The following is a 72089-nucleotide window of genomic DNA, read 5'->3' as shown; positions in this document are numbered from 1 at the left end:
TGTTTTGGTGGAACACCTGTTATCACTTATTCTAGAGGGGAAAAACATTAAGGAGATACTGGAACCAGGGTCCAAAAAATGAATTGGGCCATAGCCGCTTGTCCAAATGTGGCTTATGTCACAAGGGGCCTTATGCAGTTCTGTTTAAATATACTATTCCTTGACCAGGCAAAGTTAATTGCAATACAGCTTATTTAGTGTATTTGGCCATGTGCATTTTCTGTAACGCATGCTATGTTGTTAAAGCTATTAGATGAATAAGAGACAGGATAAGGGAACATATTTATGATATAAAAGAGGAAAAGCTCTTAAAATTATCCATGTATGCTTTACTTTCCTCTGATTTTAGTAAATTTACATTGTTTACATTTGATCAAGTTCTTGTGACCTCTTCTTGTGGCGACCCTGGAATTTTATAAGAAGTTAAAGAACTATATTGGCAGCTAAGACTTAATGCCTCTTGCTCTCCTGGCATTAATGAGACTGTTTCTATCACAAGCGTTTTAAAAGCTTTTGTGAGTTAGGCAGTGCTCTGTTGGGTATAATCATGGTGTTGTATACATTAATTTTTCTATAAAATTTATAAATATATATAAGCAAAAATCTTTTAATATTTTTATAAATATTGTTAAATATTTTTATACTTTATTCATTTTCAGCACTATTTTTGTTATTATGTAGGCATATTTTGCCATATTAGTTGCACTTCATTTTTCATTGGTATGGCAGGTTGGTTAATAGGTTTTTATCAGATTATTAGTGTTACTTATGACTGATAGTATATGTTAGTTGATTTTATTCTCCAATTGGTCAATTGTCTGTTTAAATTGCAGTCAACATCCTCAGTTTGTTACTCTGAAGAAGTGTTTTTAAAGAAGAAAGTGTTCAGTATTTTTTTTGGAATAAAAGCAACGGTTCCTTGTGGTTAATAGCATTGTACACATCTATGAACCTAAATGCAATTTTACATTTTCCTTTGGGTAGAGATTTAGGTTTTGGTTCCTTTGCTGCGGAGGTGATCAAAAAGTGTGATGAAAGGTGTAAGTTGATACAGGGAATCTCTAAGAATTTTCAGTCCTCCTTTTTCAAATTTTCCAAGGGATTCTCTAATCCTCTGGGCTATTCTTATAAATGCCCTAGGGCAGATTGCCTAGTATGAACCTATGAACCTATGAACCCTCATAACATTTTTGGCAAAAAACAAAATTAACAATCTCAACAAAATAGAGTTAAACCGATACTTAAGAAGTAATGGCAAGGAAGTTCCAAATGGAATTCAGGGCGCCCTCGAAGCAAAGGCAGGCCAACAGATATTAAAAACTATTTAAGGAATCTTGATCTCCTCCCACCCTAGCAATCCCTTTCCCTTCCAGAAAGTCGGATTCTCCAGTTTTCGATTTGGCAACAGATATTTTCTGACAAATGGTTTCTGAAGATCATTTATCAAGGTTGCACATGGCAGTGGGAGGAAATCCCTCCTTTATAAGGAGTTATTCCTCATCGACCAGACCAGACTATTTTATTGGAACCTGACCTTCATCACATGCTTTGTGATAGAGTGAAAGCACTAGTTCTTCTTTTCCAGGTTGGGAAAGGTTTTTATTCAAAAATATTTTAGTGCTAAGGAAAGAAAATGCTTGGATATCTGTTCTGGATCTTTTTTCTTAAAGCTGTTTGTGATAGTGCCCAAGTGTAAAATGCTGCCACTGCACAGTCTGTTACCTGTACCTGTCCCTCGTCTCTCAAATTTCCAGGTAACACAAGATTTAAAGGAAGCTTATCACATCCCTATTCATTTAGACTTCAGGTATTTCTTAAGAGTTTGTGTGAATGAATCACATTACCAGTTCTCTGCCCTGCCTTTTGGACTATCTATTGCACCAAGAGTGTTCATAAAGTGTCTAGCCCCAGTTATAGCTTATTGCAAGCTACAAGGTACCCACATTTTATTCTATTTAGATGACTTGTCTTTGCAAAGTCTTTTTCAAAGTGTCAGAATTGTCTCGCTTGAGTGAGAGATCTCTTAAGCAAGCTGAGACTGCAAGAGAACATTCAAAAGTCTTTTTTGACTCCTTCACACAATATTTTCTTCCTGGGGTGTCAGCTAGTCCAAAGAGTTTTCTTCCCTAGGAAAAAATAGATCTGTATCTAGATCTGTTTCTAAGGTTTTCCTCTCAGACTTTGGTCACTGTGAGACCTAAGGATTTTGTGTCTCTCAGCACCTATAGTTCTCATGATACACCCGATGATACTCCACAAGAGACAGATGCAATGATGTCTGAAGTGTATTTATTCCCAGCACCAAGATCCTTTGTCTTTTCAAATACCAGTGTTGTGGTTTGTCAGAAGAGAGATCTCATGGTTGAGACAGTAAACATCCCTAAATGCAGGTATCCCTTTGTCCATCCCTATACCAAAGCACCAAAGCAGTCAGTAACAAGAGACAGTTCAGAGTTTGCTTAGGCAGCAGGTTCAGGAGGGATAACATTGCAAGGTGTGTACAACACCGAGGGCAGATGCAGGCACATAAATATAAAAGAGATGCCTGCCCTGATCAAGGCACCCAAGCGCCTGAATCATCTTTGGTCCTTATGACCTCTGCAAATTGTTACAGACAATGCTACAGTCATGTGGTACACCAATAACTAAGTGGGAACCAGGTTGCACCCCATTTGCAGACTAGCCATGTTAGCTTGAGATATAGGTTCACAGCATATTCTCACTCTACAGGCATCCTATACTCTGTCAGACCAAAACTGTGTGGCAGGCAGTTATTTATTTGTTTTTGCTGATTGGAAAAAGTCAGACTGGTAAAATCTGTTTTTAGCTGAGCCCCAGAGGGAAAAGCTCCACATTTAAGTTATACATTATACACTTTAATAATTGCAAAGTAAAACATCTGTGTATGAGCTTATTTACATGATTTTTAAATATTTCTTACATGAACATTGAATTTTAGTAAAAAAAAAATAACAGAGTAATTAAGATATATTAGCTAATTATTGAATAGAAAAATAAATGCAATAATAGTTAATGTATCTATAGCAGGGTGGTTGCAGTGAAAAGATCATACTGGGGTGTTTTGAGGTTAGTAATAATTTGCAGGCAGACAAGTAGTAGTGTGGTTTAAACGCTGATGATAAGAAAGATACAAAAGGAGAAATTAAGGAAATAAAAAGGAATATAAACGGACAGAGGAGGGATTGTAGTTAGTGGCGGCTTGTGAGAGGAGGAGGAGGAGTAACAGTTTAGGAAATAAGTGTGGTATGAGGAGGAATGATAAGGCACAAAAGATTGGGGGCTGAGGGCTAAAGGTATATAACATACTGAGGCATAGCTAGAGAGGTAAAGAAGAAACAGCAGTAACTTATGGCAGAAAAGGAGTGAAAAAGAGACACTAACAAAGCTTTTGCTGTATTAGCTAGACAAAATAATGGGGCTGGGTGGGGGGAAGTAGTTGAGGCTGTTAAGTATGACAGGTGGTACTGCTTAAAGATCTATTGACATGACTACACAAAAAGAGCATTAGTATAGTAAGGAATCGTAGATGTTGACAGCTGAGGCTGACTATCTGGGGAAGTACATGAGCAAAACCACTGCTTCCTAGAGTTCAGAAAAAAAAAAAAAAACAAATACATAATGACAAAAAAAAGTATTATATCCAGCAACAAAAAACTAACCACAACAATCCACAAAAATTCTGCAACTCAGTCAACCACATTCTCCAACCAGGCAAACTCAGCTCCCCAAACCCTAACACTGAAGGTGATAAAAATGATATTGCCACCCAGTTCAGTGACCATTTCACCTCCTCCATCCAAAAGTTATTCAACACTTTCCACACTACTACTACAAATACCCCCAGAATACAAAAGTGTTACCATAAGACCAACTCACAATTCCCTCTTAAACCAGTTCCAACTGACCTAATTCGTAAACAGCTTGCCAAATTGAAACTCACATCTCTCGCTGCTGATAAACTCCCCACTGATTACCTCAGGATTGACACCTCTGCCATCCCCTACCCTATTTCCATACTCATCAATAGATCCATAGCTGAATACACTATCTCCTCTGTCTGGAAAATTTTTTATGTCTCCCCCCTCCCAAACAAAGGTGGTTCCTCGACAGAATTTAGTAATTATCGCCCCATAGCTATACTAGCACCCCTATCAAAGATCTTAGAAAAATGTGTATACCCAGCTACTGAATCATCTTCCTCAATATAACCTCCCAGCAAATTTCCAACATGGATTTGGCCAAATCAAAGTACCACCTCTGCCCTTATATCCTTTACTGACCACATCAACCAATAAAGAAATCTCAGTAACTTAGTAACTTAGTATTTGTTGTTTCCTAGACCTGTCAAATGTATTTGACACGGTATCCCACTGCAAATTACTGCTGACTCTCTCTGAGCTCAGTCTGGATAACTCCTCTCTACTGTGGTTTAAAAATTATCTGTCCCTCCGGAAACAAGCTGTTAAATGGCATAACTCTCTCTCCCCTCTCCTCCCAGTGGGACAAGGTGTTCCTCAAGGATCCATTCTTGGTCCCTTACTATTTTCCATCTTTACCCATAACCTCCCCTCGGCTACCCAACAAACTAATATCGTACAGTATGCTGATGACACCACCCTTATTTTCTCAGCCCCCTCTCTACAATTACTCCAAGATAAAACCCAGGAACCCTTCACTACTATAGAAAAATGGCTAAATTCCTCCCAACTCATACTAAACCCATCTAATACTCAACTCATGATCTTCCGACCATCCAGAATGTTCACCCCTTCCTCACCACTCTCAATAACATCCTCCAGGAATGCCCTTATCACACCAGTAACTTAAGCCAAACTACCAGGTGTAACTATTGACCAAACCTTAAAATTCAACAAACATATAGCACTAACAATTGCCAAAGTTCATAAAAAACTAGGTTCACTCTACCGCTGCAAGAGCTTCCTCACACAGGAATCCCAAATCACTGTCTCTTGTACCCATCTACTCTCCATCTTACTATACGCTTCCCCAGTTCTAACTACGCTAAACAAACCTGACCTTCTGAAACTATCTACCTGCTACAATAAAATCTCAAAATTTGCAACCAGTGCCAAGTTTCATTCTCATCACTGCCTCTCCCTAAGACAACTAGGATGGTTAGAAATCCCTAACCTACTAAAATACAATCAACTTCTCCTGACCCATCAACTGCTATACCAACCAAATAAAATACTTGCCCTATCTGGTCTGCTCACCTTCCATAATACTGTGTGTCAACTAAGATCTTCCAATACCACCCTACTGACTGTTGTTCATAGGTTCATAGGTTCATAGGTTCATACTAGGCTATCTGCCCAAGGGCATTTATAAGCCTAGCCCATAGTTATGTGGCTTTCGCCACCCCTTTAGTTTGCATAAAACTATGCCTATTATTTTGCTGTGCCTCTGTCAAGCAGTGACACTGAAGTAATCCCTGGGGTATATCTGCGATCTCCCATCCATTGGTCAAGATTCCTCTTGAACTAGGCCAGCGAGGTGCTCTGCCTCACATGTACTGGGATTTTGTTCCACAGCATAGGGAGTCTCTGGGTGATGAATCTGTCCCTCCAGCACTTTCTATTAATAACCGTGTCAAGGTTTAAGTCTCCCGTCCTTGTGGTTCTGAGGGATCTAGATTTTTTGAGGTGAAGCAAATTCATCAAATCTGGGTTTGACATGGCCTTATATGTCAGGCACAGGTCACCTCTGAGCAAGCGGTATGAGACTGAATAGAGCTGGAGTTCTTTCAGTCGGGCAGCATAAGACATATTTTTGAGACCCTTTATCCTTTTGGTGAGGAACTTTTGGGGCCTTTCCAGCTGCTGCAGGTGTCGGGTCAGATACATTCTGAATGGGGCATTGTACTCAATCATAGGTCTAATGAGTGATGAGTACAGGGGGACGATGACCTCCTTGATCTAGATGTGAATCCCTTCATGATCAGGTGGGCAATGTAGAAGGTTTTCCTAACTACTTTAGCAACATGAGTGTCAAACTAAAGGCTACTGTCAACCTGGGTCCCCAGATCCCTGATGACTTCTTCTGTGCTCAGTGGATTGCCACCTATATGGTAGCTAGGGGTAACCTTGTTTTTCCCGAAGGGTATGACTATGCATTTCTTGGTGTTTAACTTTAGGCCATGGCTCTGGCACCAGTTATCCATTACTGCGAGGCCCTTCTGAAGGATATCTGTGTCAGATGTGTTTTCGACTATGGCGCCCAGTTTGCAGTCATCTGCAAACTTTGTCAGCCATAACCCTCCTGTGTTTGCTTGTAGATGCCGAACAAGAGTGGACCCAGGACTGAGCCCTGTGGGACACCACTTGTGACAGGCTGTGAGTCTGACATGGCTCCAGCAACTCTGACCCTGTGGGTTCTGTCACTTAGCCAGTTTGCAACCCATCTTGTGATGTATGGGTTTACATTCAAGCTGATGAGTTTTTCGATGATACCTGAGTGGGGTATTGTGTCAATGGCCTTTGCCAGGTCGAGGTAGGCTGTATGGACTGCCTTTCCCTCATCAATGGCCTTGGTGACTGTCTCAAAAAGTCAACCAAGTTTAAAAGGCATGATCTGCCTTTGACAAAGCCAAACTGGGTTGGATCCAAAGTCTGCAAGTTCCCTATGTCTTTATTTATGAGTTCCATTATGATCCTCTCCATGGCTTTGCAGATAAGGCTTGTCAAGCTAATGGGACGATAATTTCCAGGGTCGGTGGAGGCACCGCCCTTGTGAAGTGGGACCACAGTCGCCGTGCGCCACTCCTTGGGTACATATCCCGAGGTGAGGCTAAGATTAAACAGCTGTCCTAACTGCGGGTTTAATTCCTCATTGAGTTCGTGGAGCACACAGCCGGGACACCATCCGTCCCATGGATGCTGTGTTTTTTGCCTTGAGAGAGCAGTTCTCACCTGCGCGATGGAGATCTTTGGGGGACTACAATCCTCTGGTATAGATATCTCTCCTCTTGGGGGGGAGGGGGGGGGAAGTTTGCACTGAAACTGTCAGCCAGTATGTTGGCAATGTGTGTAGGTTCAGTAATCTTCACATCATTTTGAACTAATTCTGAGCATATCTGGGAGTTTCCTCCTAGGTTTCTAACATAGCTAAAGAAGGCCTTATGATTGTCTTTTGAGTCTTTGGCGATTTTTCTCTCAAAATTTGCCTTTGATGATTTTATGAGAGCTCTTAGTTTTTTACTTATAATGATCAAAGGTGTCTTACCTTTCAAGGATTTTGCTCTATCTTGTAGTAGCTTCCTCCTTTTGTTGTAGAGCTTGTTTATGGCTGGGGTCCACCAGACTGGACGCTTGCCTTTGGTACAAGGAGTCTTAGTTTTGTTTGGGATTGCCTAATCCATGCAGTCCTGTAGGTGCTGGTAGAAGGCATTTGTAAGTGATTCAGCAGTTTGAGTAATGTTTACCACTGGCTCAGGGGCCTTAAAGGAGACCACACTAGTTTTTAGAAGTGTGAAGTCGGCTTTTGAGAAGTTTTTCACTGTGGTCTTTTTTATTTCAGGTGGGGGCAGGATGAGGACCTCCAGCGAGATTAGTTTATGATCTGATCTCACCAGTGAGGGGTATACTTCCGGTGTTGAACATTGTGATCCCATGTTCATGATGATGAGATCAAGTATGTTTTCTCCTCTTGTGGGGATGGTGACTAGTTGTTCCATGGCATTTGAGTTTATGAACTCCAGGAACCTTTGGGCTAGAGTGTTTGGGCTTGAGTAGTGTTCCCAGTCTATATTAGGGTAGTTGAAGTCACCTAGTATGATGGTGTTTGGAGATACATTTATCCTCCAATGTTTTCAGGAAGGCCATGTGAGGTTCCTGAGTTTGAGAGGTTGGCCTGTAACATGCTACAAATTGCAGAGCAGTCTTGCCTATGGTTAATTGCACCTGGATGGTCTCCGATGCATCGTGCGTTGCCACCAACCTTGAGGTGTGGGTGTCCTTATGAATATGGACACCCTCCTTTCTTGGTGTTGTCCGGATTTTCGGGCCGGAACGCATGATATGAGGTGAAACCTGATAGTGCTGGGGTGCTCTCAGGAGCCTTGAACCAGGTTTCTGTCACAGCACAGACATCGATGTTCTCCATACTGAGAAGGGCCTCGAAAAGGTGCATCTTGAGATTGAGACTTCTGGCATTGAGCAGCATTACCCTTAGTTTTTTTCCTTTGTGTTCTAGGGTGGTAGGTTTAGAATTTGAGCCTTGCCTAAAAAAGGCACTATGGGGGTGGCAAGAGCCTTTGCCAATATCCGGAAGCCTAGGGTGACAGGTGCAAGCCGCCCTTGCGAAGCAGCGTGGCTTGTCCAGCATGTCATCCCAGGCAGACAGACATTGATCCCCTTTGAATGACACCAGAATTTAAGCCAATTATTAAAGCTGATCATCTTATCACTGTATTGTGGCATCATTCTTGGTGAAGGTAGGATACTGCTCAAGGTCAGGGTCATACCTGCCTGGGCTACATAATCAGAGAGCTCCTCAATGTCTCTTTTCATGTAGTCCAGGAGGTGCGCCTCAGGTCGTTGACACCAGCGTGGACAATGACTGAGTCGCACTTGTACCTGCTGTTGAGAGACCTGAGTGCTTGCGTTATGTGGCGGATTCTAGCACCCGACAGGCAGCTTACTGTGACCTTCTCCTTACTCAGTCTGGTGAGCTGGACGCCAGTGTGTCTGACTATGGAGTCACCTATGACAAGTATGTTTGGTGTTGTATTTGGCCTTAAGGGCAGTGACTGCTTTGCACACTGATTTTGTTGTTTATGTGTTGTTTGTGTGGTGTATTGAGTTTGCAGTTGCTTGGGTGTCTGCTTTGGAGGCCTCTGCTGTTTAGGTAAATTTTTACTCAGAGCCTCTGAGTATGTCTTAGTGTCAATTGCTTACATAGCTCGGGCCAATCTCTTTATTCCTATGCAGTTGCTAAGGCTTGGAACTCTCTACCCCCTGACATTAGATGTCTAAATAGTAAACATACTTTCAAATCCCTATTAAAAGATCTCCTATTCAAAACTTGGATATGTTTCTGTACAGAACCAGACTAATTTCACCTGTTCCTGACTTTCAACATGCCTAAATCACAGGTGTACTTTGTAGCTTCACTTAATGCATAGTACTGTGAACCAGGTGTTTAGGCCACCTTTTTAGTTATGATTTCTAGTTTATGACCTTGTTTGTCTATAGAAACTTCATTTTGAATTTATGTTCAAGCAATTGTATATTTGGTATATAATATCTTGTTTAACTGTTTCTCAATATTCTAACCACTGTGTGCTGCATCATTTGTAAATCTCTGATTTTACTCCTTTCATATGTTTTATGCTCTTTGTACAAAATAGTTATGTTTATATATTTTTTTTATTATATTTATTATTTTTTTATAATTTTTTTACTATGTATATGGAGGTTTTCTCCCCGGGCCTCTGCTGAAAATCGTCACCTTGTGTCAAGTCGGACTAAGTTGGTAAACAAATGGAAAATAAAATACATAAAATAAAAACTTACTTAAGTGTTGTTCTACAAGACTTTTGAATCTGTGTGTGCTGTTTGTTGTCTAATGGTGGTAAGAACAGAGTTTCAGGGCCTGGATATATAGTCGGAGTACAGGGACTTGCCAGTTCAGTTGACGATTTTTGGTTCAGGTAAACAGATGTTTGTCCACAAATCACAGAGGCCTGTTTAGGGAGTCCATTCTTGTCCTCTCTGTGAGTAATACCAAATCTTAAAAAAATACATGTGGCACTCACAGTTTAAATCAGAACTTTCATAACATATGGATTTATAACAAAATTTTACTTTAATTTGTCATTAAAACCTGATTCGTGAGTACATTGTTCAGTAAACGTTATAGCTTGAATTGAGAATATCTGTTACTGATATGTGCAATGTGATTTCAAGAGTTAAAGTCAAGAATGTGATTTTTTATTTGTGGGTGTACAGCACTTATCAACAATAGTGCAAGTAACACTTGTGTTTCACAGTTCACTTTAGTTAATGGTGCTTTAGTTACTAGTACACATTTTGTATTACATGTTAGATTAAAGGGAAACTGCTATGAATCTCTACTAATAAGAACTATGCCTGCTGTCAACTTTCAACTTTGCAGTAGTAGAGAAATAGAAAATCCTTTTGCAGAAAAGGGAGATTTCATGTGTGTATTTTACATGTCTTGATAAAAAAACTAAAAACATCCTTTTTAGTCTTCTTTCATGAGATTTGTTCAAAGGTGAGGTTGATAAAAACACTGTGCCTTCTTTAGTTTTTATAACAAATGCATTAATTTTCTTATGTTTTACAGACGATACTATAACAACAAGAACAACAACATACACAGGTAAAAGCAATTTTACACAAGATTTGTGTATATATTTGTAAGATTTGTATTTTTCTTGATATTTTTGTGTTTTTTAAAACAAAAGTGTGCACTCACAATCATTAAGGAGTAAATTACATATAATTAAATAGAGAAACAACATCCTGATGCATTTAAAAACTAATCATCTACTAGGCTGTGTTGTGTTGGTGTGTTGGTCTGACTGTAGGAACATAATCAATCAGAGGTGGCATAAAAGTGTATGACATGAACACACTCACATGGTCAACAATTTATTTTTATTTTATTTATTTATTTTACATTTGTTAACCGGGCTAGTCCAACTGGATACATGTCCATTTTCAGTGGAGGCCCGAGGAGAAAAGCTCCACTACAATCTATTAAAACAACTTAATAATATCACACAGTGCAGGAATACAAAGTTATACAATACTATAGAAACATACATTAAACCTGCTGCAAGTTATATATGCAATAGAGTTCAGTGTGAGGCTTAGCAGGGGACAAAAAAATTGAAATTCAAATACACAGCTAGGATAGTCTATTGCAGCAATGAAAGAAGTTGACAAAAAATATATAGTTATATTTCTATTTAAAGAAAGAGTTACAGGGACACTTATGAAGAGGAAACTCTAGTGAGCAAACAAACAAACAGTTACACAATAATAGAAGAAATAAAAGTTTCCTCATCCACTCTCGTTTGACTTCTGAAAATAGTACAGTATGTTGACCTTGGTAATGTTTGAGTCAGCTGTCTGTGGGTGTTTATGGTGCCAATGTGTAGGTTTTGTGAAGAAATTGGATGTAAAAAAAAGGGCTGAGTCTTACCTTTCTTAAAAAAAAAACAAGACAGAAGTCACCTTGCAGTGATTTGTAGGATACAGAACATAAAGAGAGTCGTGCTAATCTATCAAGGTAGCTGAATAATAGTTTGTCTTCTGTTCTTTTCTCTGTGCTGCTATAAGTCTGCATGGGTTAGAAGGTCCTGTACAGCATCAAACACCTAGACAGAATGGTTCATAAAACTGTACCCTGTAAAACAACAATATAGGTCAAATACCTTATACACCAACAAGCTTAGAGCAACTAATTGGGAGTTAAGTTACATTACCTAAATTTAATTGAATTCAGTATTGTGTAAACATTAAAGTTAGTAGAAATTATTATTGTTTAGCATAATCTGCTCTGATAAAGCACCCTAAATAGCCTTCTAACTCCAATAAACCAGCCCTTTGTAGCTCATAAATGAAAGGCCTGGACAGTATGGATATTACATTTCCTATCTTCTCTGTAGCCAACTTGGTGGATATGGATATCATGAGACAATGTAGCAATTATCTCATGTTTACTGACAACCACTTAATCCTTAAAGAAGCAGGCACAGTATGTGAGAGGAGTACTTACACAATGACACTAGACGCTAAACTCTCACACACAAGTACACATCAGGTAGTTCAAACCACGCACACTACCCATCTCACATGGTACACAATACACACATAGACTAACATATGCTGAGGCACTTAGAAACAATCTTCCTAAACAACAATGATTCCCTACATCAGCCATTGTCAAAGCTATGCCCCAGCAAGCCCAGAGGTACTCAGCGAAAACAACACCCAACACCAGACATACTGTCACTGTCAGTGAAGCTAAAAACACTATGCCCCTAAAGGCAAGCAAACACACTTCCCAGGACTCTCATCACAGGGTACTCCATTGTAAGATATACTGACTCCCCTCTAACTAGGCTGAACAAAGAGAAGATTATGGTTAGTTGGTTATCTGGATCCAGAATCCACCAAATCACGCATGCACTCAAGTTATTATGGCACAGGTACCAGTATGATTCCATCATAGTCTATGTAGGTGTAAATGACTTGAGATGTTCCTCCCTGGACTATATAAAGAGAGACATTATGGGGATTTCAGAATATGTTTCTCAGGCTGGTATGAACTTAGCACTGAGCAGCATGTTACCATCACTGAGGATGATGCCACAATATGAACAAAAAATGATTGATTTCAACAACTCTGGAATTATATATAAACTCACTAAACTGGGAATAAATCCCTATGTCACAAGATGGGTGACCAACTGGCTCACTGACAGAACCCACACAGTAAAAGTAGCCGACTCCAAGTCTGACTTCAGACCAGTGATGAGAGGAGTACCACTGGGTTCGGTCCTGGATCCTCTCCTGTTCGGCATCTACTTGTCTGAAGTGCATTTCAACATATGAGGCCTTTGGCTAACAAAGTTTGCAGATGACTGCAAAATGGGAGCCATAATAGAATCACCTAATGATGTAGACATTCTACAAAAGGGCCTCAAAGAGACAGATGCTTGGTGTCAAAGTCATGGCCTCAAGCTCAATGCCAAGAAGTGCATTGTCATCCCCTTTTGGAAAAACTCAGTACCCATGAACTACCACATAGGCGGTAGCTCACTAAACACCTCAAGTGTGATAAGAGACCTTGGGACACAGGTGGACAGTAGTCTCTCCTTTGATAACCACATCACCACAGTAGTCAGAAAATCCTTCTATGTGACCACCTCATCACTAAAAAGGTTCTCCTCTAGAAAAAAGGAGGTCATTGTTCCTCTCTACTCATCCCTCACCAGACCCATTATTGAGTACAATGCACTGTTTGGCATGTATCTCACAAGACACCTACAACAATTGGAAAGGCCACAGAAATACCTCACTGAGGATTGCCAGCCTCAAACAGATGCCCTACGCAGACCATCTCAAAAAACTCCAGCTCTACTCCATCGCATATCACCTACTCAGAGGTGATCTCTGCCTAACATACAAAGCTATGTCAAACCCAGAGCTGTTGACATCCTACACTTAAAGAAATCCCAATCCCTCCAAGCTACACGCTCTAGGGACCTAAATCTTGTCACCACAATAAACAAAACATGCTGGTGGGATAGATTCCTTTTCCAGAGACTTCCCAAACTCTGAAACAAACTACTCATTCATGTCAAGCAAAGCTACTCATTGGCCATCTTTAAGAAAAATCTTGACGACTGGATGGGAAATAGAGAATTCACCCCAGGGATCACTTCTGCAGCACTGCTCAACAGGGGCACAGGAAAATAATTTTCTTGGGTGGCAAAAGCCAGGGAACCTTTTTGGCTAGGCTTATATAGGTCCCAGGGCCGATAGCCTAGTACCTATCGATGAAACTATGAACCTATGAACAATTGGCTACCTTTCTGGTACATTCTAAGGGGATCCAATATTTGTCAGCTTGGGAGGACATTGTTACCAGACTACATTGCTTTCCCAAAGATGCTCTGGACCCCTTCCCTCTAGGCTTTTAAGAATAGTGACTAAAACTTTATCTACTTTTTTTATGCAATGCCAAATTGACAACCCTGTGACAAAGGGAAATACTGCCAGCCTAGCTATCTGGAATGTTGTAAATAATTATATGCCATTTGTGAATATCAACATGATTCATATGCTTGTGTTACCAATGTATTAGAACTACTGATAAGATATTTTTTAAAGTACTGAAATTACAGGTGTGACCACAGTGTACCTTGCTGGATTAGAACAGAAATATATGTACACTATTCTAACTGTTTAGATTTATATATTTAAACCATGGAATCTGCAACATAGGAGATTAATTTCAGAAAAATAGCTGAAAACTTAAATTACTTTATGACCACATAATAAAGGAATGTTGTCTTTCAGTTTTAGTGAAGTAACAGAGACCATGTCTAGAACTCTAAGTTTTTGTGTTGTCTTGAAAGTGTTTATTGTTTTATCTGCCTTAGATCTAATTAAACTCCTTGTTTATGCATTTTCACAAGTGGATGCTAAACACTACCAGCTGCATCAGTGGGGGTTTTCACCTGGGATAGAGTCGGATGACAAGACGTGATGTAATTCTGCAAGCTATCTCAGCAGTAATAGTTGGAATATTAATTTAAGAACTCTCTGTGAGAGAGAGAGAGAGAGAAGAGAAAGAGAGAGAGAGAGAGAGAGAGAGAGAGACTGAGCATTTTGTATTTTGTTTTTGACCCGACAAGAACTCCACTCACCACATCTGTCTTGCTTGCTCTGAGTAAGCAAGTCTAGGGAATATTATAATCCTTTTAGATATAGTTAGGAATATAGCTGAGCCTAATTTAGATATTTTTCTTTATTTATCTGCGACTGTTGTGCAATGTTGTTTTAAATATTTCTTGTGATTTTGACCTGTGATGTAACTGTAATTATACACTGATTGTTTTCTTGTTCTTTATTATTTATTATTAAATATATTTAAACCTTTAATTGTGGCTGATCTGTGTAGAGATATTTAAGTTCTGAGAGTACATGCATATTTATTTGGTGACACTGTGGGCCACTCCAAATAGCCTTGCTCTTGGTCAAACTACCATTTGCATTTATAGTAACATTGCATATAAGATTGGACACCCTTTGTTAAGGGCCTTAAAGTAGCTGAGAAGGACATGGCTGGTGGCAGCAATAACTTCCTTATAGTCTGGGCAGAAGGGGGCACAGCTAGTGAACCTGTGCCAGCCTTTCCCAGGTGTGTGTGTGTGTGTGTGTGTGTGTGTGTGTGTGTGTGTGTGTGTGTGTGTGTGTGTGTGTGTGTGTATGTGTGTGTGTGTGTGTGTGTGTGTGTGTGTGTAAATCAAACCTCAAAGAATATGTGTGTGTCAGCTAGTCGGGCAGGGACAGCACTGGTTGGACAGAGAGGATGCTAAGGTCTTGGCTTGGCCACTCATCTGAGATCTCAGCTCTATAGTTGTGCCAGCGGGGAGTCTTATTGGGGTTCCGGAGAAAGAGAGAGAAACCATCCCTGGACTGACTGTGGTCTGTGTGCTCTTAAGGGAAATTACACTTCATGTAAAGAGCTGTATCTGGAAATACTGTGTGTGTACTTGTCATCTTCCAAATGTATGTCCCCCACTGGTGCTAGTGGTGAGGATTGAGGCTCCTTGATTACTGTTGCCAGTGGTGGGGCAGCACAAACCCTACCAACATAGCAAAATCAACTCAACTGAACTTCAAGGTGCTACTGTTCAATGCAGGAGGCTAACAAAAAAACTACACTCAGTCCAAGGCCTCCTCACACTGAGAATATAGACATCTGTGAAGTTACCAAGACATGGTTTAAAGTTGCAGAGAGTACCCATGCATTAGATTCAGTACCTTCCACTCTTTTAGACTAGTAGCTGCACCGAAAAGGGCTAAAGTAGGAGGTTTCTCAAATCCATCAATGACAAAAATACCTCTAGGGTGGTCAAACAAGATGATGTGCTGGAGTTCCTCCACGTGCACATCACCACAGACAAAATCCCGTACCATATCCTAACCAGCTATAGGTCACCCTTCATGTCAGAAGAAGCTCACTTTGCATTCTTGGACCTCCTGGTGACACCTACTATCCAACCATATATCCTACTCATGGATGAATTTAATTACCTTCGACAGACTAGACATCCTATACCACCTCAAACCTACAGGCACAAAGATTCCTGGACTTTATCAGTATAAACATCCTTGACCACATAGTGAATATACCTACTTGGGGCTCCAATATACTGAACCTTCTGCGTACAAATATGGGAAAATGCTGCATCACCCCCAATGTCTCATCATCCCTAGTAAGGTCCAACCATAAAGTTGTCTCCTTAAAAATCATAATCAACACATTAAACCCATTAAAACCAGTAATAGTTAGAAACTATTCCATGGCAAATTACATTTTATTAAGTGATATAGATTGTCAAAATTTGACAACCCCCCAAAGCCATAGAACATGGCAGCCTATGCTGAATAGCTCTCAGAAACCCTGTTCAACTATACCTGTGGCTGCACAGAGACTGCTGTACCCTGGAGGTAACCAAAATTAAATAAGATAGATAAAAAAAGTAAAAACACTATGCAAAAATCAGGAAGGGTAATTCCCTTAAAAACAGAAACTCTCTTATCAAAGTAAATATGCACCTAAAAGGGTTAATTAGGCCAAACAAAGCTAACCTTTAGGTTAAGATAGTCTCCCATGTAAACAAAAAGTATACAATCTTCTACAGTTATGTCAGAAACCTCAAGGGCAGCAGACATCAATGTGCTGAACTGGTTGTTAATGGTGCCACATTCACTGAGTCTGGCAATATAGCAAACCTGTTAGTGGACAAATTCACTTGCAACTTTATCCCCTTCTCATCTCTAAATATCCCCTGCAAAATACCCTCAAACATAACCCCTCCAGCTGTAACTAGGAAGCATGTACTGGCAGACTTTACTAAAGCAAAGAGCATGACCTCATTGGGCCCCAATAACGTCCCATTTGCCTCCTGAATAGTCTAAAATCTGAATTATCAGGAACCCTGTAGTCAATATTTAACTGTAGTCTTAAAACAGGCTTTGTGACACATAAAACAAGGACTGCAATGGTCATTTCCTTCATAAGGGAGGACCTTCAACATATCCTGAAAACTACTGGACCCATTTGTCTAACCAGTCTTATTTGCAAAGCCATGGAAAGAATTATCATAGAAATTATTAAGAAGGACATAGGAGACCTCCAGACACATGATCCATTCCCAGTTTGGCTTTGTCAAAGGAAGGTCATGCTTGCTGAATCTGCTGGACTTCTTTGATAAGGTCACTAAGCCAATGGATGAGGGGGAAAACTGTGCATTCTGCATACCTAGGTCTGGCTAAAGCAGTTGATACAATACTCCTCTCTGGCATTGTCAACAAACATATGGAACTAAGTGTAAACCCTTTTATAACATGCTGGATAGCTAGCTGGCTCACTGAGTGGACCAGGGAGGTAAAAATCAGTGAGGCAACCTCCACAAAGAGGCTGGTCACCAGTGGAGTCCCCCAGGGCTCTGTGCTGGGCCCACTCCTGTTTGGCGTCTATTTCTCAGATGTCAAAGCCATTGTCAGAGGCTTTTGGCTGACCAAGTTTACAGATGATTGCAAATTGGGAGCAGGCATTAAAATCTCCCCCAAGATGAGAACATCCTTCAGGAAGATCTAATACAGACAAACACTTGGTGTCAAAGCCATGGCTTAAAAGTCCATATGAAGAAATTCATCATAGTACCTTTTGGGAAGGCTATCATGCTGGGTAACTACATCATCAATAAAACACCCTTAAAAGTTGATTCCCTAGTCAGAGATCTGGGAACTTATGAAGATAGTAACATAGCCTTTGACCAGCATGTGTCCAAAGTAGTAAGGAAATATTTCTATGATGCTCAGTTTATAAGTAAGGACATAGCATCTAGTTCTAGAGTACCTCTATACTTGGCTTTCATCAGACCCATCGTAGAGTATAATGCCCCTCACCAGACAAATGCAGCAACTGAAATGTCTTCATAGGTTCCTTAGAACAAGAATACAGGGGGGAAAACCAATGTACCTCACTGATCACTTCAAATCCCTGTCTTTTCATTTATTATCATACAGACTTCTGATAGGTGATCTTTGCCTGGTATACAGGGTATCGCTGGACCCTGTTTTTATGAACATTTTGCACATTCACAAAACAAACAGCATCAGAACTACGACATTAAAGACCTAAATTTTTCTTGTGACATAAACAGGACATGTTAGTGAGACAGATAAATTTCTCAGAGAATTCCTATTCTCTGGAACAGGCTCCCCATCCATGTGAATCAGAGTTCCTCCTACCCTTTTTTATGGTCAACTTGAACGAATAGATGGGTAAGCAGAAATTCACTCATGGTCTGACTCCTATGCCTCTGATGGAGAGAGGCAGTCAGTAAATCACCACCTATAAAAATGTAATCTGTGTTTCACATCTGACCTGCACTGCTTATACGGGCCCTGGTGTTTGTTAGCCTGGTGTACACCTATGAACCTATAAATCCTTTAATTGTCTTCATTATAATTCTACGGAGCCTTTCATGTTGAGTGATATGCTTGGATTTGTATGTACCAATGTGGCCACTGTATTCAGTGAGGGGTCTGATAAGAGAAGAGTCCAGTGATCATAGGATCATAGGAAGTTACTAGGCTATTGGTCCTGAGGCCTTATAAGCCTAGCCAAGAGTTTAGCCCATGTTTAGGTAAATCAGCACCTGATGCCCTGTCCAACAGGGACACGGGTGGAATCCCAGGGATGTATTTTCTATTTCCCATCCAGTTATCCAAGTTGTGCTTAAAAATGTATAAAGAGGTACTCTGCTTGATGTGGAGATGGAGTCTATTGCACAGATGGGGGAGTCTCTGGGACACAAATCTGTACCGCCAACAAGTCCTATTGATGTCACAGACCATGCTGAGGCCACTTATATGGGTTACCTGAGTGGTGCTTGACTTGCGGATATGCTGCCATCCCATTAAGGTGGGGCCTCAGATCACCTTGTATGCCAGACAGAAGTCACCTCTGAGGAGTCTGTGTGAAACTGAGTAGAGGAATAGGACTTTTAGCCTATCTGTGTATGGTAGATTTTTGAGGCCCTGGAGTCTCCTGTTGAGAAAATTCTGTGCTCTCTTTAGCTGCTGCATGTGCTTTGCAAGATACATGCCGAATGGGGCATTGTACTCAATAATGGGCCTTATAAGGGAAGAATACAGAGATGTTATGACCTCCTTGTCCCTGGATGAGATACCCTTACTTTTGATGTAGGCCATGTAGAAAGCTTTCCGTAGAATGGAAGCAACATGGTGGTCAAAAGTCAGGTTATTATCAATCATGGTGCCCAAATCCCTCACGACTGATTGTGTGCTTAGGACATTTTTATTAATGTGATAATTTGTGGGGGCATCACTCTCCCCAAAGGGGATGATGATGCATTTTTTGGTATTCAGCTTGAGACCATGTTTCTGGCACCAGTCATTTATTTGGGTGAGACCCTGTTGGAGGATATCCATGTCACTAGTAGAATTGATGACAGTATCCAGCTTGCAGTCATCTGCAAACTTGGTCAGCCATAGACCACTGGTTTTGGCCTCCACCTAAGAAAAGTATATCCCAAACAACAGAAGACTTAAGACCGAACCCTGGGGTATGCTGCTTGATACGGGTCTACTGCTTCATGTGGTGTGTCTGAGTGGAGTTAGTTCACTAGATGGCACACTAGTGCAATGGTAGGATTGTTGCCTCACAGTAAGAGGTTCTCCAGTTCTACTCTTGGCTGGGGTGTCTTCTGTGTAGAGTCTGCATGTCCTTGTTGTGTTCGTGTGGGTTTTCTCCAAGTGCTCTGGTTTCTTCACACATTAAAAAAATCATACATCTGGAGTGTTTCTTCCTGGGCCTCTGCTGAAAATTGGCTTTGTTCCAAGTCGGACTTTCCCAGTTAATAATGGTGGAGCATGTAATTTATGAAAATATATAGACAACAGTGGGTGTTTTCAACATCCTAATAATAAACGCAGGTTTAATTTTAAGGTTGACACAAGCTGTCTTTCTCCACATATGGTCTACCTTGCCATCTGTATGGTCTGCCAAGCATTTTATGTAGGCAAGATGGATAGATCCCTGAAAGACAGAATTAGGGAGCATTTATACAGTATCCATTGTGCTTCTGCCAACAATGCCTTGTCCAAACATATTATGACCACTGATGCGAGACACTCTTTTAAGTGCATGGTGATTGAAAGAATAAACCCCAGTGTCCAAGCTGGTGATATTAGAAACCTTACTGAAACAAGAGAGGTCAACTGCGTGATTAGGTTAGGAGCAGATCAGGGCAGTGGCCTTAATGAAAACGTCCCATTAAAGACCCATTCTAAAGGGATGAAGCCTTAGAAAGTAATAACTGACTGCTGAGTGCTTTTAAAAATATATATATAATGCCATTACATACATTTATTATTTATGTACATTTCGTTTATATATTATATGTATACTGTGGCATTATTTTATATTACTTTTTATAGTATTTGCTTTAAACAGATCAATGTTGGATCATTACTGAAAGTATATTAACACATTTTTCAGGAATGTTTGAGAGGTTTTAGTTCCTATATAGGTTGTTTTATTAGTTTAATTGTCTTTTATTATGTATATGCTATATTTATGCTTGGTTTAATATAATGCTTCAGGTGATTGGATCAACCTGTTTGCCTCACTTTGATTGATGTTTGCATATATAAGCAAGCTAGTTCATTTATTTTCTGTAGAAGATCTGATGAAGTAGATGTGAAAATGCTTACATTTTTTAATTTTATGAACGGATAAACTTTTTTATAACTTCTGGCACTGGTTTATTCTACTGGTGCTTGCTGTTACACGTTTGTTTTTATTTTCAGCGGTTTATTTATCTCAATGAGTGTATTTCTTTTTTATAAACTGAATTACTGCTTTAGGGATAAAAGCTTATGAAGTTAGAGCATTTATTGATATTAACAAAGACAGTTTTTGTGACATTATATGTGAGACAGCATATGCTATGGAGAAATTCTTGGGGGAATATGAAAAAAGGAAAGACTGTTTTCTTTGGAATAATTATGTTATAAAAGCTTTTAATAGAGAGGATAAAAAGAAAATCCAGTTTAGGACTGAAGTAAAAAAGAGACTTTAAGACTATTTGAATACAGTGTGTAAAAACATGCTGGACATTTAAAAAAACGTTTGATAACAGAGGTTTACGGACTAGGGATGGGATTATTCTGTTATTTTGAAAACAGATAATGATGATATTACACATATTCTGAGTGTTACAACTGCTGATGGATATAATGGAATTGTATGATATTGGGTACAACCCAAAACTTGTTTTAACTGTGGAAAAGCAGATCATTTAATTAGTAACTGTATAAAAAGAAAATATTATAACTACAGGGAAACTGGGCATGATGTAAAAATGCGTTTTCAAATGCGATGAATGTAATGAAACAGGGCACATGTGGATGGATTGTATAAAGGATTATGTGTTTTGGAATGCGATGAATGTAATGAAACAGGGCATATGTGGATGGATTGTATAAAGGATTATCTGTTTTGAAATGCGATGAATGTAATGAAACAGGGCACATGTGGATGGATTGTATAAAGGATTATGTGTTTTGAAATGTGATGAATGTAATGGAACAGGGCACATGTGGATGGATTGTATAAAGGATTATGTGTTTTGAAATGCGATGAATGTAATGAAACAGGGCACATGTGGATGGATTCTATTAAGGATGATGTGTTTTGAAATGCGATGAATGTAATGAAACAGGGCACATGTGGACGGACTGTATAAAGGATTATGTGTTTTGAAATGTGATGAATGTAATGAAACAGGGCACATGTGGATGGATTGTATAAAGGATTATGTGTTTTGAAATGTGATGAATGTAATGAAACAGGGCACATGTGGATGTATTGTCTAAAGGATTATGTGTTTTGAAATGCGATGAATATAATAGCAACAGGGCACATGTGGATGGATTGTATAAAGGATTATGTGTTTTGGAATGTGATGAATGTAATGAAACAGGGCACATGTGGATGGATTGTATAAAGGATTACGTGTTTTGAAATGCGATGAATGCAATAAAACAGGGCACATGTGGATGGATTGTATAAAGGATTATGTGTTTTGAAATGCGATGAATGTAATGAAACAGGGCACATGTGGAAGGATTGTATAAAGGATTATGTGTTTTGAAATGAGATGAATGTAATGAAACAGGGCACATGTGGATGGATTGTATAAAGGATTATGTGTTTTGAAATGCGATGAATGTAATGAAACAGGGCACATGTGGAAGGATTGTATAAAGGATTATGTGTTTTGAAATGCTATGAATGTAATGAAACAGGGCACATGTGGATGGATTGTATAAAGGACTATGTGTTTTGAAATGCGATGAATGTAATGGAACAGGGCACATGTGGATGGATTCTATAAAGGATTATGTGTTTTGAAATGCGATGAATGTAATGAAAAAGGGCACATGTGGATGGATTGTATAAAGGATTATGTGTTTTGAAATGTGATGAATGTAATGAAACAGGGCACATGTGCATGTATTGTATAAAGGATTATGTGTTTTGGAATGCGATGAATGTAATGAAACAGGGCACATGTGGATGGATTGTATAAAGGATTATGTGTTTTGGAATATGATGAATGTAATGCAACAGGGCACATGTGGATGTATTGTATAAAGGCTTATGTGTTTTGAAATGTGATGAATGTAATGAAACAGGGTACATGTGGATGGATTGTATAAAGGATTACGTGTTTTGAAATGTGATGAATGTAATAAAACAGGGCACATGTGGATGGATTGTATAAAGGATTATGTGTTTTGAAATGCGATGAATGTAATGAAACAGGGCACATGTGGAAGGATTGTATAAAGGATTATGTGTTTTGAAATGAGATGAATATAATGAAACAGGGCACATGTGGATGGATTATTTAAAGGATTGTGTGTTTTGAAATGCGATGAATGTAATGCAACAGGGCACATGTGGATGGATTGTATAAAGGATTATGTGTTTTGGAATATGATGAATGTAATGCAACAGGGCACATGTGGATGGATTGTATAAAGGATTATGTGTTTTGAAATGCGATGAATGTAAGGAAACAGGGCACATGTGGATGTACTGTATAAAGGATTATGTGTTTTGAAATGCGATGAATGTAATGAAACAGGGCACATGTGGATGGATTGTATAAAGGATTATGTGTTTTGAAATGCGATGAATGTAAAGCAACAGGGCACATGTGGATGGATTGTATAAAGGATTATGTGTTTTGAAGTGCGATGAATGTAATGAAACAGGGCACATGTGGATGGATTGTATAAAGGATTATGTGTTTTGAAATGCGATGAATGTAATGAAAGAGAGCACATGTGGATGGATTGTATAAAGGATTATGTGTTTTGAAATGCGATGAATGTAATGAAACGGCACATGTGGATGGATTGTATAAAGGATTATGTGTTTTGGAATGCGATGAATGTAATGAAACAGGGCACATGTGGATGGATTGTATAAAGGATTATGTGTGTTGAAATGTGATGCATGTAATGAAACAGGGCACATGTGGATGGATTGTATAAAGGATTATGTGTTTTGGAATGCGATGAATGTAATGAAACAGGGCACATGTGGATTGGATTGTATAAAAGATTATGTGTTTTGAAATGCGATGAATGTAATGAAACAGGGCACATGTGGATGGATTGTATAAAGGATTATGTGTTTTGAAATGCGATGAATGTAATGAAACAGGGCACATGTGGATGGATTGTATAAAGGATTATGTGTTTTGAAATGCGATGAATGTAATGAAACAGGGCACATGTGGATGGATTGTATAAAGGATTATGTGTTTTGAAATGCGATGAATGTAATGAAAGAGAGCACATGTGGATGGATTGTATAAAAGATTATTTGTTTTGAAATGCGATGAATGTATTGAAACAGAGCACATGTGGATGGATTGTATAAAGGATTATGTGTTTTGAAATGCGATGAATGTAATGAAACAGGACACATGTGGATGGATTGTATAAAGCGTTATGAAGAGGGTGATAGGAAACTAAGGAAATGCGGAATAGACAGGAAATACTACAAGACGTTTTAACTGCTGAAACAGATAGTACTATCTTTCAAAAACAAACAGAAGTGGTAGGACACATGATTATAAAACATGACATTTCTAATAAGGAAAGTAATATAGAACAGGCATCTGAAACTGGTGATGAAGAAGATGTACACTGGAATGTAATTAAAGGAAAGAAGAACTCTATCAGTTAAAGAATATGTGACAGGAAAAGAAATTGTATTGCAACTAATGTAAAATAGAAATAAAGGGAAAAGATAAACATTTGTATTGAGCTCCTTTTGTGAAATATTTCCAAAAAGCAGAATAATTGTAGGGTAGTAGCTATAACTGTAGACAGTTTCAAGAGCTTAATAAGAATGATTAATATTTTTAGAATGGTGCAAATATCTGAAAGTAGGTATTTTACTAGAAGATATAAGGTGTTTAACAGTGGAAGAAATAATACAGACAGAGATGATGTGTGGAGACACGATTGTCTGGAATTTTGGGAAGGGTTCATGTTCAGGAATGGATACTATGTAATGCAACAGTTAAAATATTGGATGTGACATGGTTATAATGGGCAGGGTCTTGCTTCTTAATATAAGATGGAAGGAATAGGTTTGTAGAGTTACTGCTATATATGCTTACATTGTATGTAAGGAAAGAGAAAATATGTTTCAGCAAATTTTACAATATGTTAGTATACATATGGATATAATAATGATAGGATATTTTAATTATAATATAAGAAAGAAAAAGAAAAAAGGTAATGATGTTAGAAAAAATATTAGAAGTAGTCAAGTGTGGGTAATTAGATATTTGGAAAACAAATAAGTGGACATAAAGCTGAAATAGATTTTTCTTTGACATCCAAACATTGCTATTGTTAAGGAAGGGGTAATAGAGACAGTTTATTCTGATCATTTAACTGTTTGGATAGAAATACAAGGAGAAGAAGGATATATATGGCTAGGATAAGGAATATTATGTTTAAATGTAAATGAAAGGGGTGAAACAGAGAACTATATGATAAATGATATTTGGGACAATCATATCAAAATGATAAATTTTTATACAGATTAGTCAGAATGGTAACTAACATTTAAAGAAAAATATAAAACATGTTGCATAGACAATCAAATAGACAGTACAAGATTAATGGAAAGAAGGTATATAAAGATTTAGAAATGAATGAGGGAGTATTTTATTAAAGAGAAAGAAATGTATGTGTTAAAAAAATAAAGCATATCATATATAAACAGAGGTATTTCTTGCAAGGCAAAAAGAAGAGGTGGATCTCAATTGAAAGCAGATTATGAAAGAAGATAATAGTATAATGAGAGAAATGAACACTAAACAAGAGGTTGGCTGGCCTAATGGTTAAAGTGTTTACCTTGCAGACAAAAGGTAGAGAGTTTGATTCTCACACTGGGTAATTGGCTAGGCCTAAAATGGCCCACAAGGCCAGTTAGCCTAGTACTAATCCATGAACCTATGGAGAGAAGGTTTAATGCAGACGAATGCCTAAAGAAGATGTTTAGTAAAAGTATGAGAACAGAAAGAAGGCAGCAGAAGGTTACAGATCTGATGGAATAAGTTAATAGAGATTTAGAAAAGGAAATACGTTTAGAAGAATTAGATAAGGCACTACCTATGCTAAATGTAAATTCAGCAGCAGGACCAATGGAATAGAATACCTACTGTATACAGATACTGTAGTAAGAAAGATTTTACTTGACTACTTAATGGATAGCTAAAAGAAAGATTCAAATACAAAAAAATTGTATAAAGGAATAATTAAGTTTATATGGAAAAAATGAGACACAAATGATATAAAGAAGTGGAGACCAATAGCCCTGAGTAATACATATTGTACATTTTTTATGAAAATAGTACAAAAAAGAATAGAAGGAAAAATAAATAATATACAGTAGTAAGGGAAGAAGTAGTCAATAACTGTGTGATGCATGTGCACTGGCCCAGCAATCAAGGAGCCTCAGTCCTTACCACTAACACCAGTGAGGGGTGTCCATATAGGGAAAGGATGATAAATACACACACAGTAAAGTACAATTTCCATTAACAGCACACAGAGATCACAGTCAGTCTGGGGCTGGTCTCTCCCTTTCTCTCCAGGTCCCCAATAAGACTCCCCACTGGCACAGCTATAGGGTCCAGATCTCTGCCTATAGGTCAATATAAAATGTCCAGCACCCTCTCTGTCCAACCTGTGCTTCATGTCCCTGCCCAAGTAGCTGACACACACACTTTGTGATATGAGTTATATACAAACACACAGACACTCCTGGGGAAGGCTTCATAGTTCATAGGTTGGTACTAGGCTATTGGCCCTAGGGCCTATCCATGCCTAGCCATAACAATTCACTGACTATTTCTTCCCACAATATTTACTTTCCTGGACCCCTGTCTAGCAGAATGACTGATGTGATCCCCAGGGTAAATTTCCTATCTTCTATACAGTCGTCAAGGTTTCTTTTGAAGAGGGCCAAGGAGGCACTCTGCTTGACATGTATGGACAGTCTATTCCAGAGTATTGGGAGTCTCTGGGTCAGTAACCTATCCCTCCAGCATGTTTTGTTCATTGTGATGACAAGGTTTAGGTCCCTGGAGCATGTGGCTCTGATGGATTCCAGCTGTGCCCCCTTTCTGCCCAGTAAAAAGGTAGTATCAGCTGCCACATCCCATTAATATCAGCTACCAAAAAGGCCCTTAACAAAGGATGTCCATTTATTACTGTGAAATATTATTATCCAAATGGTAAGTGTGACTGAACAGCATAGCTTATTGGAGTGACTTGGACAGTATCACTATATACATGCAATGTACTCTAGAGCTTAAATTAACTCTACATAAAACAGCCGTAGTTGAAAGGTTTAAAAATATTTAATAATAAATAATAAGATCACAAGACAATACTTCTTACCACACAGAGTTCAGACACAGGAAAATGCATAAGATAATATAGTAGAATAGTTCTGACATCAATACAGAAAACACCTGTCTAATCTTCCTATGTCCTAGCTATTTCTAAGAGAACACACAGTTATAAAATAAACTTACATATAGAGCAAGACAGTGCTGGTGATGTTGGATGTTCTGAAGATGAATGCTAAATGCCCTCTGATTCTCTCTCTCCTTAAATTGATAACATAGCGCTGCTTCACATTACATCATTCGTAACAATTTTCTGTTTTTCCCAGGCTAACAGAAACTCAGAGGTTAATAGCCCTTTTGATCTTGCAGATGTGCAGGAAGCCAGAGCAGTAAAAGAAATTACACATGTAAATTCTAGCCATTAACTCTGGCCTTAAAACAATAGGCAGAATACATGAATCTGAACATTGCAGCTCCGAGTTTTGACATCAAACAATTTTTCCATGCTTGACTTATCAGCTTTCCTCTAGCAGAGTACAATGTGGTTACATTTTTGAAGTTTACATTTAACAGCAGTTTCTTCAATTTAAGAGAACAAGCCTGTGTCTTATATAAATATTTACAAATGACTGAATAATTTACAAAATTCAATCTGGCTAGGCTGGCAGTCTTTACCTATTTTCACACCCCCCCATTGGAAAGTCAAGCTAGTTTTTCAAGTGACCCTTGAGAAATGTTGCTTGAGATGGTTAGGTCTATCTAAGTGTACCTTACCCCATTCCCTGTCTTGAGAGCCCATCTGCATTGGCATTGCTACTCCCACTGCGGTGATGCACTGACATATCATATGCTTTCAACCCTAGGCTCCATCTTAGCAAATTGGCAGTTTGCTGACTGGCTCAGTGTAACCATGTTAGGAGGTTGTGATCTGTCACTACAGTGAATTTTCATCCATACAGATAAGGTTGAAGTTTCTGCAGTGCCCACACTATGGCTAGTCATTCCCTTTCTACAGCTGCATAGCATTCCTCGCTGGATTGGAACCTATGACCGAGATAAACCACTGGGTGCTCGTCTCCCTCTGAAGGAATCTGGATAAGTACAGCCCCCACCCCATGGTTTGAAGCATCCACCTACACAACAAATTATTTGCTGTAATCTGCACTGGCTAACATAGGGGGTCCGCCCAAAACATCTTTAACTTTGGGAATGCCTCCTCACATGCTGGGGTCCACTCTACCTTATCTGGCCTGTTTTCCCTTGTCAGGTCTGTGATGGGAGCAGCTATGGTACTATAACTGAGGATGAACTTTCTGTAGTACCCTGCTGCCCCTAAGAATGGCCCTCACTTGCTTTTTGGTAAAAGGTGCAAGCCATGCCTGAATGGCTTATACTTCGGCAGGTTCTGGCCTGATTGTACCACTCCCCACTCTTTGTCCCAGGTAGAAGACATCTGGCATACCCACCTGACATTTTCTAACCTTAATGGTCAACCCTACCCTCTGTAGTCTGCCCAGCACCTACCTGACATATTGAAGGTGCTCTTGCCAGGAATGGCTGTAGATGGCATCTAGATAAGCAAGGGAAAACCCTCCTACTCCTGCTAGGATATGATCTACCAGCCTCTGGAAAGTCACTGGGGCATTTTTCTTCCCAAAGGACATCTTTGTGAACTCATACAGGCCAAAAGGAGTCACAAAGGCTGACTTCTTTTTAGCACTGGGAGTCAAGGGCACCTGCCAGTAACCTTTGGTAAGATCAGTGGTGGTAAACTTAGCCCCACCCAGCTGCTCTAGGGCATCATCGGTCCTAGGATGGGGTAAGCATCGGACTCTGTGTGACTATTTAATTTCCTGTAGTCCACACAAACCTGGTGCTTCAATCTTTCTTTGGCATCAGCACCACTGGGGAGGCCCAGTGACTGTTGGACTCTTGAATTACCCCTAGTTCCAACATTTCCTGTACCTCCTCCCTCTGTTTGACTCTCTCAGGCACCCTATAAAGGGCCTGCCTAATAGGCCTTTGGGGTCCTGTATCAACCTGGTGATGTACCACGTGGGTGCACCCTGGTTTCCAATGAACACGCCCCCAAACTCCTGTAATACTGCTCAGATTTCTCAAACTTGGGAAGGAGATAGCTGCTTGGACATTGTTACCCCTTCCACTGAGGTGTCTGTTTGAGCCTCACCAAGGAGATCAGCCACCAGATCTCCCTCAGACTCCTCCTGCAAGCTACTGTAAACACTCAGCACAAGGGCCTCCCTATCATGGTAAGGTTTCATCATGTTAGCATGGTACAATTTGTGCCCCTGCCTCCTGCCTAGAAGTTCCAACCTGTAATTAACATCGCTTACCACCACCTTGCAGGGTCCCTCCCAAGCTATGTGTCTGGCAGGAATGAAAACCATTACCTGCTGTCTCACAGCATAATGTCTAGCTTGAGCTTTCCTATCATATCATATCTTTTTCTGTTGCTGAGCTTCTGCCAGGTTCTTCTGGGCAAAACCCATGAGTTCCCTGAGCCTTGTCCTGAGGTTTACAACATATGCCACAACAGACTCCTTGTGAGGTTCACGCTCGCCTTCCCACTCATCAAGAATTAAATCTAGAGGTCCCCTCACCCTATGCCCATACAACTGAAAAAGTGAAAAACCTGTGGATTCCTTGGGAACCTCTCTGCAAGCAAACAACAGATGGAGCAAAATATTGTCCCACTCTCTCTTAAAGTGGTCTGCAAATGCCCATAGCATGGACTTGATTGTAAAGTTAACCTCTCAACAATACTAATAGTCTGGAGATAATAGGGGGTGGTCTTCAGGTGCATCACCCCACAGTACGTCCACAGACAAGCCCAAAAGTCTGACATGTAATTGGCACTTCTATCAGTCAGTATTTCATTTGGGAAACCTACCCTGCTGAAAATCAAAACATGTGTCCCCTTTTCTGCCTCAATAGAGGACAAAGCCACTGCCTCACAGTATCTTGTAGCATAATCTACTACCACTAGGATATACTTTTTCCCTGTGAAAGTTGGGGTACTCAGAGGTCCCACAATATCCAAAGCTACCCTCTGAAATGGCTCCTCAATCACAGGCAAAGGCATCAAAGGAGCTCTCACCTTGTCTCCTGCCTTCCCTTCCTTTTGGCACTGCTCACAGGTCCTGCAGTACCCTGTTACATATCTGGAAATTCCAGGCCAATAGAAGTTCTGCATAATATGTCTGTTTGTATGATTTATGCCCATATGACCTGCAAAGGGAATATCATGAGCTATAGAGTTAAGTGCCAGATTCTAGGCTTTAGGCACTACCAACTGTTGAATTCTCTCACTTTCTAGCCCTCCCTCAGGGGTCCTCAGGCTATACAGTAACCTTTTGTCCAAGTATACAGATTCCCACTTCCCTTGGGAATCAGGTCCCTCATTAGCTACCTCTTTCAGGCCTTAGAATGTAGGGTCTGAGAGCTGAGCCTGTCTCAACTCTCTCTTTGTAACCCTTCCCAGCTCCCCTTCCACGGGAAGTATGGCATCCTCTGACAGCGGTGCTCACTGTCAGCCTGGGTGCTATTACTCACCTCTACCTTTGCAGTCACTCTGTCCAGGGGTACATCAGTACCCACAAGCAGCTGTGGCTCACCTTCAGTTTCACTGCTACAGAGTAGCTCCCTCCCTGAAGTAACCACCTCACCAGTCCTGGTTGCAAGTATGGGATGTGTCTGGGTCTCCCCCAGGTTACCAGACCCACATGCTCATCTCGAAGCTTGACTGCATGTAACTACATTAACACATAGTACTGCCTCATCAAAATCCTTCCCTATCAGGACATCTGCAGGATGGTAGTTCAGTACTCCTGTTGTCTCAAGGCAACCTACTAGTGGCATTTTGTCTTCCCCACTTACTGGCTCTCTCACCTTTTGTTCCCCAACTTGCCTCCATGGACATTTGTATGCAACATGGCCCCACTGGTTGCATTCAAGACATTTAACCCTAGGTCTTGGACGTATACCTGGACTAGTGGCTTCCCCTGCTACTAGAAGATTCTGTTGGGGCAGTCTGGGCTACCCATCATGGGTTCCTTTTGACATGTGAGCAGAACTGGGGGCCCCTTTCCTGTGCACGGATGCCCTGCTTGCTAGGTATAGGTCTCCTTTCCTCCCCAACTCACCTAAAGTACATTGTCTATCAGCTAACAAGATCCTCATGTCCACAGCCAAAGTGCTAAAGGCTTGTTACCTCACCAAAAGGTCTTCCAGCCCTTTAAAAGTGGTGACCTGACATCCACTCACCCACCTATGAAAATAAGTGCTCAGTTCAGAAACATATTCACACGCACTTTCATCTGCCTTGCGTCTATGCTCACAAAACTTTTCCCTATAAGTGTCAGGTGTTCGCTTACAAAAATACTAACAAGCAATTCGTAACAGCAGTCTAATCAAAACATTCATGATCAGCGAGTTTAGACAACACAGTCACAGCTTTACCATGCAGTAAGGGGTCAGGAACTGTACCCAGAGCCTTTGGTCAACATCATACTGTTTACATACCGTCTCAAACATATGAATGAAGCTATCAAAATTATCCTCCTCTTCAAACTGCGGAAGAAATTTACTGAACTTTTGTGCTTCTGGGGTCCAGTTACTCCCTTCCCCATTACCTCAATGACTCTAGTGAAAACGTCAGCATCACCCTTTCATGCTGCCTCTGTCACTCCTTTTCCACATCTTCCATTTTCAAATGCCTGGCCTCCAACTCAAGTCTCTTTAGCACCAGATGGATGTTTAAGTCCTCTGCACAAAAGTTGAGCTGTCCATTCCCTGAGTCTTCTACATCTCTATGGTCAGTCTGATCAAGCTCCTGGTTGCTGTTTTCTGATGCAGATGTGACCAAAGCTGCAATCATGTCTGCCTTAGTCAGGTTTCCCTGCACCAGTCCTTTAGCTTGGCACATCTCAGCCAACTGTCTCCTTGTCAGCTTGCCATACTCCTCTGCTGACATACTTACCTGTTCTACCTGACTAACTAAGCTAACAAAATAAATAAAACAATTGTGATCTGAACTCTGAATACTCACTGTGTGACTGATTTAGAATACAAAAACACCTACAGTGATCACTGTACACAAGCTACAGGAATTCACACTACCACCATCACTACACAGCCAATTAGTATTTGCCAATTAATATGTGGTGTGGATATCCTTCCACTGTCAAACAATTAATATGTGATGCCTGTGCACTGGCCCAGCAATCAAGGAGCCTTAATATTCACTACTAACACCAGTGACGGGCGTCCATATAGGGGAGGATAACAAATACACACAGTAAAGTACAATTTCCCTAGAGTTCACAGTCAGTTTGGGGCTGGTGTCTCCCTTTCTCTCATGATCCTGAATAAGACTCCCTTCTGGCACAGTTATAGGGACCAAATCTCAGCCTAGTGGGGAAGCTAAAACCTCCAGCACCCTCTCTGTCCAACCAGTACTTCGTGTCCCTGCCCAAGTAGCTGACACATACACACACTTTGAGATATGAGTTCTATACAAACACACAGACACTGTTGGGGAAGGCTGGCACAGATTCTCCAGCTGTGCCGTTTCTGCCCAGTCTAAAAGGTAGTACCAGCTGCCACCATTCACTAATATCAGCTACTAAAAAGGCCCTTAACAAAGGGTGTCCAATTATTAATGTGCAATATTATTATCCAAATGGTAAGTGTGACTGAGCAGCAAAGCTTATTGGACTGACTTGTACAGTATCCATATATACATGCAATGTTCTCTACAGCTTAAATTATCTCTACACAAAACAGCCACAGTTGAAAGGTTTTGAAATATTTAAAAATAAATAAGAACACAAGACAATACTTCTTACTACACAGTGCTAGTCAAGAGTTCAGACACAGGAAAATGCGTAAGATAATATAGTAGAATAGTTCTGACATCAGTACAGAAAACGACTGTCTAATCTTCCTATGTCCTAGCTATTTCTAAGAGAACACACAGTTCTAAAATAAACTTACACATACAGCAAGACAGTGCTGGTGATGTTGGATGTTCTGAAGATGAATGCTAAATGCCCTCTGATTCTCTCTCTCCTTAAATTGATAACACAGCGCTGCTTCACATTACATCATTGGTAACAAGTTTCTGTTTTTCTAAGGCTAACAGAAACTCAGAGGTTAATAGCCCTTTTGATCTTGCAGCTGGTCAGGAAGCTAGAGCAATAAAAGAAATTATACATGTACATTCTAGCCATTAACTCTGGCCTCAAAACAATAAGCAGCATGCCTGTATCTAGACATCTCGTCTCCGAGTTTTGACATCAAACGATTATACCATGCTTGACTTATAAGCTTTCCTCCAACAGAGTGCAATGTGGTTACATTTTTGAAGTTCACATTTAACAGTATTTTCTTCCGTTTAAGAGAACAAGCATGTGTCTTATATTAATATTTACAAATGACAGAATTATCTACAAAATTCTATGTGGCTAGGCTGGCAGCCTTCGCCTATCTTCACACTATTAATAATTAGAGAGATAAATGATAGTTTAAATAGAGATGATAAAGTTAAGATTATGATAGGTGATATAAGTAAAATATTTGACACTTTAGAGCATGAAACTTTATAGGATATATTGGTATCTGAAAAATTATGTAATCAGATAAAAATGTACATGTGACAGATTACAAACAATATGAAATTCAAAGTTTGGATGAATGGATGGTAAAGTGAAGGAATTAAAGCAAAAAGAGGAATAAAGCAGGTGATCCTTAGGTAGTATAATGTTTATTTTAGTAATGAATGTTATATCAAGTCTTATCAATAAGAAAAAAAAATGTTTATATTTCAAAAGAAGGAATTAAGCTTCCTGTTATGTTGTCTTATGTAGATGATATTTAAGAATACAGATGGAATGAACTGAGCTTTTACCCAAATAAATGAAAAAAATAACGAATGAGAAATGATAAAATAAAGTTACAGTTGAATAAAGAGAAGAGGAAAGGTTTAGAATATAATGGTATAATAGGAGATACGATGTTTTGTCAGGAGAGTATTTCAGTTTTAGGTATACAGTTAGGTGAATCAGACATAAAGGAACAACAACGGAAAGAATTAAACTTACATGTACCTTTTGGAAAAATGTATAAATTATCTTATGCAAAGAAAGTTTGTTTAATAAATTCAATATTATTAGCAAGAATGTGTTACTTACCAGCTATGTTCAGGCTACTTCAGGAATATGAAAGAGATATATAACATTATAGTCTCCTTTATATGGGGAGCTCAGCTGAACTCAGTTAAAAAGGGTATATTGTATGTCTCTAAGGAGGAAGGAGGACTGGTATTGATAAATTCTATAATATTTCTATCAACCTTAAATATGTATAGGATAATTAAATGGATGATAGAAAATCACAAGGGTTTAATTACTAACATTTTAAGAGAAAAATATAAAAAGGAATGACATATATTTCAAATATTAAGAGTTAGAGAATGTTGAAATGAGGATTTACCACAAAAATATTGTTAAGAAAGTAAATTCTGATGCATTAGAAATGGAGATAATGTTATGGTATAAAAATATGTTTATTTTCAAATATTTTTATTTTTCTTCTTCTCTTCTTTTATTTGCATATTTCAGTTCCAGTCATTTTACAAGCCACAGTACAGTTACATTTTGGAAGAATTCAGACATATTTTAGGTTCATCTTGTAGCAATAGAATTTTCATTGTTTTAACAAAATGCACATACTGCGGACAGCACAGTGGTGCAGCGGTAGCATTGTGACTTCACAGCAAGAGGTTCTCCGGTTCAGTTCTCAGCTGGAGTGCCTTCTGTGTGGAGTCCGCCTGTCCTCTCTGCATTCACTGGGTTTTCTCTGGGGACTCCGGTTTCCTCCCACATTACAAAGACATCTGCCTGGATTGTTTTTCCACAGGCCTCCACTGAAAATTGTCTTTGTTCCAAGTTGGACTTTCCTGGTAAACAAATGTTAAATAAATAAATATATACACTACATACAGACAGTGCTACAGAAAATCAACTTCTGAATAGGATTGTGTCAAAGTTTACATACTATTCATTACTGCTACGTGAGGTTTAGATTTGACACAGACTCACAAAAATATATAGTTTGTGCCCTTTTCAGTTAACAATCACAGTAATTTGTCTTTCTTTGTCTTACTATTCTTTTAATATGATGCAGGAGAAGACTCCATATTTTAGAAAATAGGAACATTTACTTTGGTTATTCTTTATAAACTTGTATGCTGATATATACTTCACTGCCATGCTTCTAAACCCCCCCCCCCCATGACGCTTTGGTTCGATCTAACCAGTTCTGAGTAATGTACAATTTTACTAAAGAGACAAGGGTAATTAGAATATGTAGATTAAGTCTGGGTAAATTTTGAGAGGTGATATGCAAAATTGCAAATTCCAATGACAACGTGGATTTTTCATATCCTATCTTTTCTAGTCTGACTCTCAGAGAACACCATAATTTATAAGTACATCTGTAGCTCCAGAAGATGTAGAATAAGTCTGCTATTTGTGAGAAGTTTAACGTGTTACTATTTTATTTATATATTCATTTGCATAGGTTGTGCAGTTCATTAATTTCCTTTGTGATTTGAATCAAATAAGACGTTTTTATTATGCATATACTGTTATATATATGTTCATATATTTTTATACAATTTTTTAATTAGAACTGGCTGTTGTGTTATATGTTGTACACCTTTTAGAAGGACTAATTAGGTTACTAAGGGTGTGACTATTTAAATGAAGAATCTGTGAATGTAATTTGTCTGAAGAAGTTTAGTGTATGTACTAAACGAAAAGCGCTTTACAGGTCATATTAAATTGTGTTTGTTGGATTTGCCTAGTATTCGCTTTTCTTTCCTGTTTTGTTTCATAGTTTGTGTTTTTACAACCTGACAGTATGTCTTCTGGAGGGTTGAGTACACTGATGAATTCACCTAACCAGCAATCCCAAGATGGAGTTGGGAATTTAACTTTGTTAATTGAGGCAATGAATCAAAGACTTGAAACTCTGGCAACCCGAGTAGAGACTTTGTCTCAGGGTAACATGAGCGGACCGGGAGCCAGTACCATGAATACTCTACTAACTACAGGTGCCAGCAACAATTCCAGTGAAGGAAACACACTAGATTATAGTCAAGGATGGAACACCACTGTTGTGGTGAGGAATACGAGAAAAAAAACGTACAACAAAGTTTATCTCATATGGAGAGCTCCTCGGGGCTTATTGGAGTCCCTGATTTAAATGCTTGACTCAAAGATCGACCGCGGCTGAGCTGCAGTAGTGCTGAAAGCATTTAGGGACCACCGGCTGGTGGAGCAATCAGTATTGTGGACAAGCTAAGGGAATTCAATTACAAACTGCTGAAAATTCAGAAATTACAGCTGAAAATGAACTATTTCGAATAATGTATAAAAGAAGAACTAGTTCCTTAGGGACTTAGATCCTGGCAGTACCCCACGGGAGTGGAAAAAGGATCTATGTTCCATCAGGAACTGATTAATTTGTTCAACAGGCAGGGACTGGAGCTGTTGCAACTTATGTCAAAACACTACCAGGATTGTACCAATGCTTTAACAATTGACGTGAACACTTTAGATACTGAAATCAAGGCAGACATTGATTTTCATAGATACCATTATGATTATAACAGAACCTTTGTAAGTATCAATCAACAACTGATGAAAGCGAGGGAAATTAAGATCAAATCAAGAAACTGCAAAGGGACAGGAAAGATTATAACGATGGTGTCGCTTATCCAGACCCGCCCACATCCCAAACATGGAACATGATTGGGCAGAAACAACACGGCCAAACCGATATAACCAGCAGGTGACGACATCAACTCCTAGAAGGTGTACGGAACCTCATTCATGAGCAGACATCAACGGAGATGTGAGGAATGACCAGAATGGCTTACTAATGGATGACGTGAATGCGGGTGACAATTTCAAACATGAAGACGACTGCACTACTAAAGAGAATGGTAACAACAGTAGGCAAAATGTTCCCCAAAACCACAACAGGATCAACAGAGGGTTTACAACACATGAAGAAACAACAAGAAGAGGAAGCGATCTGTGGGGCCGATGACGGGGTAAGCTGTAACTCTTATTTTGACTCTAACATCCACATGGATATTGATGGCACTGTTACTGATATTAACAAAATGTGTAACATAGTGACAAATAAAGAAGGGGACTTTAATATCTTCAATTTTACAGAAGTACAACTAGACCCCCTACTTGTAGAAGTTTTTGCCAAAGGTCTAACGTTTGTTCCTTCATATAAAGTGGATATGGCTAGATTGTTAACAGATTTTAAATTGTACATAAGGAAATTGAATCTGTGTACCTTAATGGGGAATGACTCAAATCGAGAAATTGAACAGTTATGAGTCCCTAGTACATTTAATCCACCAACCCACCCTCTTCTCCTACTCTTTGAGAGAGTTTGTGAGATGGACTTTAGAGCTTTAAGTAATTTCCCACAAAAACAAAACTACAACACCTCAATGAACCTAACTAAAGAACAAAGGGTTTCCTTGTTGAACTTCCAACACCTTCCAGTCTGATTGATGAAACCAGACAAAGGGGGAGGGTTGGTGCTGATGAAGGTAGAGGACTACAATATACATATGATTCAAGTTCTAGAAGGGGAAGCATATTCAACAGTAAGCTTAAATGAAGTGACTATAGCTTACAACAGAATAAGAACTTTTATAAATGACTTATTTATTGATTCCTTAATCGATTTGAATATATTCAATTATTTAACTATGGCTTCTTCCTAAATGCCAGTACTATTTGGAGTCCCTAAAATCCACAAGAACCAAAAGCCCCCCCATGTGTGCTCTTGTGGATGCTGGACAATTTATTACATATCCCTGTGCAAATGTCATAGACAACATATTGAAAAAGTATGTTACACTGGAACCACAGATCTATAAAGATTCTTGGTCCTTTCTAAACAATATTAACAACTTAAACTTTAAATGAGAATACAGCTTTATGACAATTGATGTATGTGACCTATATACGGTGATACCTCAGGACACAGGAATTGAATGGGTGATAGAACACATTAGATCTAAGGGAGCAGACCGCAAAGAAATGAGACTAGTGGAAGAACTACTTGGGATAGTGCTAGCAAATAATTTTATTATGTTTAACAACAATTTTTACTTACAAAAAATAGGTGTGTAGATGGGGTCTCCCTGCAGAGCAAGCTTTGCCAACCTACTGTTGGCCCATTGGGAACACAAGGTAATTTTGGACAATATTGAAGTAAGTCAACACCTGTATTATTATAATCGCTTTTTGGATGAAATATTCATAATTATCAAGGGAGACTCAATACTAGCATGTAACCTTATGGACATATTTAATAATTCAACTAATTTCCTTACGTTCACTAGCCAATTTAATAGGGACACCATTAATTACTTGGATGTCGAATTGCCAAAAGATTATACATACCAACAGTACAGAGCATGCATTTTTAGGAAGAAGACATATTCTAATTGCTTCCTCCATTATACCAGCAGACACCCGTATCACCAAAAGAAATCAGTGGTGAAAGGGCAGCTGGTATGAGCAGCTATGATGATCACAGAACAGGAGAACTTTGAGGAAGAATGTGGGACACTAAAAGCAATGTTTTTAAAAAGAGGCTTCCCCAGGGAGTTAATAGAAGAACTTATAGATGAAGTTAACTATAAACGCCAGCAAGGTACGTTCAAACCTATGTTGATGGACCGCCGCAATGAAGGAGTTCCCCCTACCACTAACTTGAACTTTGAGGTTGTGGTAGAGGAAAGCCCTTTGACAGTGACAGAAAGCAACCCACTAGGAGCACATTATAAATTAAGCTTCACTTTCACCTTCAACATTGAAGCTCAAGCTATTAGGAATATTTTGTTCAAAAACTGGGAACTTCTAACTAGTGACAGGGAATTATTAAGAAAAATAGGTGACTACCCGGTCTTAACATATAAGAAAGGACAAAACTTAAAATCGTTGACTTTGAATAATAAAACTAGAGGTAAAAAATTTCCAGGATCATACAAATGTGAAGCATGCAACCAATGTAAATACATAGACACTGGCATTAAATTTACAATAAGGGGTAGACATTATTACACTAAGGAGAAATACAATTGTAATTCAAAATCATTAGTTTACCTAGCACAGTATCATAGTTGCCCAGCATATTATGTCGGCAAGACCGACCGTAGACTTAGAGAAAGGGTGTATGAGCACACTTACTATATTAGTAAAAGTAAACAGGATAGTTCTCTTGCTAGACATTGTATGGATTACCCAGGTCATGGTTTCAAATTTCAAGTTATAGACTCGATTAAGATTGACCTTCGGGGGGTCCTTATTCTTTATTGTTGGAAGAACTAGAATTGTTGTGGCAACTAAAGTTGAATTCACGCCACATGCCTGGACTAACTGAGGCCTGTTCGATAGCAGCTGTATTGAAATTAAAGAATCTTATGAAATGAAATTTATACTTATTTTTATGTAGGACAACTAATGAAGTTTTTAAAAAAATGAATTTAATTATATATAAGTATGTATAATAGACTACTAACTATTGACAATCAATTACTGGTATTATTTAATCAGATTAAGTATGAAGGGTGAGTAGACCCATTGTCTGCTATATATTATGCCTACTTTAGATATACTCGGGTAGTATGGATCAACAAATGTTATTAAGTTAGGTGATGGTTTCAACACTACTGTGACTATTATTTATGGTTTGACGAGAGAGTGAACTGGAGAGTATTTGTTCCCTAGATTTCTTTATGGATGTTATATTTGTTCCCTAGATTTCTTTATGGCTGTTATAGGCATTATATATTGCATGGATATATCTAGATAAGTGTTTACAATACAGTAATAAATTATTTAAATAATACTTAGGGAGGGCAGCTTTGTGTTTTTTTAGTGCAACAGATGGCTACCTCATTTGAACTTTTAAACAGAGGTACTGTTGTACAACTAACTTTTAACTTATTAGACATGACTAGTAATAGAGAGTAGGTTTAAAGTGTTACTATTATATTTATATATTTATTTCCATAGGTTGTGCAGTTCATTAATTCCCTTTATGATTTTAAATCAAATAATAAGTTTTTATTATGCATATACTGTTATATATATGTTCGTACATTTTTATGCAATTTTTTTAATCAGAACTGGCTGTTGTGTTATATGTTGTACACCTGTTAGAAGGACTAATTAGGTTACTAAGGATGTGACTATTTAAATGAAGAATCTTTGAATGTAATTTGTCTGCAGAAGTTTAGTCTATGTACTAAACGAAAAGCGCTTTACAGGTCATATTAAATTGTATTTGTTGGATTTGCCTAGTATTTGCCTTTCTTTCCTGATTTGTGAGAAGTAGCATGGACCGCTTGGGAAAACTTCTAAATTTGTTTTTGAGTACTGCTGGGATAAAGTAAGCATTGTTGGTTATAATTAATTGAGTGTACACAAGTTTCTTAAAAGGTATTCATTTTACTGTTGTTTCGACAGATATAGATTTTTGCTTTTCAGAAATTTCTTTGATCATTTTATCCCAGAGTTTTGAGTAAAAGATAGATGACTAATACCTAAGGGATACTGATAACCTCTATGTATTTGATAGCATATTTTTCCTTAAAGTTAATGTGTTCCATAATGTATTACAGGTGATTACGTCTTATGATATTAAAACATTATATGCAAATTTTATAATATCTGTCCATGAAAAGGTCTGGAAGTAGAAATTGTAAAGGCTATTAAGGAAAGAATGAAAAGATGTAAAAAATATTCGAATGTCCAGATTTTTGTGTAGGCTGATGATTAAGAAATGACCTCATAAAAGAAAATATGTTTTACAAGAAAAAGGAAGAAAGAGTATGCCATTCTGTAAAGCAGCTGAAACTGGTCAACATGTTTTTTTTATCTGTAAGAGAATCGGTAAATTATGGGAGAAATTAGCAGAAATTAATTAATTTGAAGATATAAAAAGAAGAGGATGTTCATATGGACAATACAGAGTATGGATATTATGAGGATAAAAATGAAGAATTTGTAAAGAAACTGCTAAAAAAAATAATTTAATATGGAATATATGGAATCAGAGATCAAAAGGAATATCGTTTAATGGAAAATGGGATTTAAGGACAATGTTGGAAAAAATAAGAGTTTGGATGTGAAAATTGGAGTGGGAGTCGGATGATCATCGAAAACATTCACACGTAAGAAAAGTAGTTATGTGTGAATAGTATTGTAAATAATGTACACAATGTATATCGCTTTACTATAATGTAAATAGATTTTATGAATAAAGGACCACTACTCTGTTCAATACGTGATCTGGCACCTTTCACAACCACTTGAGCTAGCACCAACTCACGCAGATGGGGCCTCGGTTTAAAATCTTATCTAAAGTACAGCATCCTCCTTGTGCTGCACTGTGTCAGCAATCGATTTACCTGGTGTAGAAATAGAACCCGCAGCCTTCCACTCCAAAGGGAAATGTGCTACCTGTTGCACCACTGCTACTGTCAGTGAAACTGTGTTCTTATTTATTTTTTATTTATAAAATCCACTTTATTGCACAAGGAAACTTGAAAATGTACCGTAGAAATATAATCTGATTTACACATGACAGAACCAGTGAAAAAAAAGTTAGTACAACTAAAGAAATCAGAAACAGAATTAATAATGCCTAGCTATATAGTCTCTATTCAGTTAACAGAGTCAAGAGGTAAAATGGGTTATCAGTAACTGGCTTATAACTGTCTATCATTATATTTACAACAACAAATATTTAGAACATTACACCACAGCTGGTTTAATGAAAATAGAATTCATATACAACTCACACTCTGGATTGATTTGGTAACTTAAAGGAACACACTCCAGTATTCATTACATTTTACCATGCCTAATTTATGTGAATGCCATTTACTTAATTTATGTTGTATTATGAGGAAGATATTAATGCTGACTTTCATGTAACCTTTCCAATTGATGAATAAGCATGTCAGTAAAGATACAGTTACTTTGCTAATCCAGTAAAAGTTAAAGGAGTGCAGATCATACTTTGGTTGTGGGATTCCAAAAATCCAAAATGTTACCTCAGTGAAGGGGAGAGGGGACTGATTATAACCCAAGCTATACCTGCAAATATGCATCTCCAGAGACTGCGTACCATTGAGCAGGTCCATAACAAATTAAGGTAATAAGCTTTATCCATACAGCAGTGCCAACACGATGCCTGCATGATCATTCCTCTCTTGGACAGGTTTGCTGATGTATACTGCCAACAGTGTAGCATTTTAGATACATAAACCTGGCTAGGAGGAGACATCTGTTATCATGGATCTTAATCAGACACCCCTTCCATTCTCTGTATCAACAAACCAGTCCACCTCTCTCATAGGGATTTAATTATACATCCAGTGGTATCTGTCACCTAAATATAGATCTAGAGATCCTACTACAGGCCCTTGCTGTCTTGGGGTGGGCCAGGAGCTGACCAGGACAGAATGCAGGATCTTGAATAGTAGATGATGCACAAAGGTGGGACATGATACAATTCCTCAGCTGGAGGTATTGCCATCACTTGATTTCAAATTTAAGGTAGATATTTTGAACCTGGTCCAATGACAAAAAGGTAGCACACATAATATCAAGAAATGAGAGACAAACGTAACACTCAGTTTTATCCACCCCTCCTACCATTAGTGCAAGTGCAGGATTGGTATACAGGAATGATGCCAAATAAACAAAGTTTTCCTCGTGATGGGTTTGTTACCTCTGTTTTGGCCTCACTTTGAAGCTTCTAATGATAACTCCATTCCACCAGGGTCTCAGCCGTATACACTGAAACCTTAACAGGCAGTGCCTTCTGATACATAAAGATGCCACCTATGACTAGTACCACATGAAAGCTGCTTGTTTCCTAAATATGCTATAAAATGACACTGATGCAACTCATCCATGATGTTGTAGACTGGGGAGTCCTAGACCTCTGTTACTCATATAAACACCCTGTATTTTAGTTATTTAATTATTTTATTTATTTATTTGACATTTGTTAAGCAGGTTAGTCCAGCTGAGCCAGGGGCCCAATTTCAGTGGAGACCAAGGAGAAAAGCTCCAGACAATTTACAATCTTACAAAAGATAAACAAAAACACATAGTGGTTAGGGGTAAAAATACTTAAAGGATAAGTTGACTACAATTTACAGCACTGCATTCTTTAAAATATGAAAATAATATTACAAAAGAATACCATGTATGAAATACACTCATTATTTAACAAAAGAGACATCAGATTAGAATAACGTTTGTGTTTTTAAATATAGGAAGAGTAGAATTACATGATAGACAGAAACAGACAGAAAACAGGATATATCAAAGAAGAAGAATAAATATTTATTTATTTTACATTTGTTGACCGGGCTAGTCTAACTGGATACCTGCCCATTTTCAGTAGAGGCCCAGGGAGAAAAGCTCCAACACACACACACACACACACACACACACACACACACACACACACACACACACACACACACACACACACACACACACACACACACACACAATATAATAATAAATGTTGCAACAGTACAAGCTTGAAGCAGCTGTTATTAATAAAAGTACAATACTAATGGTGAGCATAATACAAATAGTAAAGGTAATGTACAAAAATTTGTTTACTATATACATATATACATAGATTTAAATTGCAATATCATGGTTTATATAAATGCAGAAGGTCAGATGATTGCGCATTTTGCGAAAAGGATGGACATGGCTGTGGTGAATATGTATTTTAAGATGAGGGAGGAGCATAGGGTGACGTACAAGAGTGGAGGAAGATGCTCACAGGTGGATTATAGCCTATGTAGGAGGGCCAGTCTGAAGGAGATTGGAGACTGTAAAGTGGTGTCAGCGGAATGACGCTGGTGATCAAGAAGAGGAGGAGGAGTGTGAAAGCAGTGCCATGGATTAAATGGTGTTAGTTAAAAAAGGGTGATTTGTGAGGTGGTGTACAGGGAATAGTTAAGACAGGCACTGGGAGGCAATGAAGAGTTATCGAATAGCTGGGTAACTACAACAGAGCTAGTAAGGGAGACTGCTAGGAAGGTGCTTGGTGTGACATCTGGACAGAGGAAGGAGGACAAGGAGACCTGCTGGTGGAATGAGGAAGTACAGGAGAGTATATAGAGGAAGAGGCTGGCGAAGAAGAAGTGGGATTGTCAAAGATATGAAGAAAGTAGACATGAGTATAAGGTGATGAGGCACATGGCAAAGAGAGAGGTGGCGAAGTGCTAAGGATACGGTATATGGAGAGTTGTATGAGAGACTGGACACTAAAGAGGGAGAACAGGACCTGTACTGATTGGCTAGACAGAGGGACAGAGCTGGCAAAGATGTGCAGCAGGTAAGGGTGATAAAGGACAGTGAGGGAAACGTACTCATAAGTGAGGAGAGTGTGTTGAGTAGATGGAAAGAGTACTTTGAAGGGCTGATGAATGAAGAGAATGAGAGAGAGAGAGAAGGTTGGATGATGTGGGGATAGTGAATCAGGAAGTGAAGCAGATTAGCAAGGAGGAAGTAAGGACAGCTATGAAGAGGATGAAGAATGGAAAGGCTGTTGGCCCAGATGACATACCAGTGGAAGCATGGAGGTGCTTAGGACAAATGGCAGTGGAATTTTTAACTAGATTGTTTAATGAAATTTTGGAAAGTCAGATGATGCCTGAGAGGTGGAATAAGTGTTTTGGTACCTATCTTTAAGAATAAGGGTGATGTGCAGAGCTGCAGTAACTACAGAGGGATAAAATTGATCAGTCACAGCTTGAAGTTATGGGAAAGAGTAGTGGAAGCTAGGTTAAGAAGGGAGGTGATGATTAGTGATCAGCAGTGTGGTTTCATGCCAGGAAAGAGCACTACAGATGCAATGTTTGCTCTGAGAGTGTTGTTGGAGAAATACAGAGAAGGTCAGAAGGAGTTGCATTGTGTCTTTGTGGACTTAGAGAAAGCATATGACAGGGTGCCTAGAGAGGAGTTGTATTGTATGAGGAAGTCGGGAGTGGCAGAGAAGTATGTAAGTGTGGTACAGGATATGTACAAGGGTAGTGTGACATTGGTGAGGACTGCGGTTGGAATGACAGATACGTTTAAGGTGGAGGTGGGATTACATCAAGGATCAGTTCTGAGCCCTTTCTTATTTGCAGTGGTGATGGACAGGTTGACAGATGAGATTAGACAGGAGGCCCCATGGACTATGATGTTTGCAGATGACATTGCGATATGTAGTGAGAATAGGGACCAGGTTGAGGAGACCCTGGAGAGGTGGAGATATGCTTTAGAGAGGAGAGGAATGAAGGTCAGCAGGGCTAAAACAGAATATATGTGTGTAAATGAGAGGGAGGGTAGAGGAATGGTGAGGATGCAGGGGGTAGAGTTGGTAAAGGTGGACAAGTTTAAGTACTTGGGATCAACAGTTCAGAGTAATGGTGAGTGTGGAAGAGAGGTGAAGAAGAGAGCACAGGCAGGGTGGAATGGGTGGAGAAGAATGTCAGCAGTGATTTGTGACAGACGGGTACCAGTAAGAGTGAAAGGGAAGGTCTACAAGAGGGTAGTGAGACCAGCTATGTTATATGGGTTGGAGACTGTGGCATTGACAAAAAGGCAGGAGTCAGAGCTGGATGTGGCAGAGTTAAAGATGTTAAGATTTGCACTGGGTGTGACTAGGATGGACAGGATTAGGAATCAGTATATTAGAGGGTCAGCCCAGGTTGGGTAGTTTGGAGACAAAGCAAGATAGGCAAGATTGCATTGGTTTGGACATGTGCTGAGGAGGGATCCTGGGTATATTGGGAAATGGATGCTAAGGATGGAGCTGCCACGTAAGAGGAAAAGAGGAAGGCCTAAGATGAGGTTTATGGATGTGGTGAGAGATGACATGCAGGTGGTTGGTGTGAAAGAGCATGATGCAGAGGACAGGAAGAAATGGAAACAGATGATCCATTGTGGCGACCCCTAATGGAAACAGCCGAAAGAAGATGATGATGATGATGGTTTATATGGATCATTACGGAGAAGTCAGTAGTTAGTACAGTATAGTATAAGGTGAAGAGTATTCATAGGTATAAAGTAAAAAAGAGTTAGTCAGGGTTAGTACAAGGGCATAACCAATGTGTACTAAGAAATAGTTTTAGTTTCTGTTTAAAAAGTGTTATTGAGGACAGAGATAGGAGTTCAGTGGGAAGTAGGTTCCAGTGGTTTCCTACAGTATTAGAGAACAGTGAATCTCCTGCTAAGTTGTTGGATCTGCTGGTACTAATAAGTAGTTTATTTGGGGAGCGTAAATTCTTATGATTGTTGTAAGGGGTAATAAGAGTAGAGAGTGTAGGAGTATTGATGGGGTGATACAGGCTCTTATGGGTAATAGCAAGCTGGTGAAATAGAAGCTGATTTTGGAACTCTAGCCATCCTAGTTGTTTTAGATTACTAGAATGATGAATTTTAAAAGGAGAGCCAGTGGCAAATCTAGTAATATTATTATAGGAAATTGCCAGTTTGTTGAGGTTGTTCTTTGAAAGATTAGTGTATATAGGCGAAGCATAGAGTAGAGTGGAGATTAAATGAGTTCTGGCTATAGCGGTCCTGGCTAATGGTGTAAGAAAGGGTTTGATTCTATAGAGGGATCCCAATTTCTAGTTGACTGTTTTTATTGGGCTATTAATATGATTATCAAAGTTCAGGTTGCTATCTATAATTATTCCTAAAAGTTTGGTGGTTGGGTCAGGAGATATGAGAGTGCCGTTCTTAGATATGAGTGTGAAATAAGCTGGGGCTGACTTTTGGGTTGGAGTAAAAAGTAGAAGTTTAGTTTTTTGGGGTTCAGGAGGAGGCAGCAGTTTAAAAAACATTGTTCTACTGTATTAAATGCTTTTTGGGTAATGGACTGTAGCTCAGAAAGAGAATTGGCTGAACAAATTACAAATTATAGTGAAGTTGTCTGCGTATTGAATACAGGTGGCATGAGGAATTGCTAAGTGGAGGTCATTAATAAAAATGGAAAATAGCAGTGGGCCTAATATGGAGCCCTGAGGAACACCAAGGGAAATGGGGAGGTGTGTAGATAGATTGTTGTCCCATAGTACAGCCTGCTGTCTATTGTCTAAGTAAGATTTGAACTAATTTAAGGCTGAAGGTTCAAGAAAAAGGGAGTTCAGTATATTTAAAAGGAGCTGGTGATTAACCATATCGAAAGCTTTAGATAAATCTATAAAGACTGCAGAGGAAAGAATATTGTTGTTACAGTTTTTGTTAATGCAGTCTGTAAAGGATAGCAGTGCAGTGGTGGTACTGTGGAATGGTCTAAATCCATGTTGACAGTTGGCAAGTAAGTTATTTTGGATAAGGTGGTTAAGCAGTTGCTTATGGATGCATTTTTCCATTATTTTTGCCAGTGGGGAGAGTAAAGCTATAGGACGATAGTTTGAAAAGTCATTGGATTTCCCACCTTTATGTAGGGGGATAATGTGAGAGATTTTCCAAATAGTTGGAATAGTTCCTTCTCTTATGGTTCTGTTTATCAGTATGGAAATGGAGTAGGCTATGGCTTTGGCTCCTTTTTGCAGGTATTCTGCTGGCAGTTGGTCACCAGAGTGGGTGGTAGGTTTTAGTTTTTGGAGAAGAGAGCAAATAAAGGAAGTAGAAACAGATTGTAACTGAAATGATGGAAGTGGGCAAGTAGGAGAGGTTGGTAGATTTGAAGGACCTGGAGATAGTTGACTAGCAAGAGTTTGGATGGCATCTGTGAAAAAAGAATTGAAGGCGTTGGCAGTTTGTGTTGGATTCTCAAGGTTGGAGCCTTGAGGGTTAGGTGTGATAGATTGACCTGGGTGTAGTAGTTTGTTAAAGCTAGACCAAAACTTTTGTGGATTATTTTTGTGAGTTTGTTGTAGTTGGAAGTAAAGGTTTTTTTTAATCTAAGAGGATAGCTTTTTTTGTAATATTTCTAAGTTGTCTAATGTTTTGGTGGTCTGTAGAATTCTTAGTAGTATGCCATTTAGCCCAACATTTGTTTCTAAGGAGGATGTTTTGCCTAGTAGCTACTGTGAGCCATGGGGCAGGTTTAGCCTTATTTCTAATGGAGTGTGATGAGGCATGGTGGTCAAGGATGGATAAGAATGTGGAATTAAAGTATTCCACTGCTTCATCTAGTGGGAGGGATTTTAGCAGTGACCAGTTACAGTGTTTAAGTTCTGATTGGAATAGTTCAAGATTAAAAAGTTTTTTGGTCCGTATTGTCCTAAATGTATTTGGGTAAGTTATGTTGGTTTTGTGTCTGGTGATATAAGTTAGTGAGTGGTCACTTAGATCATCAGGGAGGGTTCCTACTTTGCATGTTTGAAGAGGAGAATTAGTAAGAATCCAATCTAAGTTGATTTCTTTGTTATTGGGTTTATTGATCCTGGTTGGAGAGGTAATAGTTTGTGAGAAGCCATATAGGTTAATGTGGTTGGTAGAGTGTACAGTACTACAGGACTTCCAGTCGATAGTAAAGTCTCCAAGGACTAAAGTTTCTTGTGGAAGATTATTAGACAGCCAGTTTAGAATATTTTCAAGGGTATTAATGTTATTTCCAGGGGGAAGGTAAATACAAGCAGTTTATATGGATTTACATGTCTTGACCTGAAATTTAGAAGAGGATTTCAGCATTATTGTGCACAGGTGGTCTAAGGTTTGCAGTGGCAACTTGTAGCTCTGTTTTATAAAGGATTGCTACCCCCCTCCCTTTTTGTTTGTACATTCAAATCTGAGGATATTGTAACCAGGTGGAGTGACTTCATTGTCATTAACTGTAGGTTTTATCCATGTTTCAGATAAAAATAGGATGTCAAATAGATGGATATCTAAGAGGGCGTGGAAGTGGGCAATTTTGTTGTTAATGCTACGTATGTTAAGATGTGCTATGTAGAGTGAGTTAGAAGGTTTAATTGGGGCTTGTGTACTAGTGATGTTAAAGTTGTTTTGTTCAGTGGCAGGAGTATTGTTTGGGCCGGGGTTTGGATGAATGTCCCCATCTAGCAGGGTGTGGAGGTATATTCTATATATAGGGTTGTGAAACTTACAGAAATAGTAAAGTGATTTTCTAATATTTAGATTGATGTACTTAATATGGGCCAATCTATGATATTTGGCTTGTAAGTAGCAGGGTCTGGATGTGATGTTGATGTAGGTTTAGGAGATAGCTAGTAGTGGTGTGGAAGTGAATTTGGAGGGGATGACATAATGGCTAAGGTATTTATCTTAAAGACACAAGGTGCATGGTTTGATTCTCACACGGGGTAACTGGCTAGGCTTCAAATTGCCCAAAAGGGCAGTTATCCTAGTACTAACGTATGACCTATGACCTGTGGGAAGATAAGGTTGGGGTATAATGGTTGTTCAAAGGAGGTTAATAGATAGGCAATAGTTAGAGGAGGTAAGATTGAGGCCAGGAGTAAACATTTTGTTTGACTTGGAATGGATAATTTAGCCATTATCTTAGTTTAAGATATGGAACCAAAAAGGGGGTTAGGTAGTATCAACAGTTAAGAAGCTGTAACAAGGATGGCAGAGAGGTAATGTAATATGAACAGGTGAGGTGATTTGTCAAGAAGGGTGGGAAGTGCTAATAAGATGTGCTGCTAGATTGGAGCAGATGTGATGGGGGTGTGGTTTACAGGAATAAATGTAGGACCACTGGGGGTGGGTTGGAATTGGGGCCAGGGTAGGGGAGTGGAGTGAGCCCACAGGGCGAACGGAGCAGGTAGAGACAAGTGAGTGAAACAGCCAAGGTGAACAATCAGTGGAATGCTGACTGTTAGAGGTAAGTTAATTTAAGGTAGGTATAGAATGAATAAGAAGTAGAGCGGGATAATATAAAGGAGGAAAGTGGGTAATTACAGTAGAACAGGGTTGTGTGGGAGGACGATAGAAGGAAGGTATAGACAGCAGCCAGTAGAATAAGTATTTTCTTGGATGGTGGGATAGAAAAAAGATAGGGAAAAGGTGCCACCTAGTGGACAGTCAAATGAATTACAGCAGAAGTAGTTTCCGGGGAAGGCTGGACTAGGGATAGAAAGATGATCTATTTGGCTAGGGGAGGTAGTGGTAAAGCAAGAGAGGGACTATACTTTGATTACAGGATATGGGGGGGGTATGGCTGCTGGCTGACCAGGCAGAAAAGCTTACAATTACCAACAACAAGGAATAAGCAACTTACAAATTAGCTTTAAAGTCAATATGAGGAAAACACATACTCTCTACTTTCTTTTCTTGGACGAGCACATGGGGTACACTTATAGGGTGATGTTACAGCTGGTATGTTTGGATGGGTCCTTAGTTGCCAGGTGGGTTCTTATCTCCTAGTGGAGGGTAGGCAAGCTGGAGAGATAGGATGAGAAGTGCAGGGCCCAGGATCACACAGCAGCCAAGGGATAACCTAGGTAGTAAAGAAAATAAATAAGCAAAAATAGGAATAGTTGTCATGTGGGGGTTCACATGGAGTTGGTTGGGGGATGACTAGCATAGCTCAGAGGTTCTTTGTGAAGAACCTCTGAGATCATTCCAGCTGCTGTAAGTGCCTAGGCAAGTACATGCCAAATGTCACGTTGTACTCGATTATTGGTCTAATGAGACATGTGTTCAGCAGAAAAATAATTTTGTCGGCTCTGGTTGTCATACTTTTATTTATAAGTTGTGCCACATAAAAGGATTTCCATACCACTGTGGACACATAATTGTCAAAGTTCAGCCTACTATATATCTGTGTCCTAGATCTTGCACCTCTGAGTCTAGCTTAAGGGGTGTGCTTTTGACTTTGTAATTTGGAGGGGTACTTGACTTCCCAAAAGGTATTATAATTCATTTTTTTGTGTTTAGTTATAGGCCATGGTTCTGGCACCAATCATTTGTCTGATCTAGACCCTCCTGAAGGATATCTACATCACTTGGGCATTCAATGATTGCTCCCAGCTTGCAGCCATCGGCAACCTTTGTCATCCAGAGGCCTTCCACATTAGTCTTGACTACAGCGAAGTTTATTCTAAACAGCATGACTGAGATCCCCACCCATGGGCAGTCAACACTGTTCCTTCACTGCCCTGAGGGTGGCTGTGTTGGAGGCTGGGCACTAGGGCCCTCAGGCCTCACCAGGTTATCCAATCTGCCCTCAATCCTCCACAGGCAATCTTATGAACCTTGGCAAGTAGTTGATCCTGGATGACAACCCATCACCAACCCCGCTCCCAGGGGGACAGGGCCCTTCCCCTGAGCTGGTTCTACCTGAAGGCAGTGCAGGGACTGGTGTAGGGGCACCACTGGCTTGGGTCCCACAAGAGCTGGTATCCGGTGCTACTGCTGGATGAGGTAGGGTAGGAGGATCACCAGGAACTGGCCTACCCAGATGTGCTGTGGGTATGGAGGTAGAGCAATAAACATACTGTAGGTGAGTTATGAACAAAAGTATTGTTAGTAATAACAATATGCTAGAACATTGTATATAACCCCATTACAGTTAAATGCATATTATGTGAAACACAACAATAAATAACAGAATATTCAGTATATTAACAACATGCCAGTAACAGTTATGGCATAAGGTCAACATATTAGGTAATCTAACATGATATGTTAATATGCAACCATAGTAATACATAACATTAATAAAACACATGCCCAAAATAAAGTTTGTTGAACAACATGTGTTAATAGTAAACCATACCCAATATATACCAATAATAAATATATGAAGATAAGGGGTGGGAAGCAAGAGAAATAAAGTCCTTTAATACCTTCATGGGCTATATAGTTTACAACAGTATTGCTATCTACTCTACATGTCTGTACTTTCTTTTTGTGTAAATGTGGCCTTTAGCTGCTGTAGCACATACATTCCTCTCAAGCTATCCACATGGGATACTATGGACCAAGCAGTAGCACCTGCAGGTAGACAACTAAAAAGACCTCTTCCACATCAAGTGGACCTATTTAACTACCAAGGAGTACCGTGAACTAATGTACTGTTAATCTGATTTTGACATATAGTCATGTCAATGATACATCTGTGACAGAGGGATTACATAACAGTAATTACATTCTGTGATAGCGTGACACTTGAGAGACATGCATGTATACAGTAGAGAGAGTATGCTTGGCAGGCTTGCAGATCATACCTAATAGCAGTATCTGCAAGGGACATGTGCATTACATGTAGTAATTGAGTGCATCAGCCTTTACAAGACAGTCCAGGAATACAGTAGTACCTTGATTACACATTGTTTTTATTATATTTTGTTATTATTGAACCTGTTCCCTGTATTGTATGCATAAATAGCACATTCATGATAAAAAGATTTTAACAGTCTGTGACATTATTTACACATAATACTAGCCATCTCACCCATTTGCCAGTAGTCCATGTGGAGAGAACATCTGTCATAATAAAATATCTGATTCAGTAATAGTTATTAGCACATGGAACTGGATTCAAACCCTGGTCAATGTGTAGAAAAATGTACTTAGTGCACAACATTTAACAAACTGAGCTACTGAATCACTGCTGATATCTGACAGACTGATTTTTTCCTGGAGCTCACCTAGAAAAACATATGACCTGGTAGTGCTACTACAGTGTTATAATGCACTGCAGTGACAGCTGGACACATCTGCATGAAATGCAGTCATGGCGGAGATACTAGGTAACCTAAACATTACTAAATAAAATGCAGGTGTACTCAATATATTGTTACTGGGATGAAATATCAGCTCTCATTCCACAAGTATTGCACAGCAGTGTATTAGAGATACCATCACACATTTACTGGTATAGTTTTGGGTTTTTATTGAAAAACAGTTAATGTAATGCAGGTGTTGCAATACAGCTGTATTTCCACAGTTATTGCAATAGAAACTTTATTTCATTTACTTTATCAAGGTTAATGCTTTACTCTTTACGCTTTACTCTTTCCTGCTTATTGCATTACATTTGGCACTAGTCACTTATTGCAGTCCAGGTCTACGACCACATTCATTGCAATAGAATTAAAACTGTATATACCTAATGGCAGTTAATGCTTTACTTTTTCTTGCTTATATGACTATAGATTGGAAGATACATCTGTACTCACCACACTCACTGCACAACCTGGCCAGGTGCACTGCATACACCTTGATGTTGCGAGCTCTCACCTCTGCAGCTGTTGGAAGAAAAGCACATCATTATGCATATAAGGCTGTCACTCTAACCATTTGGCTACATGGATGTGTAGAATACTGCTATACTTTTAGATATACCACTCAGCTACTTTTAAGCACTGCTGAGCACCGCTCTGCACAGCACCATGCAAACTTCCTTAGCTATGCTTAAACTTGACCTTTGCATTAATAATTAAATGCATCCGATTTCTATTTTTAGATATCTGGCATGTGTCAATTGCTGCATGCCATGCAGCACAAACTTCAAAAGAATAAATAAATAAATACATTTAACTACATTCATATAATGCACTTTGATAGTGAAGGGGGTATTTTACTCATCTGCAGACATAGTTAGTAACACACTCCCTACACTTATTCAATGACCATGTTCCACAGCTCTACCTCAGTAAAGCACCATCATTAATATGCATGGTGTGCTACCAAGGGGGAACAGCATACACGGCCATGGTACCTTCCATGTAGGCTATACACTATGCCCACATGGATTTTATTAAATCTGGGTGTCTGTTTTTAGTAAAGATTTGAAGAATTGTTTTGGTGGAACACCTGTTATCACTTATTCTAGAGGGGAAAAACATTAAGGAGATACTGGAAACAGGGTCCAAAAAATGAATTGGGCCATAGCCGTTTGTCCAAATGTGGCTTATGTCACAAGGGGCCTTATGCAGTTCTGTTTAAATATTCTAGGACTATTTCTTGACCAGGCAAAGTTAATTGCAATACAGCTTATTTAGTGTATTTGGCCATGTGCAATTTCTGTAATGCATTCTATGTTGTTAAAGCTATTAGATGAATAAGAGACAGGATAAGGGAACATATTTATGATATAAAAGGAAGAAAACCACTTAAAAATTATCCAGGTATGCTTTACTTTCCTCCGATTTTAGTAAATTTACATTGTTTACTTTTGATCAAGTTCTTGTGACCTCTTCTTGTGGGGACCCTGGAATTTTATAAGAAGTTAAAGAACTATATTGGCAGCTAAGACTTAATGCCTCTTGCTCTCCTGGCATTAATGAGGCTGTTTCTATCACAAGCATTTTAAAAGCTTTTGTGAGTTAGGCAGTACTCTGTTGGGTATAATCATGGTGTTGTATACATTCATTTTTCTATAAAATGTATAAATATATATCAACAAAAATCTTTTAATATTTTTATGAATATTGTTAAATATTTTTATACTTTATTCATTTTCAGCACTATTTTTGTTATTATGTAGGCATATTTTGCCATATTAGTTGCACTTCATTTTTCATTGGTATGGCAGGTTGGTTAATAGGTTTTTATCAGATTATTAGTGTTACTTATGACTGATAGTATATGTTAGTTGATTTTATTCTCCAATTGGTCAATTGTCTGTTTAAATTGCAGTCAACATCCTCAGTTTGTTACTCTGAAGAAGTGTTTTTAAAGAAGAAAGTGCTCAGTAATTTTTTTTGGAATAAAAGCAACGGTTCCTTGTGGTTAATAGCCTTGTACACATCTATGAACCTAAATGCAATTTTACATTTTCCTTTGGGTAGAGATTTAGGTTTTGGTTCCTTTGCTGCGGAGGTGATCAAAAAGTGTTTTGAAAGGTGAAAGTTGATACAGGGAATCTCTAAGAATTTTCAGTCCTCCTTTTTCAAATTTTCCAAGGGATATTCTAACCCCTCATACAATTTTTGGCAAAAAACTAAACTAACAATCTCAACAAAATAGAGTTAAACCGATACTTAAGAAGCAATGGCAAGGAAGTTCCAAATGGAATTCAGGGCGCCCTCAAATCTAAGACAGGCCAACAGATATGAAAAACTATTTAAGGAATCTTGATCTCCTCCCACCATAGCAATCCCTTTCCCTTCCAGAAAGTCGGATTCTCCAGTTTTCGATTTGGCAACAGATATTTTCTGACAAATGGTTTCTGAAGATCATTTATCAAGGTTACACATGGCAGTGGGAGGAAATCCCTCCTTTATAAGGGGTTATTCCTCATCGACCAGACCAGACTATTTTATTGCAACCTGACCTTCATCACATGCTTTATCATGGAGTGAAAGCACTAGTTCTTCTTTTCCAGGTTGGGAAAGGTTTTTATTCAAAAATATTTTAGTGCTAAGGAAAGAAAATGCTTGGATATCTGGTCTGGATCTTTTTTCTTAAAGCTGTTTGTGATAGTGCCCAAGTGTAAAATGCTGTCACTGCACAGTCTGTTACCTGTACCTGTTCCTCGTCTCTCAAATTTCCAGGTAACAAAAGATTTAAAGGATGCTTATCATCACATCTCTATTCATTTATACTTCAGGTATTTCTTAAGATTTTGTGTGAATGGGTCACATTATCAGTTCTCTGCCCTGCCCTTTGGACTATCTATTGCACCAAGAGTGTTCATAAAGTGTCTAGCCCCAGTTATAGCTTATTGCAGGCTACAAGGTACCCACGTTTTATTCTATTTAGATGACCTGCCTGTCTTTACAAAGTCTTTTTCAAAGTGTCAGAATTCTCTCCCTTGAGTGAGAGATCTCTTAAGCAAGCCGAGACTCCAAGAGAACATTCAAAAGTCTTTTTTGACTCCTTCACACAATATTTTCTTCCTGGGGTGTCAGCTAGACAGCTCAGTCCAAAGAGTTTTCTTCCCTAGGAAAAAATAGATCTGTATCTAGATCTGTTTCTAAAGTTTTCCTCACAGACTTTGGTCACTGTGAGACCTAAGGATTTTGTGTCTCTCAGCAACTATAGTTCTCATGATACACCTGATGATACTCCACAAGAGACAGATGCAATGGTATCTGATGTGTATTTATTCCCAGCACAAAGATCCTTTGTCTTTTCAAATACCAGTGGTGTGGTTTGTCAGAAGAGAGATCTAATGGTTGAGATAGTAAATATCCCTAAATGCAGGTATCCCTTTGTCCATCCCTATACCAAAGCACCAAAGCAATCACTAACAACAGACAGTTCAGAGCTTGCTTAGGCAGCAGGTTCAGGAGGGATACAAGTGCAAGGTGTGTACAACACCAGGGACAGATGCAGGCACATAAATATAAAAGAGATGCTTGCCCTGATCAAGGCACCCAAGCGCCTGAATCATCTTTGGTCCTTATGACCTCTTCAAATTGTTACAGACAATGCTACAGTCATGTGGTACACCAATAACTAAGTGGGAACCAGGTTGCACCCCATTTGCAGACTAGCCATGTTAGCTTGAGATATAGGTTCACAGCATATTCTTACTCTACAGGCATCCAATACTCTGTCAGACCAAAACTGTGTGGCAGGCAGTTATTTATTTGTTTTTGCTGACTGGAAAAAGTCAGACTGGTAAAATCTGTTTTTAGCTGAGCCCCAGAGGGAAAAGCTCCACATTTAAGTTATACATTATACACTTTAATAATTGCAAAGTAAAACATCTGTGCATGAGCTTATTTACATGATTTTTAAATATTTCTTACATGAACATTGAATTTTAGTAAAAAAAAATAATAGAGTAATTAAGATATATTAGCTAATTATTGAATAGAAAAATAAATGCAATAATAGTTAATGTATCTATAGCAGGGTGGTTACAGTGAAGAGATCGTACTGGGGTGTTTTGAGGTTAGTAATAATTTGCAGGCAGACAAGTATTAGTGTGGTTTAAACGCTGATGATAAGAAAGATACAAAAGGAGAAATTAAGGAAATAAAAAGGAATATAAATGGACAGAGGAGGGATTGTAGTTAGTGGCGGCTTGTGAGAGGAGGAGGAGGAGTAAGAGTTTAGGAAATAAGTGTGGTATGAGGAGGAATGATGAGGCACAAAAGACTGGGGACTGAGGGCTAAAGGTATATAACATACTGAGGCATAGCTAGAGAGGTAAGGAAGAAACACGAGTAACTTATGGCAGAAAACGAGTGAAGAAGAGACACGAACAAAGCTTGCTGTATTAGCTAGACAAAATAATGGGGCTCAGTGGGGGGAAGTAGTTGAGGCTGTTAAGTATGACAGGTGGTACTGCTTAAAGATCTATTGACATGGCTACACAAAAAGAGCACTAGTATAGTAAGGAATCGTAGATGGTGACAGCTGAGGCTGACTATCTGGGGAAGTACATGAGCAAAACCACTGCTTCCTAGAGTTCAGAAAAAAAAAAAACAAATACATAATGACAAAAAAAAGTATTATATCCAGCAACAAAAAACTAACCACAACAATCCACAAAAATTCTGCAACTCAGTCAACCACATTCTCCAACCAGGCAAACTCAGCTCCCCAAACCCTAACACTGAAGGTGATAACAATGATATTGCCACCCAGTTCAATGACCATTTCACCTCCTCCATCCAAAAGTTATTCAACACTTTCCACACTACTACTACAAATACCCCCAGAATACAAAAGTGTTACCATAAAACCAACTCACAATTCCCTTTTAAACCAGTTCCAACTGACCTAATTCGTACACATCTTGCCAAATTGAAACTCACATCTCTCACTGCTGATAAACTCCCCACTGATTACCTCCGGATTGACACCTCTGCCATCCCCTACCCTATTTCCATACTCATCAATAGATCCATACCCTATTTCCATACTCATCAATAGATCCATAGCTGAATACACTATCCCCTCTGTCTGGAAAATTTCTTTTGCCCCCCCCCTCCCAAACAAAGGTGGTTCCTCGACAGAATTTAGTAATTATCGCCCCATAACTATACTATCTCCCCTATCAAAAATCTTAGAAAAATGTGTACACACCCATCTACTGAATCATCTTCTTCAATATAACCTTCCAGCAAATTTCCAACATGGATTTCGGCCAAATCATAGTACCACCTCTGCCCTTATATCCTTTACTGACCACATCAACCAATAAAGAAATCTCAGTAACTTAGTATTTGTTGTTTCCTAGACCTGTCAAAGGCATTTGACACGGTATCCCACTGCAAATTACTGCTGACTCTCTCTGAGCTCAATCTGGATAACTCCTCTCTACTGTGGTTTAAAAATTATCTGTCCCTCCGGCAACAAGCTGTTAAATGGCATAACTCTCTCTCTCCTCTCCGCCTAGTGGGACAAGGTGTTCCACAAGGATCCATTCTTGGTCCCTTACTATTTTCCATCTTTACCAATAACCTCCCCTCAGCTACCCAACAAACTAATATCGTACAGTATGCTGATGACAACCTCCCTTATTTTCTCAGCCCCCTCTCTACAATTACTGCAAGATAGAACCCAGGAAGCCTTCACTACTATAGAAAAATGGCTAAATTCCTCCCAACTCATACCAAACCCATCTAATACTCAACTCATGATCTTCCGCCCATCCAGAATGTTCATCCCTACCTCACCATTCTCAGTAACATCCTCCAGCAATGCCCTTATCACACCAGTAACTCAAGCCAAACTACTAAGTGTAACTACTGACCAAATCTTAAAATTCAACAAACATATAGCACTAACAATTGCCAAAGTTCATAAAAAACTAGGTTCACTCTACCGCTGCAAGAGCTTCCTCACACAGGAATCCCGAATCACTGTCTCTCGTACCCATCTACTGTCCACCTTACTATACGCTTCCCCAGTTCTAACTACCCTAAACAAACGTGACCTTCTGAAACTATCTACCTGCTACAATAAAATCTCAAAATTTGCAACCAGTGCCAAGTTTCATTCTCATCACTGCCTCTCCCTAAGACAACAAGGATGGTTAGAAATCCCTAACCTACTAAAATACAATCAACTTCTCCTGACCCATCAACAGCTATACCAACCAAATAAAATACCTGCCCTATCTGGTCTGCTCACCTTCCATAATACTGCATGTCAACTAAGATCTTCCAATACCACCCTACTAACTGTTGCCAATTGCTTACATAGCTCAGGCCAATCTCTTTATTCTTATGCAGTTGCTAAGGCTTGGAACTCTCTACCCCCTGACATTAGATGTCTAAATAGTAAACATACTTTCAAATCCCTATTAAAAGATCTCCTATTCAAAACTTGGATATGTTTCTGTACAGAACCAGACTAATTTCACCTGTTCCTGACTTTCAACATGCCTAGATCACAGGTGTACTTTGTAGCTTCACTTAGTGCATAGTACTGTGAACCAGGTGTTTAGGCCACCTTTTTAATTATGATTTCTAGTTTATGACCTTGTTTGTCTATGGAAACTTCATTTTGAATTTATGTTCAAGCAATTGTATATTTGTTGTATAATATCTTGTTTAACTGTTTCTCAATATTCTAACCACTATGTGCTGCATCATTTGTAAATCTCTGATTTTACTCCTTTCATATGTTTTATGCTCTTTGTACAAAATAGCTAAGTTTATATATTTTTTTTTATTATTTTTATTATTTTTTTATAATTGTTTTACTATTATACTATGTATATGGAGGTTTTCTCCCCGGGCCTTCGCTGAAAATCGTCACCTTGTATCAAGTCGGACTAAGATGGTAAACAAATGGACAATAAAATACATAAAATAAAAACTTACTTAAGTGTTGTTCTACAAGACTTTTGAATCTGTGTGTGCTGTTTGTTGTCTAATGGTGGTAAGAACAGAGTTTCAGGGCCTGGATATATAGTTGGAGTACAGGGACTTGCCAGTTCAGTTGACAATTTTTGGTTCAGGTAAACAGATGTTTGTCCACAAATCACTGAGGCCTGTTTAGGGAGTCCATTCTTGTCCTCTCTGTGAGTAATACCAAATCTTAAAAAAATACATGTGGCACTCACAATTTAAATCAGAACTTTCATAACATATGGATTTATAACAAAATTTAACTTTAATTTGCCATTAAAACCTGATTTGTGAGTACGTTGCTCAGTAAACTTTATAGCTTGAATTAAGAATATCTGTTACTGATATGTGCAATGTGATTTCAAGAGTTAAAGTCAAGAATGTGATTTTTTATTTGTGGGTGTATAGCACTTATCAACAATAGTGCAAGTAACTACCCAAACATAGACTGGGAGCATTACTCTAGCTCCAACACCCCAGCCCAAAGGTTCCTAGAATTTATAAACTCAAATGCTATGGAACAACTTGTTACCACTCCCACATGAGGGGGAAACATACTGGACCTGATCATCACCAACATGGGGACTCTATGCTCCAGACCAGAAGTGTATCCCTCACTGGTAAGATCAGACCATAAACTAATCTCACTGGATATTCACCTCCCGACCCCACCCCCTGCCCAGAAAACCACAGTGAAAAACTTCTCTAAAGCAAATTTCACACTCCTTAAAACTGAGGTGGAATCCTTCAAAGCCCCCGGGCCTGTGGAAAATATGGCCCAGACCGCAGAATTCTTTATAAATGCGATCCCAAATAAAACCAAGACCCAATCCTCCAAAGGCAGCCATCCTGTCTGGTGGACCCCAGCCATAAACAAACTGTACAATAGAAGGAGGAAGCTACTAAATGATAGAGCAAAATCCCAAAAAGGGAAGGCATCACTGATCAGTATTAGCAAAAAACTACGGGCACTCATAAAATCGTCTAAGGCCAGCTTCGAGAGAAAAATTGCACAGGACACTAAGGATAATCACAAGGCTTTCTTTAGTTATGTTAGGAACCTGGGTGGTAATTCCCAGATATGCTCAGAATTTGTCCAAAATGACAAAAAATACACCGAACTCACAGACATTGCCAACATCCTAGCTGACAGGTTCAGCGCAAACTTCTCCCCCCCTCCCCACCAAAAGGGTAAATATCTATCCCAGCAGAGTGCTGCCCCCCTGACATCTCAGATGCTCAGGTAAGAGCCGCCCTCTCCAAAGCAAAAAACACAGCATCAATGGGACCAGATGGTATCCTGGGCTGTGTCCTACATGAACTCCAAGAAGAGCTAAACCCAAACATAAAACTACTGTTCAGTCTCAGCCTTACTACAGGATATGTGCCCAAAGAGTGGTGTACAGCAACAGTGGTCCCGCTCCATAAAGGTGGTGCCTCAATGGATCCTGGAAACTATTGCCCCATAAGCCTGACTAGCTTGGTCTGCAAAGCTATGGAAAGGATCATCATGGACCTCATAAATAAAGATATTGGGGACCAACAAACACTGGATCCTACCCAGTTCGGCTTTGTTAAGGGCAGATCCTGCCTCTTAAACATGGTTGATTTCTTTGAAACAGTCACCAAGGCCATTGACGAGGGGAAGGTGGTCCACACAGCCTACCTGGACCTCGCAAAAGCCTTCGATACAATACCCCACTCGGGCATTATAGATAAGCTCACCAGCTTAAATATAAACCCCTATGTCACTAGATGGATTGCAAACTGGCTCAAGTACAGAACCCACATGGTTAGAATTGCTGGAGCCATGTCAGACTCCAAACCAGTTACAAGTGGTGTCCCACAAGGCTCAGTCCTGGGACCTCTCTTGTTCGGTATATATTTCTCAGAGGTACAGGCCAACACGGAAGGACTGTGGCTGACCAAGTTCGCAGATGACTGCAAACTGGGTGCCATAATCGACTCTCCAGGCGACACAAGCATCCTCCAAAAGGGCCTCATAGAAACATCCAACTGGTGCCAGAGCCATGGCCTCAAGCTAAATGCCAAGTGTATAGTCATCCCCTTTGGCAAAAACAAAGTGCCCACAAATTACCACATAGGTGGTAATCCATTAAGTACAGAAGAAGTAATTAGGGACCTGGGGACCCAAGTTGATAGCAATCTCTCATTTGACAACCACGTGGCCAAAGTGGTTAGAAAAACATTTTATATAGCCCACCTAATCATGAAGGGATTCACATCTAGATCAGGGGAGGTCATCATGCCTCTTTACTCATCCCTCATCAGGCCCATAATTGAGTACAATGCTCCTTTTGGGATGTACTTTACAAGACACCTGCAGCAACTGGAAAGACCCCAAAATTACCTCACCAAGAGGAACAAAGGGCTCAAACAGATGCCATATGCTGCCCGGTTAAAGAAACTCCAGCTCTACTCAGTGGCATACCGCCTGTTCAGAGGCGATCTGTGCCTGACGTATAAAGCCATGTCCAACCCGGAATTAATGGACATGCTGCACCTCAGAAAATCCAAATCCCATCGAGCTACGCGCTCGAGTGACTTGAACCTCAGCACTGAAATAAATAGGACATGCTGGAGGGACAGATTCATAACCCAGAGGCTCCCTTCACTCTGGAATAAAATCCCAGTCCAGGTTAGGCAGAGTCCCTCATTGACTCTCTTCAAGAGGAATCTTGATGAGTGGATGGGAGATCATAGGTTTACCCCGGGTAACACTTCTGTGTCACTGTTAGACAGAGGCACAGTATACTAACCTCGAAAAAGGGCATAGCAAAATAAATTTAAAATGGGTGGCGAAAGCCAAACACATTCTGGCTAGGCTTATAAATGCCCTAGGGCAGATAGCCTAGTATGAACCTAAGGACCTATGAACCTATGAACACTGGTGTTTCACGGTTCACTTTAGTTAATGGTGCTTTAGTTACAAGTACACATTTTGTATTACATGTTAGATTAAAGGGAAACTGCTATGAATCTCTGTTAATAAGAACGATGCCTGCTGTCAACTTTCAACTTTGCAGTCATAAAGAAATAGAAACTACTTTTGCAGAAAGGGGAGATTTCATGTGTTCATTTTTTACATATCTTGATAAAAAAACTAAAAAGATCTTTTTCAGTCTTCCTTCATGAGATTTGTTTCAAGGTGAATTTGATAAAAACATTGTGCCTTCTTTAGTTTTTAGTTTTTATAACAAATGCATTACTTTTCTTATGTTTTACAGAAAATGCTAGAACAGCAACAACATACACAGGTAAAAAGCAATTTTATACAAGATTTGTGTATATATTTGTAAGATATGTATTTTTCTTGACATTTTTGTGTTTTTTAAAATAAAATTGTGCATTCACTACCATTAAGGAGTAAATTACAAGTAATTAAAAAGAGAAACAACATCCTGGTGCATTTCAAAACTAAGCATCTACTAGGTTGTGTTGTTGTGTTGGTGTGTCGGTCTGACTGTAGGAATCTAATCAATCAGAGGTGGCATAAAAGTGTATGACATCAACACACTCACGTGGTCAACAAACAAGCAGTTACACAAAAATAGAAGAAATAAAAGTTTCCTTGTCTGGTCTAGTTTGACTTGTGAAAATAGTACAGTATGTTGACTTTGGTAATGTTTGAGTCAGCTGTCTGTGGGTGTTTATAGTGCCAATGTGTAGGTTTTGTGAAGAAATTGGACATAAAAAGAGCTGGGTCTTTCCTTTCCTAAAAAAAATACAAGGCAGAGGTCACCTTGCAGTGATCTGTAGGATACAGAATATAAGGAGAGTCTTGCTAATCTGTCAAGGTAGTTTAGTGATAGTTTGTGTTCTGCTTTTTTTCCTGTGCTGCTATAAATTCTGCACCTTTGCAAGGGTTAGAAGGCCCTGTTCAGTAGGAAATGTATAGAAAGAATGGTTCATAAAACTGTACACTGTAAAACAGCAATATAGGCTAAAATACCTTATACACCAACAAGCTTAGAGCACTTAATTGGGAGTTAAGTGACAATACCTACAGATTTAGTTGAATTCATTATTGTGTACACATTAATGTTAGTAGAAATTATTATTGTTTAGCATAATCTGCTCTGATAAAGCACCCTAAATAGCATTTTGACTCCAATACACCACCATTTGTAGCTCATAAATGAAAGGCCTGGACAGTATGGATATTAAGTTTCCTATCTTCTCTGTAGCCAACTTGGTGGATATGGATATCATGAGACAATGTAGCAATTATCTCATGTTTACTGACAACCACTTAATCCTTAAAGAAGCAGGCACAGTATGTGAGAGGAGTACTTACACAATGACACTAGACGCTAAACTCTCACACACAAGTACACACCAGGTAGTTCAAACCAAGCACACTACCCATCTCACATGGTACACAATACACACATAGACTAACATATGCTGAGGCACTTAGAAACAATCTTCCTAAACAACAATGATTCCCTACATCAGCCATTGTCAAAGCTATGCCTCAGCAAGCCCAGAGGTACTCTGAAAAAACAACACACAACACCACACATAGGTTCATAGATTAGTACTAAACTAACTGCCCTTGTGAGCCATTTTAAGCCTAGCCAATTATCCCTTGTGAGACTCAAACCCTGCACCTTGTGTTTGTAAGGCAAACACCTTAACCATTAGACCACCCTCCCATACTGTCACTGTCAGTGAAGCTAAATACACTATGCCCCTAAAGGCAAGCAAAGACACTTCCCAGGACTCTCATCATAGGGTACTCCATTGTAAGATATACTGACTCCCCTCTAACTAGGCTGAACAAAGAGAATATTATGGTTAGCTGGTTATCTGGATCCAGAATCCACCAAATCACGCATGCACTCAAGTTATTATGGCCCAGGTACCAGTATGATTCCATCATAGTCTATGTAGGTGTAAATGACTTGAGATGTTCCTCCCTGGACTATATAAAGAGAGACATTATGGGGATTTCAGACTATATTTCTCAGGCTGGTATGAACTTAGCACTGAGCAGCATGTTACCATCACTGAGGATGATGCCACAATATGAACAAAAAATTATTGATTTCCACAACTCTGGAATTATAGATAAACTCACTAAACTGGGAATAAATCCCTATGTCACAAGATGGGTGACCAACTGGCTCACTGACAGAATCCACACAGTAAAAAAACAGGCTCCCCATCCATGTAAATCAGAGTTCCTCCTACCCTTTTTTAAGGTAAACTTGAATGAATAGATAGATAAGCAGAAATTCACTCCTGGTCTGACTCCTATGCCTCTGATGGAGAGAGGCAGTCAGTAAATCACCACCTATAAAAATGTAATCTGTGTTTCACATCTGACTTGCACTGCTAGGCGTATATGGGCCCTGGTGTTGGTTAGCCTGGTGTACACCTATGAACCTATAAAGCCCTTTAATTTTCTTCATTAGAATTCTACGGAGCCTTTCATGCCGAGCGATATGCTTGGATTTGTATGTACCAAAGTGGCCACTGTATTCAGTGATGGGTCTGATAAGAGAAGAGTCCAGTGATCATAGGCTCATAGGAAGTTGCTAGGCTATTGGCCCTGAGGCCCTTATAAGCCTGGCCAAGAGTTTAGCCCATGTTTAGGCAAATCAGCACCTGATGACCCTGTCCAACAGGGACACGGGTGGAATCCCAGGGATGTATTTTCTATTTCCCATCCAGTTATCCAAGTTGTGCTTAAAAAGGGGTAAAGAGGTACTCTGCTTGATGTGGAGATGGAGTCTATTGCACAGATGGGGGAGTCTCTGGGACACAAATCTGTACCGCCAACAAGTCCTATTGATGTCACAGACCATGCTGAGGCCACTTATATGGGTTACCTGAGTGGTGATTGACTTGCGGATATGCTGCCATCCCATTAAGGTGGGGCCTCAGATCACCTTGTATGCCAGACAGAGGTCACCTCTGAGGAGTCTGTGTGAAACTGAGTAGAGGAATAGGACTTTTAGCCTATCTGTGTATGGTAGATTTTTGAGGCCCTGGATTCTCTTGTTGAGGAAATTCTCTGCTCTCTTTAGATGCTGCATGTGCTTTGCAAGATACATGCCGAATGGGGCATTGTACTCAATAATGGGCCTTATAAGGGAAGAATACAGAGATGTTATGACCTCCTTGTCCCTGGATGAGATACCCTTACTTTTGATATAGGCCATGTAGAAAGCTTTCCGTACAATGGAAACAACATGGTGGTCAAAAGTCAGGTTATTATCAATCAGGGGGCCCAAATCCCTCACGACCGATTGTGTGCTTAGGACATTTTTATTAATGTGATAATTTGTGGGGACATCACTCTCCCCAAAGGGGATGATGATGCATTTTTTGATATTCAGCTTGAGACCATGTTTCTGGCACCAGTCATTTATTTGGGTGAGACCCTGTTGGAGGATATCCATGTCACTAGGGGAATTGATGACAGTATCCAGCTTGTAGTCATCTGCAAACTTGGTCAGCCATAGACCACTGGTTTTGGCCTCCACCTCAGAAAAGTATATCCCAAACAACAGAAGACTCAAGACCGAACCCTGGGGTATGCTGCTTGATACGGGTCTACTGCTTGAGGTGGTATGTCTGAGTGGAGCTAGTTCATTGGATGGCACACTACTGCAGTGGTAGGAATGTTGCCTCACAGTAAGAGGTTCACTGGTTCAATTCTTGGCTGGGGTGTCTTCTGTGTAGAGTCTGCATGTCATCCCTGTGTTCGTGTGGGTTTCCTCCAGGTGCACTGGTTTCCTCCCACATTAAAAAGGCATACATCTGGAGTGTTTCTACCCTGGCCTCTGTTGAAAATTTGCTTTGTTCCAAGTCGGACTTTCCCAGTTAATGAATGTGAAGCATATAATTTTGGAAAATATGTAGACAACAGTGGGTGTTTTCAACATCCTAATAATAGAAGCAGGTTTAATTTTAAGGTTGACACAACCTATCTGGCTCCACATATGGTCTACCTTGCCATCTGCATGGTCTGCCAAGCATTTTATTTAGGCAAGACAGATAGACCTCTGAAAGACAGAATTAGGGAGCATTTATACAGTATCCATTGTGCTTCAGCCAACAATGCCTTGTCCAAACATGTTATGACCACTGATGCGAGACACTCTTTTAAGTGCATGGTGATTGATAGGATAAACCCCAGTGTCCAAGGTCATGATATTAGAAACCTTACTGAAACAAGGGAGGTCAATTGCGTGATTAGGTTAGGAGTAAATCAGGGCAGTGGCCTTAATGAAAAAGTCCCATTAAGACCCATTCTAAAGGGACGAAGCCTTAGAAAGTAATAACTGCTGAGTGTTTTTAAAATATATATATATATATATATATATATATATATATATATATATATATATATATATATATATATAATTTATATAGATTTCGTTTATATATTATATGTATGCTGTTGCATTATTTTATATATTACTTTTTATAGTATTTGGTTCGAACAGATCAGTGTTGGATCATTACTGAAAGTATATTAACACATTTTTCTGGAATGTTTGAGTGGTTTTAGTTCCTATATAGGTTGTTTTATTAGTTTAATTGTCTTTTATTATGTATATGCTATATTTATGCTTGGTTTAATATAATGCTTCAGGTGATTGGATCAACCTGTTTGCCTCACTTTGATTGATGTTTGCATATAAAAGCAAGCTAGTTCATTTATTTTATGTAGAAGATCTGATAAAGCGGATGTGAAAATACTTACATATTGTAATTTTATGAGCGAATACACTTTTTTATAACTCCTGGCACTGGTTTATTCTACCGGTGCTTGCTGTTACACGTTTGTTTTTATTTCCAGTGGTTTATTTATCTCAGTGAGTGTATTTCTTTTTTATAAACTGAATTACTGCTTTAGGGATAAAAGCTTATGAAGTTAGAACATTTATTGATATTAACAAAGAGAGTTTTTGTGACATTATATGTGAGACAGCATATGTTATGGAGAAATTCTTGGGGGAATATGAAAAAAGGAAAGACTGTTTTTTTTTAATTAATTATATAAAAAAAGCTTCTAATAGAGAGAAAAAAAAAAGTTAAATCCAGTTTAAAAAGAGACTTTAAGAAGAACTTTGAACTATTTGAATACAGTGTGTAAAAAAAAAAAACACATTAAAAACATTTTTGATAACAGAGGGAGGGGATTACGGACTAGATTATTTTGAAAATTTATTAACAGATAAACAGATAATTTACATATATTCTGAGTGATTGTATGATATTGGGGACAACTTAAAACTTTTGTTTTTACTGTGGAAAAGCAGATCATTTAATTAGTAACTGTATAAAAAGAAAATATTATAATTACAGGGAAACTGGGTATGATGTAAAAATGTGTTTTGAAATGCGATGAATGTAATGAAACGGCACATGTGGAAGGATTGTATAAAGGATTATGTGCTTTGAAATGCCATGAATGTAATGAAACAGGGCACATGTGAATGGATTGTATAAGGGATTATGTGTTTTGAAATTCGATGTATGTAATGAAACAGGACACGTGTGGACGGATTGTATAAAGGATTATGTGTTTTGAAATGCGATGAATGTAATGAAACAGGGCACATGTGGATGGATTGTATAAAGGATTATGTGTTTTGAAATGCCATGAATGTAATGAAACAGGGCACATGTGGATGGATTGTATAAAGGATTATGTGTTTTGAAATGCCACATCCTAAATAAGACTCACCCTGGAGCACTGTGTCCCAGTTCCAAGTAGCTGACATGCCCACATTGCCTATTTAATTTTCACACTCACACACTCCTTGGAAAGCCTGACATAGATTTACTAGCTGTGCCCTTTCTGCTCAGACTATAAGGTAACCACGCTGCCACCAGTTTGCCACTGTAAGGCTGTTACAAGGGTATCCAATTTTACTGAGTAAAATCACCACTAATATAAATGGTAGAGTGTAACCAAGCAGCAAGACTTTTCAGAGTGGCACAGCTTAACTAAAATAAGCATAAGCATTCTCAAGATGTAAAAGTTATTCTCTAAAAAGCCAGCCACAATGAAAGGTATAAAAATATTTAAAAATAAATAACAAAATAGAAAACATTAGAATACTAAATATCTATGTGCTATAAACACCAGAGTTTCATCACAGGAGAAATAAAAATAACACAATTGGACAGATTCAGACAGATGCAGGAAAATTTGGAGGTGTACCATGTTGTCATATGTTCAAATAGAGTGGAATAATTTGCGTATTGTATTGGGGTGGCCTGTTGTGTGGAGGTATAGAGGGTGTTGGTGTAAATGTTAGAGGAAGGGACCAAGGATAGAAACTTGTGGTACACCTGTGGTGATTGAGAGGTAAGGAGAGAGAGTGGAGTGCCATTTTAATGACTGATGCCTATTGGGCAGGTAGGTTTTGAATCACAGAAGGGTGGGCTGAGAGACACTTACTGAGGACATTTGAAGTAGAAGTTTGCTGTAACAAACTGTGTCAAAGGCTTTAAAGAAGTCTAGAAATAAGGAAAAGACTAGTTTGATGTTATCTCTGGCTTTATTGGCAGTATCTATATAGGTTGGAAGGGATGTGTTAATACTATGGAAAGGACAGAAGCCATGTTGTGTAGGGGATAGGAGTTCTTCCTGCAGGAGATAGTCTAGCAATTGCTTTTGAATACATTTTCCAATTATTTTGGAGAGGGGAGATAAGATTGCTATAGGTCTAAAGTTACTAATATCTACTGAGTTTCCTCCTTTGTGCAGAGGAAAAATGTGTCACTTTTTTCAGAGAGATGGAATGTGGGATTCATAGATTGACCTATTTATAAGGATTGAGACAGGATAGGCAATGCTGCTGGCTGCTATTTGTAGGTATTTCCTTATATACATAATATATTTATAATTTAATATAATATATTACAATGTTGTTTCTACTTTTGCACAGTTTTAAACTATGCTGTGTTTGAAGCAAAATGTATACACATAATCAATACAGTGCTTAACAGTGCTGGGGTGTCCTTAACAATTATTAAGCACCTTTCTGATGTAAGAAAGGTTCTTAAAAATCCTACCTTTCACTGCTTTCTGAGCAGAATCACAATGCTCCATGCACTGCATAGAGGATTATGCACAGGTGGCCGATCATAACCTGCTTATTATGTGTTTAACACAGGGATGCCAAGGGCACAACAGGTGAATCTTAGCATCCGTATCAAAAACACATAATAGAAGGTTATGATTGAAAACACAGTCATAATTCTTTCCAGTGCATGGAGCTTTATCTGCTGCATGTACTTCTAGTTCCAGGAAAAACAAGCTCGAAGTGTTTGGCTAGCTATAATACCTTAGTGAGCACCGTCAGAAATGTATGTTTACACTTACCTTTCCATACCTATCAACTGTTCAGATTTTTCCAGAATCTTCAGATTTTTGCCTCATATGTTTGATCTGTTACTCATGAAATCGGTTGTTTTACTTAAGATTGAATTCCCAAAATAATGACATAAATCTGAGTTTCAGACTTCAAATCCTTAAGAAAATCAAGGCAAACACACATCCTGTTATTCTAGCCACTTATTAAGTTTATAACAGGAAGTCAGGGACATACTACCAGAATGGACAGTAGGCAATCAGTACTGGTAGATTTGACTGCCTAGCTTGAGACCCGATCTTAACAATTTAAGTATAGGGTGCTCAACATTTGTTAAGATCAGGCCTAATGCTAAAGTGGCACTTAACTGATTTGTCGTTCTCTGTATATCTGAGCATAATCACCAAGCTCCATGCAATAGAAGATTGTTAAGCACCTTTGAGACATCAGAAAGGTGCTTCAAAAGCTTTTGTTAAGTAACCTGAGCACACGTCTCCTACTAGAGACATCTTTTCCAAGTTTATCTTTTATTTTTTGATGTCAGTGCATAATTGTTGTGGACTACAATTATACAGCAGCCTTCAGATGAAATGTTAAACTGAGGTCTCATCTGCTTGATTTGGTAATAGCTCAGGTGAATGTAAAAGATCCCACAACACCTATTTAAAAGAGTAGGGGAAGCTACCCAATACCCTGCCCTAAAATCCCTAGTAGTATAAATTCCAGTCAGGTATCCCCAGAAAAGAGGTCACTAACCTAGTGGGACTAACCAGGTCAACAAAAATGAATAACAAATTCAAAAAAGGGAAAAAATGCAGAAGTTATGTAAGCAAGCTTTTCACCATATAATATTCTTTTTTATTGCTATTTTGCTAAATTGTAAATTTTATGCATCCACTCACACCATTTCTTGTTGCATCAAAGCACACACATTTACTAACAGTTTCAGAAGCCAGTGAAATATCAAGAAGTCAAGAAAGAAATGCTCTTACGTATTCCCCTGTCAATTTCTTGGCTGTGTAAGTCTGATATGCTGATGTTGGTCGAATGCTTGTTGTAGAAAGTCTGTGAAACAATACTTAGTGTGCAAAACTGCAGTTGTTTTTTCAGTGGTAGATTGTCTTCCCTGCCTTGTGTGTCATCAGCTCTAAGTAAGAAGTGGCCACACCTGTGAGGTAAGCAGCTGTGAGGAATACATCCAGCAGCGTCCTTATAGAAATGTACTTTTCAGGCATGTCTTCCAGCTTGCTTTTTCATCACCTGTGGCTTGTGGTTATTCATGTTTACCATTTATAGCTTTTTATATTGATGGTTGTCTGTTGTACTTCCTTAGAAAATCGGATTATTTTGGAAATGGGACCAGCAGGAACTAGTTCACTAGCAGGGACCTACCCAAAGGTTTTGCATGAAGTTGTACCGTGTTTCATCTACAGACGAGACAAATGAAAGTCAGCAATAATACTGCATGGCTGCTGTTGTTGCTATTAGACTCTTCATTTGAGTTGTTATTTCCTCTTTTACAGTGATTTCCAGTCATTTTCCACTTCATTTAATATAAATATCTGCTAAAAATGAAAGTGGACGGTGCAGTGGTGCAGTGGTAGTGTTGTCGCCTCACAGCAACAGGTTCTCCAGTTTGATTCTTGGCTGGAGTGCTTTCTGTGTGGAGTTTGCATTGTACTCCCTGCATTTGTATGGGTTTTTCCCCGGGTACTCCATTTTCCTCCCACTTTACAAAAACATGCATCTGGAGCATTTCTCTCCAGGCCTCTGCTGAAAATTGGCTTCATTCCAAGTCAGACTTTCCTGGTAAACAAATGTTAAATTAATAGTGACAGAAAAACTTTTCTTATAACATACAGGGCACTATATTTTTAATGTTTAGCCTCAGTGTTCAAGTGAGGCACTGCTGGTATGCAAACTGGAAAACTTGTGAAGCTGCCTATTTATTTTTTTTCATTATTTCTTCAAGACACATATAGCTAAATATAACTACAGTTAATAATCAAGCATTTCGTTATTCCAATTATCAGTCTGAGCAGAGATCATATGAATTAACCCATCATGATCATATTAAAATATCACTATGAATAATATAAAG

Source organism: Protopterus annectens, chromosome 1.part1, assembly GCF_019279795.1.
Source record: "Protopterus annectens isolate FY-2018-M chromosome 1.part1, PAN1.0, whole genome shotgun sequence".
NCBI classification, from domain to species: Eukaryota; Metazoa; Chordata; order Ceratodontiformes; family Protopteridae; genus Protopterus; species Protopterus annectens.
Note: the sequence above shows the minus strand (reverse complement) of the source record.